This window comes from Chiloscyllium plagiosum, unplaced genomic scaffold, assembly GCF_037043375.1.
Source record: "Chiloscyllium plagiosum isolate Xiang-an unplaced genomic scaffold, Cpla_swu_hap1 HiC_scaffold_13, whole genome shotgun sequence".
NCBI lineage: Eukaryota > Metazoa > Chordata > Chondrichthyes > Orectolobiformes > Hemiscylliidae > Chiloscyllium > Chiloscyllium plagiosum.
This window is the reverse complement of record NW_028270151.1, coordinates 82,672,932-82,745,020: the sequence shown is the minus strand read 5'-3', so window position 1 is coordinate 82,745,020 and position 72,089 is coordinate 82,672,932.

Here is a 72,089-nt window from a genome sequence, read left to right as displayed (position 1 = left end):
TCCCCTACACTGGGGAGACAGGACACCAACTTGCGGAACATTTCAGAGAACATCTTTGGGACACTCATACCAATCAAGCCCACCGCCCCGTGGCTGAACTCTTCAACTCCCGCTCCCACGCTGCCGAGAACATGCAGGGCCTGGGCCTCCTCCATCGCCAAACCCTAACCACCCAATGCCTGGAGGAAGAACTCTTCATCTTCCTCCATGGGATTCTCCGACCACATGGGATCAATGTGGATTTCACCAGTTTCCCCATTTCCCCTTCTTTCACCTTATCCCAGTCCCAACTTTCCAACTTAGTGCCACCCTGTTGAATAGTCCTACCTGTCCTTCTGCCTTCCCACCTCTCCGCTCCACCCTCCTCTCCGACCTATCACGATTACCCCCACCTCCATCCACCTATTGCAATCTCTGCTACCTTCCCCCCAGCCCCACCCCTCTCATTTATCTCTCCACCCTCTTGGCTCACAAGCCTCCTTCCTGATGAAGGGCTCTTGCCTGAAACGTCGATTCTCCTGCTCCTCGGATGCTGCCTGACCTGCTGTGCTTTTCCTGCACCACACTCTTCAACTCTGATCTCAGCATCTGCACCTCTTCACATTTTTCATCAGTTGGTGAAACCCAGGGAAATATGGGTCTCCGTAGTTTTCAGTTAAAATAGAAGGCACCTTCTCCTAGTCCAACTGTGTGTGACTTCCAGTTCATTGGTTTTGGGATTCTTACTGCAAGTTAAACTGGGCACTGATATAATGAGAATAATTTAAACTCATGAACCCCCCATTACCTCTGGTGTATTGGTTGGAAATGACATTGGATAAAATACACAAGCTCAAATATTATAGCTATAATTGAACATATGCCAATACATGTTATTCATGCCCTTGCTGAGGGATGACCACTTATTATCAGCATCTAGTATGGTGGATGGCATGAATTTAAATAGGATCATAGAGTCAGAGAGCTGTACAGCACGGAAACAAATTGGTCCACGTTGTCCATGCCGATCAAATATCCTAAATTAATCTAGTCCCATTTGCCAGCATTTGGCCCATATCCCTCTAAACTTCAGTGGTTAGCACTGCTGCCTCACAGTGCCAGGGTTCGATTCCAGCTCCAGGCGACGGTCTGTGGAGTTTGCGCATTCTCCTCGTCTCTGTGCAGGTTTCTTCCGGATGTTCCGGTTTCTTCCCACAGTCCAATGATGTGTAGGTCAGGTGAATTGGCTGTGCTAAATTGCCCATTGTGTTCAGGAATGTGTAGGTTAGGTGCATTAGTCAGGGGTAAATGTAGAGTAATGGGGTTTGGTTTTGCGGTGGGATACTCTTTGGAGGGTCGGTGTGGACTTGTTGGGCCGAAGGGCGTGTTTACACATTGTAGGGATTCTAAGGTTATAAACCCTTCCTATTCATATACCTATCCAGATGCCTTTTAAATGTTGCAATTGTACCAGCTCTGACAGCTCATTCCATACGTGCACCATCTTCTGCGTGAAAATGTTGTCCCCTCAGGTCCCTTTTATATAATTCCCTTTTCACCTTAAACCTATACCCTTTAGTTTTGGACTCCCCTACCCTGGGAAAAAGACCTTGGCTATTCACCCTATCCATGCCCCTCATGATTTTGTAAACCTCTAAAAGGGCACCTCTCAGCTTCCGATGCTCCAGGGAAAATAGCCCCAACCAATTCAATCTCTCCCTATAACTCAAACCCTTCAACCCTGGCAACATCCTTCTAAATCTTTTCTGATTCTTTCAACATCTTTTCTGCAGGGAGACCAGAATTGAATGCAGTATTCCGAAAGTGGCCTAACCGTTGTCCTGTACAGCTGCAATATGACATCCCCAACACCCATGCTCAATTCACTGACCAATAAACATATCAAAATGCCTTCATCATACCCTGTTTACTTGCGACTCCACCTTCAAGGATCTATGAACCTGCGCTCCAAGGTCTCTTTGTTCACCAGCACTCCCCAGGACCCTAGCATTAAGTGTAAAAGTACTGTCCTGATTTGCCTTACCAAAATGCGGCACCTCGCATTTATCCAAATTAAACTCCATTGGCCACTCCTGTTAGATCACTGACCATCAGAGAGCAATAGATTCTACTCTATAGCCTCATGAATTGAAATTTAAAAAAATGAAATATCATCCCTGTTATTAACACCTCCAGGGATCACTGGCTACACTGCATTGCCAAGCTCTGTGGACTGACACAATCAGTGACATTTCACCCCCTACCTCCTGAAAGGCACAACCTTGAAAAAGAAGCTGATGTTAGAGTGGAGCTGAACAAGACCAGAGAATTTCAGTGGGATCATGGCACATCTGTCCTCGTGTCAGGGATCACAGATCCCAGCATTCCCTGAAAGTGGCCAACCTCAATGGGGTGCCTGGATCAAAGGCCAGTGGGCTTTTGATTGCCAACAAATAATAATACCCTGTGACCTCTCCAGTCTGGAATGTTTGGGACCAAGTCATCTTTGGATTTAGGAATTTTCTCTCTTATAAAAGGATGTTATGATGACTAACTACAAGTATGTGAGCTGGAAAACACTGGATATCAATATTTGTCTGAAGCCTAAAACAGTGATAAATCCTTATAAAGAAATCATAAAAAGAATTGTTTTTCCTATGTCCTAAAGGACTACATTAAAATTATGCTTTGGTTCTGTTTCAAAGCTTCCCAGGCAACTGGATTTCTGTGCAATCAATTTCTGGACTGGAGAGTTTATGGTGCAATTGTTTCTTTCACACATGTACACACAAAGCATAACAGTATAATAAATGCTCTAAATTTGAAAGGCAAACAGAAAATGCTGGAAATGCTCAGCAGATCTGGAAGAATCTGTAGTGATAGAAACAGTTAATGATCTTTTAATGAAACATCACAGACTTGAAATGTTAACCTTTGTAATCAAACTCCAGTGATGATATGAGTTCAATAACCATCAAATACTCAAAATAGGCAAAGTAAAGTGAAAATTATGCAGATTGACAGACCATGAAATAGGTTAATTTAATTTCTCTGATTGTTAAATTATCAGGAAGAATGTTTGGAACAAAATAGCGTTGCTAAACATGAACATCCAGCTCTCAACATCTGACAGCTGCTGCATTTCCAGTTTTGCTTCCTGACTTTCAAATAAATGGCTGTACTGTGCAAGAATTTACATTGCATTAATCACAGCTTAACTTGTTAAAGGTCTTCGGTTCTAACTGGCAATCTCTGAATTCTACATATATCAACCTTGTTCATCTTTTTATCCTTAAGGTGTCTAAAAAAGAAATTATTTCATCTACAGGTCCTTTTGCACATCAAACTGTGTAAGAAACTAAAAAGAGCACTTGAAATCCCAGGTACACGGATACATTATTCAGTCAAGAAATAAAACCATTTATTTTAGCATCTGCACATCATATAGCATTGACTACAACAGGCCATTTGGCCAGAAGATTTAATACACTGTTACTGCTCCACAGAAACATCTTCCATGTTGTGGTATATTTCACAGTTAGTATACACCTTAAAGAGATGTGCTTGTACTGTAGCTTGACATGTGACCTGAGGGTATAAAGATTATATCCTACATCTTGACTCAGATCACTTAAAACATTCTTTGCTAATATAAGTGCACTACCTTCTGTCACCCAATGACTTAATCTATAACCATACCCAGATGTGCCTGTTGAGGTAATATTTGTATATGTTATTGAGCTGTAATAAATGTCTGTTGAATTCTTCAGTAGTGTGCAAATCACACCTAATTTATTATTTCTGATGACTTTAGCCTTGGTGTATCTGGTTAAAATACCTTGCTTGAGGCAAACACACGTCTTTCCCATTTTTCTTCATCAAATATATCCATGACTGATTTGACAATGTGCCCTTTTAATCTTTCTAAGTTAGACAAGAGACTCTGTTGAGAATTTCATTCAATTTCCAATGTCCCCTGCACTAATGCGTTAAAGAATGATCATTAACTCAGGGCAGTCTTTCCCATCCACATGGGGATGGTATCGTGATTTGATTTCATTTATTGTCATGTGTACTGAAATACAGTGAAAAGCTTTGTTTACAAGCAGTACAGACAGATCATAATAAGCAAGGATGTACAGATCAAAGAGACTTATAGGCATGCAGGTTACATTGTGCGTGGTGTGCCCTAGGTGGATCAATGTTAGCAAGATCAGCATTATTTAAGTCTAGAGAGTCCATTCATCAGTCTAACAACAGCCGGGAGGAAGCTGTTCCTGAACCTGCTGGTGTGTATGTTCAGGCTTCTGTCTCTTCTGTCTGCCAGAAGAGGTTGTAGGGGATCATTACTAGGGTGCGATGGGTCTTTGATGATGTTGACAGCCTTTCCATGGAAGCAAGCTGTGTAAATGGAGAACATGGATGGGAGGTTGGCTTCCATAATGTTCTGGGCAGTGTACACCACCTTCTGTTGTTTCTTACAGTCCTGGGCAGAGCAGTTATCATATTGGACTGTATTGCACCAAGACAGTCTGCTTTCAATGGTAGAAGTTGGTGAGGGTCCTTATGGACATGCCAATTTTCCTGCCTTGAGAACCCAGCATCATCTCTGTTCAGGAAGTCCCACTGGGCTGCTGTGGCTTTTCCTGGGATCCGGGATTAAGAATGCAAGGAGCAAATGTCCTTCCCATTGAGAGATGCTGACCAATCAAATATCTCTTAGCTGAATTGAGGTTACTTAGCTGAATTGGCTGGACAACTGGCTTTCAATTAGAGAATGAAGCTAACAATATGGGTTCAATCCTTGCACCAGCTGAGGTTACTTTGAAAACCTCTCCCCTTACCTGAGGTATGGTGACCCTCAGGTTAAATCACCACCAGTTATCTCTTTCTACTGAGAGACCTGTACGGCCATGCAACTATCCTTTAGGGCGGCACATGGCTCAGTAGTTAGAACGGCCATGCAACTATCCTTTAGGGCGGCACATGGCTCAGTAGTTAGTACGGCTGCCTCACAGCACCAAGGACCTTGGTTTGATTCCCACCTCGGTCTGAGTCTGTTTGGAGTTTGCACATTCTCCCCGTGTCTGCGTGGGTTTCCTCTGGGTGCTCCAGTTTCCTCCCACAATCCAAAGATGTGCAAGTCGGGTGAATTGGCCACGCTAAATTGCCCAGAGTGTTAGGTGCATTAGTCAGGGGTAAATATAGGGTAGGGGAAATGGGTCTGGGTGGGTTACTGTTTGGACTGTCGATGTGGACATGTTGGGCCGAAGGGCCTGTTTCCACACTATAGGGAATCTAATCGAATCTCATCCCTTCAGTACTCAATGGCACCATAGGGTGGTTAATACCAGTTATGCACACATGGTAGGCTGAGGATTACTGAGGGACCTCGGTTAGAGGTGAGCGTTGGCGAGCAGGGTGTGTGTTGCCAAAGAGGGGTGGAAGGTGTTGGTCGGCAGCAAGGGCAGATGGGTGGCTCCTAGAGGGCCTACCGTTTGCATTGCCTGGAATCTTGATCAAGCACAAGATGGCGGCATGGTGGCTCAGTGGTTAGCACTGCTGTCTCACAGCACCAGTGGCCCAGGTTCAATTCCCGCCTATATGTGTGGAGTTTGCACATACTCCCTGTGTCTGCATAGGTTTCCTCCGGGTAGTCCAGTTTCCTCCCACAGTCCAAAGATGTGCAGACTAGGTGAATTGGCCATGCTAAATTGCCCATAGTGTTAGATGGATTAGTCAGGGGTAAATATAGGGGGAGTGTTTTTTTCTTCGGCAGGTTGGTGTGGACTTGTTGGGCCAAAGGGCCTGTTTCAACACTATAAGTAATCTAATCAAATCATACCTTTAAGCATGGAACACACATTAGATGTTCTCAAAAAACCCAAACAAGGTTTGACTCATGGGCTTCCCATATGATGAGTCCACCAACTACCACTAGATGGATGTCAGTGACAGTTGGCATCAATTGTCCACTCAAGGGCCTTGATTGGCAGCGGGGTAGGAAGTACATACTGAAGTCTTCCTCCTACAGACTGAATTGGACAGAAGTGGAAAGATAGCAATGTCACTTGCTAATTAAGTATCCAACAAAGTCGTCATGATGGAGGGCATGTTACTTTCTCCATGGGATCTACAAGATTACAGACTTTAGTTCAAAGGAGACTTGCAATAGCAAAAGTGACGCAGAAGGGCAGATTGGAAGGCAGATTTTGAAAAGGTGCAGAAGTAACAGGGTTGTTGTCATGGATTACTTTAATTTCCCTAATATTGATTGGAACCTACTTAGTTCAAATGGTTTGGATGGAGCAGTTTTTGTCAGGTGTGTCCAGGAAGGATTCCTGACACAATATGTAGATAGGCTGACTAGAGGGGAGGCCATATTGGATTTTCTGCTTGGCAATGAACCAGGCTAGGTGTCAGAACTCTCGGTGGGAGAGCATTTCAGTGAGAGTGATTACAACTCCCTGACCTTTACTATACTCATGGAGAGGGATAGGAGCAGACATTATGGGAAAGTATTTAATTGTGCAAGGGGGAATTACAATGTTATTAAGCAGGAACTGAGGTGCCTAAATTGGGAACACGTTCTCAGGGAAGTGCATGACAGAAATGTGGAGGTTGTTTAGGAAGCAATTGCTGACAGTGCTGGGCAAATTTTCCCACTGAGGCAAGGAAGGGATGGGAGGTTGAAAGAACCTTTGGTGACAAGGGATATGGAATATCTAGGCAAGAGCAAGAAGGAAGATTACTTAAGGTTGAGGAAGCAAGGATCTGACAGGGCTTTGGAGGGTTACAAGGCAGCCAGGAAGGAACTGAAGAATGGATTTAGGAGAGCTAAAAGGGGGCATGGAAAAGCTTTAGCAGATAGGATTAAGGAAAACCCTTAGGTATTCTACACTTTTGTCAGGAACAAAAGGATGGCCAGATTGAGGGTAGGGCCGATCAGGGATAGTGAAGGGAACTTGCGCTTGGAGGTGGTGGAAGTAGGGGAAGTCCTTAATGAATGCTTTGCTTCACTATTCATTACTGAGAGGGACCTTGACATTTCTGAGGACACTGTGAAACAGACTGATATGCTAGAACAGGTTGATGTTGGGAAGAATGTGCTGAACATTTTTTAAAACATAGGATAACTAAATACCCTGGGCCAGATGGGATATACAGAAAGTGAGAGAAGAGATTGCTGTGCCTTTGGTGATGATTTTTGCTTCCTCACTGTCCACTGGAGTAGTACCAGATGATTGGAGTGTGGCAAATGTTATTCCCTTGTTCAAGAAAGAGAATAGGGATAACCCTGAGAATTACAGACCAGTCAGTCTTATGTTGGTGGTCGGCAAATTATTGGAGAGGATTCCGAGAGACAGGATTTATGATTACTTGGAAAACCACAGTTTGATTTGAGATAGTCAGCATGGCTTTGTGAGGGGCAGGTCATGCCTCACAAGCCTTATTGAATTCTTTGAGGATGTGATAAAACACATTGTTGAAGGCAGAGCAGTGGATGTGGTGAACATGGATTTTAGCAAGGTGTTTGATAAGGTTCCCCATGGTAAGCTCATTCAGAAAGTGAGGTGGCATGGGATACAGGGAAATGTGGCTATCTGGATACAGAATTGGCTGTCTCATAGAAGACAGGGGGGTAGTAGTAGATGGAAAGTATTCAGCCTGGAGCTCGGTGACTAGTGGTGTTCCGCAGGGATCTATTCTGGGACCTCTGCTCATTGTGATTATTATAAATGACTTGGATGAGGAAGTGGAAAGGTGGGTTAGTAAGTTTGCCGATGACACGAAGGATGATGGAGTTGTGGATAGTTTGCAGGGCTGTTGGAGGTTGCAACGGGACATTGACAAGATGCAGAGTTGGGCTGATAAGTGACAGATGGAGTTCAACCTGGAAAAATGTGAAGTGATTCACTTTGGCAGGTCAAATTTGAATGCAAAATACAAGGTTAAAGGTAGGATTCTTGGCAGTGTAGAGGGACAGAGGGAAATTGAAGTCCATGGCCATAAATCCCTCAAAGTGCCACCCAAGTTGATAGGGTTGTTAAGAAGGTGTTGTGGTATGTTGGGTTTCATTAGCAGGAGTATTGAGTTTAAGAGCCGTGAGGTAATGCTGCAGTTCTATAGAGTCCTGGTTTGACCACACTTGGAATATTGTGTTCAGTTCTGGTTGCCTCACTATCAGAAAGATGTGGAAGCTTTAGAGGGGGTGCAGAGAAGATTTACCAGGATGCTGCCTGGACTGGAAGGCATGTCTAATGAAAAAAGATTGAGAGAGTTAGGGCTTTTCTCATTGGAGCGAAAAAAGATGAGAGGTGACTTGATAGAGGTGTACAACAAGATGACAGGAATAGATAGAGTGAATAGCCAGAGACTTTTTCCCATGGTGGAAATGTCTATCACAAGGGGGCATCATTTTAAGATGATTGGAGGAATGTGTTGGGGAGATGTCAGAGGTAGATTCTTTACACAGAGAGTGGTGGGTGTGTGGAATGCACAGCTAGCGGTGGTAGTAGAGTCAGATACATTAGGGACATTTAAGAGACTCTTGGACAGGCACATGGATGATAGTACAATGAAGGTTATGTAAGTTAGTCTGATCTCAGAGTAGGATAAAAGGCGGCGCAACATGGAGGGCCAAAGGGCCTGTACTGTGCTGTATTGTTCTATGTTCTATGTTCGTTCCTAGTTATGTGTCTTCACAATGAACCCAAGGAGGAGTGTTGGAAGGAAACTCAAGAAGGAGACATTGAACTGGAAGTCAAAGGGTTTCTGAAAGTCCTAGAAAGCAATTAGTCAGAGAGTTATAGTCATACAGCAGAGAAGAGGCTCCTCAGCCCATCGAGTCTGTGCTGACCTGTCTACATTAATCCCACTTTCGAGCATGACATTTGAAGTGTTCATCCAGTACTTTTTAATGGTTGTGCGGTTCTGCCTCTGCCATCCTTTTAGGCAGTTCATTTCAGATTCCCTCCTGGGTGGGCTTTGCTCTCCCCAAGTCATCTCTAAATCTCCTGTCCTTCACCTGAAAAATATGTCCCTTCATTATTGACCCTCAACTAAGGGGAGCAGCTGCTTCCTATCCACCTCCCTCACAACCTTATACACCTCAATCCTCTACTTTCTCTGCGACAAAGAAAACAGCACAAGTTTATCCAACATCTCTTCACAGCTGAACAGCTCCATCCCAGGCAACAACCTGGTGAATCTCCTTTGCACCCTCTCCAGGGCAATCACGTCCTTCTAATCGTGTGGCGACCAGCGCTAGTGAAGAACCAACGCAAGAGCTGGAGAAGCCAAAACAAAATGCTGGAGAAACTCAGCAGGTCAAGTGGACAAGAGAAACAGAGTTCACATTTTGAGTCTGGTATGACTCTTCAGTATTCTCTGTGTTTGTTTCAGGTTTCCGTCATCCGCAAATGACATTTCCCCTTCCCCTACCTCACCCTAGTTCCAAACTTCCAGCTCAGCACTGTCCCCATGACTTGTCCGGACTTGTCCTACCTGCCTATCTCCTTTTCCACCTATCCACTCCACCCTCTCCTCCCTGACCTATCACCTTCATCCCCTCCTTCCACCTATCGCATTTCCAACGCCCCTCCTCCAAGTCCCTCCTCCCTACCTTTTATTTTAGCCTGCTGGATACACTTTCCTCATTCCTGAAGAAGGGCTCATGCCCGAAACGTCGATTATCCTGCTCCTTGGATGCTGCCTGACCTGCTGCGCTTTTCCAGCAACACATTTTCAGCTAGAAGGTAATTTTATCAAGACTGTAGACTTTTAAGGCTTGCCAGGGACTTAACCTCTTCCAAGTTTCATTACCATAATAACAGACGCACAGTACTCCAATTCAGCATGAACTGGTTTCTCATTTAGGTTTATCAAAAGGAGAAAGATTTAAAAGGGACCTGAGGGGCAACGTTTTCACATGGAGGGTGATTTGTATGTGGGATAAACAGGCTGAGGAAGTGTTAGTTGCAGGTACAGTTACAACATTAAAAAGATATTTGGACAGGTACATGAATAGGAAAGGTTTAGAGGGATATGGGCCAAACACAGGCAAATGGGAATAGTTTAGTTTGGGAAATTTTGTCAATATGGACACGTTGGTCCGAAGGGTCTGTTCCTGTGCTGCATGAGTCCATGACTTGGTAAGTCCCTTGCATGGTCTTTATGTAAAATTTATTGTAAGTTCCTTCCGAACGTAAGGAAGAGAATTCTGAAGGCCTTTATGGATTGACAGCCAATTTGAGTAAACAAACATACAGACGACGGGGGAATGACTCTTTGTGTATCTTCTGAAGGAATGGTAAACCAAAATTTCCAACACCATGAGAGAATTACTGGCAGCAAAGCCTCACAATGCTGACTCCCTGTTCTTGGTCTTCTGTAAACCAATGCGTCCAAACAAATTCTGCCAACTGCAGACACTCCTGTGTTACTTGTCACTGTTATGAGACACATGACTTAAATGCCAACAAAGAGCTGAACAGCGGCTGAAGCACTTACTTCGTGCAGTGGCTTTTCACTTCAGCAGAATTGATTGTATCTCCTCGTAAAACTTTCACAACCCTTGAAAGAAATTAAAAAGCCCACCATTCCAGCAAGGGTTATTGCAACAAGCTCTCTCTGACAAACCAAACCATTATTGCCAGCAGGAAAACATTTCCATTCCAATCCCAGACACTTTATCTTGCCCATAAAAGATAAGGTTTACAATGCCACAGGGCCACCTCAGAGGTTAGGAACCATTCCCGAAGCTTTTTTTTTTATTAATTTGATAATCAGAAAATGAAACCGCTGCGTCAGCCTCCTCATTGGAAAGATGTTGGATGTGTGATTTCTGATTTCCTAAGTTTTATGATCAAAATCAACTTTTACAGCAATTTAACAGAAGAGCACCAATTTTGAACAGAGAATATTATTAAGCTATGCTCACATTAATGACTGTTGTGTAGGTCGCAATTGGCTTTTGCGTGTAGTGAGCTTTTTTTTTCTAATTCCAGTTTATCACCCCCTTCCTCACCTGAAGGAACTCTTGTTGCAGGACAGTTCATGGGTATGAACGTTCCCTTCCTTTATTGACACTGTACTCCCCCTCCATTACCACCCTGGGAGGGGAAAAGTCAAAGGAACATTCGAGAACAGATCACAAAAATGGATCTTCTAATTCTATTGAACCATTTACCTGATAAATAAGTTGAGGGCACTATTGATTATGAATACAGCGCAGATTTAGAGAAAATGGGAAAAAGCTGGAACCTATTATTAAAGAAATCTTGACAAGGGGGCTTGGAAACACATATCATGATTAGAAAAAAGTTAAAGTGGTTTTACTAAAGCAAAATCCTGTTTGACACACGTATTTAAGTTATTTGAGAAGGTACCAAGTAGAATGGTGCAAAGGGAGCCAATAATTGTTGTATACCTGGGATTTCCAAAAGGCATTTGATCAGAAGCCACACAAAAGGATGAGCAGAAGATATCTCAGAGTTGTGGTTGATATATCACATTATCCACATTGTAGGAAGGATGGGATTGCACTGGAGAAGGTGCAGAGGAGATTTACTAGGATGTTGCCCTGGCTGGAGAGTTTTAGTTCTGGAGAGAGATTGACCAGAGACCCGGGTTCAATTCCCGCCTCAGGCGACTGACTGTGTGGAGTTTGCACGTTCTCCCCGTGTCTGTGTGGGTTTCCTCCGGGTGCTCTGGTTTCCTCCCACAGTCCAAAGATGTGCAGGTCAGGTGAATTGGCCATGCTAAATTGCCCGTAGTGTTTGGTAAGGGGTAAATGTAGGGGTATGGGTGGGTTGTGCTTCGGCGGGTCGGTGTGGACTTGTTGGGCTGAAGGGCCTGTTTCCACACTGTAATAATCTAATCTAAACAGTCTGGGTTGCTTCCTTGGAAAGGAAGAAATTAATGGGTGACATGCTTGAGAGGTATAAAATTATACAGGGCATAGATAGGGTAGATAGAAAGGACCTTTTCTCCATGATGAATGGACCAATTACCCAGGGGACTGTTGGAAGGAAAGAGGCTGAAATTTAGAGAGGGATGTGATGGAAAACCTTTTCACCTAAAGGGTGGTGGGGCAGAAACCCTCAAAACATTTCAGAATTATTTCTAAGAGCACTTGCAATGCTAAGGCATACAATACTATGGGCCAAGTGCTGGAAAATGGGATTAGAATCGGCAAGTGGTGGTTTTTCACTGGTTCAGACTTTTTCTGTGCTGTAGCTCTCTATTATTTTATGCTTCTATGATATATTAGCATGCATAGGGGATTAGTTGAGAGTCAAGAAACAGAGAGTGGGCATAAACAGGGAGTTTTCAACTTGGCACGCAGTGAACAATGAAGTGCCCTGAGGATCCATGATGCAGCCTAATCTATTTACATCTACATTTCTGACTTGGCTAAAATAACAAGGAGTTGTAGCTTAGTTCATTGTTGATTCAACACTCGGTGGAAAAGTAAGCTGTCAGGAGGACACAGAGAGGCTGCAAGTAGATATACATGGGTTCACTGAGTGGGCAGCAAGGTAGCAGATGAATTATAATGTGTGAGGTTATTCACTTTGGGTTGTAAGAAGAGAAAAGCAGAATGCCTTCTTTCAAGGGGTGATTCTTGTAAGTGTTGCAGTTCAAAGATGCTTGAGTGTAGTTATGCAAGGTACACAGAAAATCAACTTCAAGGTGCAGCAAGCAATTAGGAAGGCAAATGGTATGTTGGTCTTTGTTACAAAATAAAAAGGTTACAATTGTACATGACATTGATAAGACCAGGTCTGGAATACGGTGAGCTGTTCCAGTCTCCACATTTAATCAAGAATATATCTGCCTTGGAGGCAGTTCAATGAATATTCACTACATGGGTCAAAGGGATGATGGGTTTCTCCAATGACCAGGAGCTGAGTAAATTGGGCAGAAATTCTCTGCAATTTGGAAGAATGGGTGAGATCTTATAGAGCACTAGAACATTCTGAAGAACGAGATTCATTCTGCTGGTGAGCAATCTGAAAACACAAGGGTACCAAATAAGGGGCTGATGGTTTCAATCAAGAGGAATCTCCCCACTGTCAGGAGGCGGAGACAATTCTGGAGGCGGAACTGGGGAGGGGGAAAGCAATTCCTGCTCCTATCTCCTCTATCCACACTGTAGAAATTACATCACATTGCCTCACCATGTTCAAATCAAACGCTATACAGGAAGTCACAGATCAACAAGAGATGCAAGAGACACAGCCAGCAATGAGGATTTGGACTGTCACACTCTGGGACTAACTGGGAGAGTGGGTCAGACACTGTCCTTTCACACTCTGGGACTGACTGGGACACTGGGTAAGAGACTGTCCTTTCACACTCTGGACTGACTGGGAGAGTGGGTCAGACACTGTCCTTTCACACTCTGGGACTGACTGGGACACTGGGTAAGAGACTGTCCTTTCACACTTGGATTGAAGAAACAATACACAAGATGACCCTTTTTTCAGTAGAATGTGATATGATTCCCCACACTGAAAATTCTCTATTTTTCTTTTACCCATTAAACCCTAGCTGTAAAATTCTTCTTGATCATGCAAGTCCATTAAAGAGGCTTCCATTGATTCTCCCAAATACTAAGGATGCTAATTAAATTTCACCAGTTCTATCACTTATCTTCTTTTGGTTTTAAAGTCCGTATCAAATACTTCAGTCAATGTGTGCATGCCTCTCATACCTTGTCTTATCAGAACATTTGCTCTTGGTCCTATAACATATGAAACTGTGCTACCTGCTTCCTTGCATGTAAATCTGATGAGATTCCTTAGCACTGACATTGCCTCTTGCAGACCTCCCCTTGCTGGCCTCACTTGTAGGCCTTCCCTGATGACGATAATTGCAACGTCTCTATTGGAGCTGTGATCACTCTGGAATATATGTCTGACTGATGTGGCTGAGTGCATCGTCACTTCCTTCCTGCTGTCAATGTCTGAAGAAGTCATCAGTTTGGGGCTCAGGTGGAAATTCCTTTGAGGTTCTTTCTTACTCCCTTCAGGCACTGTTGAGGCCAAGTGGAGGAATCTCAACTCAATGTCAATCCTTTCTGCTTACAAGCTAAAATGTCTTGATGGTGACAGTGGGGTTAGAATCCTGACAGTGTGGAAGCAGGCCTCACTGATCCTCCAAAGAGCACCCCACCTCGACCCACCCTACCCCTGTAACCCTGCATTTCCCATGACTAATGCACCTAGCCTGCACATCCCTGGACAATTTAGAATGGCCAATCCACCTAACCTGTACATCTTCAGACAGTGGAAGGAAACCAGAGCATCCGGAGGAAACCCACACAGACACAGGCAGAATGTGCAAACCCCACACAGATAGTGTGGCCTGAGGCTGGAATTGAACCAGGTCACCAGGGACCTGGTGATGTGAGGCAGCAGTGCTAAACACTGAGCCATTGTGCTGCCCCAAGTTGGAAGTTAGAAGGTATTAACAAAGAGCTGGCCAGTTTTGTCAGTCTAAATTTATTATTGATGAAAAAAAGGTACAACCTATTGAAGCCGTATATCATGAATGGGTTTAAGGCCATCACTTTCAGTCTTGAAAGTGGCCAATCTACCTCACAGTACTCAAGAAAGCTAAGGTATCTCATAAATGTAGACAATAAGTGAGGCCTGCTGTCTTATACTGCTTCTCTGTAGTAGCAACTCTGTCATCGTGTTCACCTCTAACAGGCTGCTGCCATCCAGCTGACATGTCATTCTAGCTATCATACCATGTGGTAATCAAATCTCAGGGCTGGTGTGACACTTAGTATGTAGGCTATACATCCCAAACACTGGTGGATTGTATCAAACAGACAGTTCCCTTGGCTGCTCACAGCAGCTAAGACACTGACTATAACCAATCAGATTATGCTTACAAAGCTCAAAGCAGTGTCCAATATTAGATGTGATTCTACTATCAGAGAACATAGGAACAGCAGTAGGCCATTCAGCCCATCAAACCTATCAGCTGATGGCTAATCATGGCTTCTTTACCTTTTACCCACACTATCCCATAATCCATTGGTAATCAAAAATCTATCAATCATTACTGTAAACATGCACAATAATAGGCTTCCACAACTCTCTGTGTGGTAGAGAATTCCAAACGTTCACAAACATCTGAGTAAAAAGATTTCTTCTAAGCTCAGTCCTTATTTGAAAATTGCCTCCCTGGTTTTAACTCCCCAACCAGACGAATCAACCTACTTGCATCTACTCTGTCTATCGCATTAAGTATTTTGTAAGTTTCAATGAGAACACCTCACAGTCTTCAAAACTCTAGAGAATATAGATTCAGCTTCCCAATCTTTCTTCAAAGAACTGTCCACCTCCCCAGGGACAAGTCTGGTTAACAGTCATTGTATTTTCTTTATGGTAATGATGTAATTCCTGAGCTAAGGAGAACAAAACTGTACCCTGTACTCTAGGTGTGGTCTAACCACACTTCAATACAATTAGAGTCATAGAGTTATACAGCATGAAGACAAACCCTTTGGTCCAACTTGTCTGCATTGTTCAGGCATCCCAATCTGACATAGTCCTATTTGTCAGCATTTGGCTCATATCCCTCTAAACCCTTCCTATTCATATACCATCCAGATACCTTTTAAATGTTGTAATTGTACCAGCCTCCATTACTTCTTCCGGCAGCTTGTTCTATAAATGCACCACCCTCTGCGTGAATAAGTTACCCCTCAGGTCCTTTTTAATCCTTTCCATTTGCACTTTTGGCCCATGCTGTTTAGTGTTGGACTCTCCTACCCAGCGAAACAGACCTTGGCTATTTATCCTATCCATGCCCCTCATGATTTTATAAACCTCTACAAGGTCACCCCTTAGCCTCTGAAGCTCCAGGGAGAAAAGTCCCAGACTTTCCCTTTAACTCAAGTCTTCCAGTCCCAGCGACATCTTTGTAAATCTTTGCTGCACTCTCTCAAGTTTACCAAAGCAAAGCAAGATTTGACTTTTCCTCTACATAAATTCTCTTGTGATAAAGGTGGACATTCCATTAGCCTTCCTTAAAGCTCGCTGCACTTGCAGTTTGGCCTTTGGTGACTTATCTCTGAGGACATTTATGTCCTTTTGTCCATCTTGACTTTCCAACTTGTCAGCATTTAAGAAACGCTCTGCACATCTGCTCCTACTATGAAACTAGATTACCTCAAACGTTTCGACCTTATGTTCCATCTGCCATGTTCTTGCCCACTGACTAAATCTGCCCAAATATTCCTGAAGGCTTTGCTAAATAATGCCAATAATTTTGATGCCAAGCAAATCAGCTTGGATTGCAGTGTCATTACTGGAATCTACCCATATTATTACCCAAAATCCTATTCTTTGCAGACAGAAAAAACATTCACAGAGATTGTACCTGCTTCACCTACCAAAATAGGTAACAGGCATCCTTTGGTTCATTTCTCTGCAACGCTTTGACCAATTAGAACCAACATGTCTTTTTAAATTGAACCAAAGCTTTGCAGTTAACTGTCAGTTATCATCTAACCTGTGCATTTTTGAGTGTCATGACTCCAGTAATCAGAATCCATTCTCATCTTGTATAGAATGCAGTGCGGTTCCCTTGTAAAAAGTTAAAAATCACCCAACAGCAGGAAGCTAGTGCTTCCAATTAAACCTGTTGGACTATAACCTGGTGTTGTGTGATTTTTAACTTTGTACACCCCAGTCCATCACTGGCATCTCCAAATCATGACTACCCTTGCAAAATGATATTCTTATGACTTGTCTGATGAAATCTGACAAAATTTATCCTTTTGCAATCATATTCCTGTTCTGTATTACCAAATGACTATTTGTAAATAAGAATTAATTTAAGTGAAAGCAATTTTGAATTCTGATTCTCAATGTTATAGAACAATAGAAATCGCCTACACTGCAGAATATACATTCACCTGCCTTGCTTTTTGAAACTGTCTGTTCTTCATTTGGGTTTCTGTATATCGTATTTATCTCAGAGGACTGCAGAGATTGCTTTAGTCCTAAATCCAAGCAGCTTGCTTATTAAACTTTAAAACATCTGGGAAGTTACAGGATTTCAACACATTAGGTTGAGTCGAAAAGTGTGGCGCTGGAAAAGCACAGCAGGTCACGCAGCATCCGAGGATCAGGAGAAGCGAAGATTCGGGCATAAGCCCTTCATCATTGGCGAGTGGATTCTGATTATTGGAATCCTGCCACTCAAAAATGCACAGATTAGATGATAACTGACAGTTAACTGCCAAGCTTTGATTACATTTAAAAAGACTAAATCTAAATGGTCAAGGCGTTGCCATAGAAATGAACCAAAGGATGGCTATTGTCTATTTTGATAAGGCGAAATAGGTACAATGTCCTCCGAGAGAACATTCCTGATAAAAGGCTTATGCGTAAAATGTCAACTCTCCTGCTCCTCAGATGCTGCCTGACCTGCTGTGCTTTTCCAGCACCACACTCTCGACTCTGATCTCCAGCATCTGTAGGCCTCATTTTCCCCTACACACCATGTTGAGGTTGTGCAGCACATTGGTGAGGCCTCTACTGGAGTACTGTGTCCAGTTCTAGTCACGCTGTTATAGAATGGATGTTATTAAACTCATAATGGTTCAGAAGAGATTAACCAAGATGTTGCTGGGAATGGAAGGCCTAAGTTATAAGTAATCAATAAGTAAGTAATCAATCTAAATAAGGAGAGGCTGGATAGGCTGAGACATTTTTCACTGAAGCGTAGGAGAGTAGGAGGTTGACGGATTACCTTATTGAGATTTATAAAATCATGAGGGGCATGGATAAGGTGAATGGCAGGAATCTTTTCCCTAAGGTGGGGAATTTCAAGGCGAGGGGGTATATTTTTAAGCTGAGATGAAAAAGATTTAAAAAAGAAATGAGGGGCAATTTTTTTACACAGAGTGGTTTGTGTGTGGAATGAATTTACAGAGGATATGGATACAATTACAACATTTTAAAGACATTTAGGTAAGTTCATGAATAAAAAATGTTTGGCGGGATATAGACCAGGCGCAGGCAGGTGGAACTAGTTTAGTTTGGGATTATGTTCGGCATGGATTGGTTGAACTGTAGGGTCTGTTCCTGTGCTATATGACTCTAAGTGATCATTGCGAGAATCCTTTCTTAAACATTCCCAGATCTTCTTAAATCTCCAGTTCCAAGCACAGGAGTAAGAAATCATGCAAGCTTAGAAGGATCAGTTTCCAGACTAACTATCAAACACAGATGGAACAATCCACTGAATACTAAAGAAGGCAAAATATTGGAGTGCTTTGCTTGCTTCTTGCTTTTACTCCAATGGCTTAACTTCTTTTTTGAGAAAGTTCAAGCCTTGTTCAATTGAAAGTCTGTACCAATCGAAACTGGGACCAAATACCATTTAGGTAACCAGATACAATTGGAAGAACAGACAGAAGACATCCAGCCTGAAGAAGGTTATAATGAGTGAATACCTCCATAATTTAATGGATCTTCACTCAATTTGACAACGTGACTCAGAGATTGTTGATGCTCATGTTGTTTTGGAAATCAGACCAGATTGGAGGTTGAAAAAGTTTCCAATGGAGGCATTTCCTTAAAATTACAGGCTTTGAAGTGGGAAGAAGCCCTTTGGTGCCAATAAAATGTACATAGATTAGATTAGATTACATTACAGTGTGGAAACAGGCCCTTCGGCCCAACAAGTCCACACTGAAGCACAACCCACCCATACCCCTACATTTACCCCTTACCTAACACTATGGGCAATTTAGCGTGGCCAATTCACCTGACCTGCACATCTTTGGACTGTGGGAGGAAACCGGAGCACCCGGAGGAAACCCACACAGACACAGGGAGTACGTGCAAACTCCACACAGTCAGTCACCTGAGGCGGGAATTGAACCCGGGTCTCCGGCGCTGTGAGGCAGCAGTGCTAACCACTGTGCCACCGTGCCACCCATGTGTCAGTAACAATAAATAATTTATCTTAATAGCAACTAAGGTGTTATTAAGATCACTACCTTGAGTACCCTATGCTAAAGGATGAAAAAATGTGGCAGACCTCCTACTTCTCATTACTTTTTTTGAGAAATATGACTGTTGGGTGAGGGCAGCATGTCACATAGGCAAGATGCCTTGAACTGTTGAACAGACTACTGATACTAGATTTATGCTTAAAATGTGATTAAACACTAACAGGCCTTTCAGTCATGTGTTAGTACATGGGGGGAGGAAATGATGGGGCAAAGGGAGCACATTCTGGATTTCTGAGTGAAGATAAAAATAAATGTGTCATTTTATCTGTTTATCCACATTCCTCGTGAAAAATCAGAAACTAAAGGAACGGTGCACATTACACTGCTACATGAACGTCCGCTCTCGAGATGCTGCAGAATAGTAGAACTATTTATCTTTCCCAATCCTTTACTTAATTTTTTAGTGATTTTTCTTGGGATTGATCAAAGAAAAGGACTGCTTGAAGTATTTATCATCAGTTTAAACAGAAAGGGATTTTCTCCAGAGATGGAGATTCTATCTGATCCTGTCTTTTTCAGACAGGATCATTTCCAACATCAAAGGCCATGCATTGAGAAAACATTTGATCGAGGAGGCCATTGTGGTTGACCTTACTCATAGTTTAGACTTCGTTATAAATGATTTAACTTCTTATATACTCTGCAATACTTTTGATCCAGAAAGGACTGTCCAGGACTCCAGGCATCAAATGTTATAGCCAAATCTCCCAGCTGTACTGCCCCACCTCAGGATAAAGCAGCCCATCCCTCACTTTAAATGCCCATCTCCTCGGCCAGCACTAAACTACAATTGCCGTGTGTACCATCTGCAGGATTTACTGTAGCAATGTGTCAAGGTTTTTGTGACACGTCCTTCTAAACCTTCATTCTGGAAGGACGAAGTCAGCAAATGCATGGGAATGCCATCACCCATGAAAAGTTAAACACAATTGTTAGAAGCGAAACCTGGGTGGGTTTCCCCAAATTGTCTTGGAATTGATTCAATGCTCCAAATTGTTAAACTCCTGGGATGAGGAGCGATGACTATTCACCTGCCCCCTTTGTTAGTCGCAACACTGTTTATAAAGGGTCCAGTCCCTTCTCAATACCGTTTTCCCAGATCAAAATGAGCCTATGTTTCGAAAGGAGCTAATTTAACCAGACCTACTTGAATTAACAAAAACAATGCGATTATCAATTACTAAATGTGAGAAGAATTAGTAATGTAGCACATGTACGCAGAGATTAAAAATAAGAGGTGAGTTAAAAAAGATAAAAGGTTAAAAAAAAAGGATCAGTCGCTGAATTGTTTCTGAAATGCAGCTAAGACAATGTCGCAGCCATTACTGGATGTACCAGTAATGTTAATGTTGACAGTTGAGCAGTCAATTTTGAGAGTCTTGGTTTTGCAGGTTGGTAGAAATTCTGTTGTTCTGATTTATTTTGATTGTTATTGATACCAGCACTCCAGGTGATACAGAGAGAGAGAGAGAGAATTTCCCATTGTTTTACCTGCAGTACAGAGCTGTTTAACAACAGCTGTTCTCAAAGCTATGACCCTTACAGCAAACTAGTCTAGACAGTAGGATGCTGGCCAATAACATACATCGACTAGTGTTGAAGTCAGGAATTGAACCTTTTTTTGTATATTCTAGGAAGATAAAACAGACATTCATCCCAACTCCTTTACTCAAAGATCTGAGCAATGAAGGCTTGCATGCCAAACACATTCTCTACCACCATATCTGCCTGTGACACAACTTTCAAAGAACTATGTACCTGAACCGTTAGATCTCTCTGTTCGACAACACTCCCAGGGCCCTACCATTAACAGTGTAAGTCCTGCTCTTGGTCATCTTACCAAAATGCAACATCTAACTTTTCATTTTCTGTAGCAGTGCTCTTTTTGTTAAAAAAAAGTGAATTTTTTGGGAAATAAAAGTAAATATGTCAAAAAATACTTTGGAGTTCTGATATTTCATCATAGAACCATCTAGATTTAGATATATATCACTTTTGTATCATGATTATTGGGTCAGAATCCTAGACTCTATTACTTAACCTCTTCTGTTTTTACTGAGTAAGGTAAAATAAAATCTCCTAGAGATTCAAATAGCTACAGGGAATAAGTTGAAGGAAATTAGAGGCCAAAAATTGATAAGTTCCCAGCTTAGAAGGAGGAAAGGAGTTTCTATGACTCTATGACTCTATAAGATTTGTAGCTCAGGTTGAGGTTCTGGATGTAAGTTTGCTTGCTGAGCAGGAAGGTTCATTTTCAAATGTTTCGCCACTGTACTAGGTAACATCATCAGTGAGCCTCCAGTGAAGCACTGTTGCTATGACCCACTTTCTATTTAGAAATAGAAAATGGGTCATAACACCAGTCCTTTGCCAGAGGCTCACAGATGATGGTATCTGGTATGGTGACAAAACATCCGAAAACAAACCTTCCAGCTCAGCGAGCAAATTTACATCCAGTTGAAGGAGGTGGCTATGGGCATAATTGATGCATTAGTGATTATCTCCAAAGAATCCATAGGTTCTGGAATGATTCCTGAGGATTGGGAAGTGTATGAGATGCTGTCCTGATGACTGCTAAAGTGTGGCCACAGTATTGGGGATGCAAAGAGGAAGATGCTTTCTGGGTTTTACCTGTGCTCTTTCTGATCAGAAGGACTCAGTAATGATCCCACTCCCCCGACTAACCCCTTGCTCATTTTTGCCAGTATTAAACATTCAATCTAAAATAAGGAACTATGTTTTCAATTCCTTGTGTAGTGTTGCGTGTTTGTGCAGATCGAATTACATGTTTCATTTACTTTTGTTCTGTGAATAAAAGGTTCAGCAAATATATTTCCTTGATGTAATTAACAGCTTGGTTCTGTTGTAAAGAGAAAGTTGTTCTATTGTAATGGGTTCCTGTGTGTTGGATTTCTGCAGCCTGCTCACACCTACAAGACATTTACATTGTAATTTGGGAATGTTGGTCTCCCCATTGTCAGTTGGTACACATGTGGATGAAGTATTATGTCTACATACAAATTATGATATATGATGGACTGTGTATATGAATTATATATGTATAAATATAAATGTATGCTGGGAGGTCTTGTAATGCAGTGAATAGTGTCCCTGCCTCTGAAATAGAAGTTCCAGATTCAAGATTCATTTCAGAACTTGTTGACTTAGGAAGATGTGTTCCTAATGTGGCCAAACAGGTTGTGTATTAACTTATAAAACCTTCTAAAACATGGCAATTGCAACTGGCAAGAGTGGAAGAGATTCCTGGCTAACCATGGTTGAAGAAGAAAGTTATCTAAGGTTACATAGGGATCTTGATCAATTGGGCCAATGGGCTGAGGACAGGCAGATAGAATTTAATTTGGATAAATGCGAGGTGATGCATTTGGTAAGACAAACCAAAGCAGGCCTTACACAGTTAATGGTAAGGCCCTGGTGAGTATTCTCAAACAGAGAGACCTAGAGTACATCGGTACATAGTTCTTTGAAGGTTGTTTCACAGGGAGATAGAGTGGTAAAGAAGACATTTGGCGCACTTGCCTTCATTCTTCAGACCCTCAATGAGTGTAGGAGTTGGGGCGTCATGTTACGGTTGTACAGGACATTAGTGAGGTCACTTTTGGAGTACTGTGTACAGTTCTACTTGCCCAGCTATAGAAAGGATACTATCAAATTGGAGAGGGTTCAGAAAAGATTAACAAGGATGCTACCAGGATTGGAGTGTTTGTGTTATATAGATAGAGTTAATGGTAGTTGTCTTTTCCCTAGGATGGGGGATTTCAAGACTAAGGGACACACTTTTAAGGTGAGATGAGGGAGATTTAAAAAAGACATGAGGGGTATATGTTTTACATAGAGGGTGGTTTGCATGTGGAATGAACCAGAGGGCATGTTTTTAAGGTGAGAGGAGGAAAATTTAAAAGGGACCTGATGGTTAATTATTTTCACACAGATGGTGGTTCATTTGTGGAATGAACTGTCAGAGAAAATGATGGATGTAGGTATAGTTACAACATTTAAAAGACATTTGGACAGGTATATGAATAGGAAAGGTTTAGCTGGCTATGGACCAAACGCAGACAAATGGGACTAATTTAGTTTGGGAAACTTAGTTGGCATGGATGAGTTGGATTGAAGGGTCTGTTTTGGTGCTGTTTGACTCTGTAATATTGCAGCCTCTTCTCTCACTATTCATTGTTCCAGGTGACAACATGTATGTAAATCTGTATGTCACCATAGCAACTCAGACCCCTTGGGATTGTAAAATAAGTTAGTTATCATTTAATAGAAGTTGTAAATTTGCTGAGCATTTCGTTTGCCCCAGCTCACAGATTATATGCTAAACCAGAGTTTTGTTTCCCATGGCTCTTTAATGTGCTCAGAGGACACCGATATTAAGTAATTAATAGAAGGATTAAAGGGAGTTGAAACACTTTTCACCCAGAGGGTGGCTGTGTATGGAACTCATTGTCTGAAAGTGTGATACGTACAAATAGAGTTGTAGAGTCATAGAGTTGTACAGCACGGAAACAGACCCTTTGGTCCAACTCGTCCATGCCAACCAGATGTCCTAAATTAATCTAGTCTCATATGCCAGCAGCTCTCATTGTATTAAAGAAACACTTGGATATGTGCTTGCAGTGTTGTGCCCTGAACAAAAGCTGCATAGCACATTAATTCAATACTCAGTAATGCTCTTGCTGAACAAGGCTCTACATAAATAGTGCTGTTGCATATAGTTTAGAAAGTATCCCAAAGTATTCACAGCAAAGAAATGGCCATTCAACCTTACAGTCCCTTCCCAGAGTTTATGGTATAGAAGGAGACCATTTAGTCCATCAAGTCCAAGCTAGCTTTCTGCGCAGAAATAGTCAGTCCCATTCCTTCACTTGATCCTTATAGCCCTGCAAGTATGTCCATCAAGTGGCCATCCAATTTCCTTTTAACCCATTGAGTCCAATACACGGATGTGCAGTGAATTCCAGTGTGAAGACCTCCTCCTCATATTTCCCTGCATGTCTTGTTCAACATCCTGCATCCCAATTTTAAGAAGCATGAACTATATCTTAACATTTGTTAATTAATGAACACTGGAAGATTGTTTTGGAAATTTCCAGTAAACAAGACTGATGATTTCCTTAATGTGACAACAACAATTGTGGGATCTCAATATTTCTGTCACCTCGCAAAGAACACCAAGTGTATGAATAATTAACAAATTGTCCATTTTAACAGACAATATCAGTAAAAATTGTGTGAAAACCCTAAATTATCAATGAGCATAAATACATTTTAGATGTGAATACTTTAATGAGTATTTTGTGGCCTTCATCTATTTTCACATTCAAATCATGGCTACAATCTTCAAAAGCAAATTCCCATATCAATCTGAAAAGCCATTTGTTAAAGTCCATTCAACTATCTCAAAGAAATGCTTATTTGTGCAATGTCCACCCTTGTCACCATAATACGCAGCATGGTGGCTCAGTGGTTAGCACTGCTGCCTCATAGCAGTAGGGACCCACGTTCAACCCCAGCCATGGACAACTGTCTGTACGGAGTTTGCACTTCCTCCCTATGTCTGTGTGGGCTTCCTCCCACAGTCCAAAGATGTGTGGGTTAGGAGGATTGGCCGCATTTAAATTGCTTGTAGTGTCCAGGAACATGTAGATTAGGTAGATTAGCCATGGGAAATCTAGGCTAAAAGAGATAAGGCAGGAGGGGTGAGATATTCTTCAGAGTGTTGGTGTGGATGTGTTGGGCTGAATGCCTTGTTTCCACACTTTAGTGATTCTATGATTATGGTCCATGCTGGCCTTGTCCCATTCACAGCATCAACATATCAATCTATTCCTTTCTCACTCAAATTCTAAACTCACACCTCTGAAATGTAATTGTGCTTTTACCTCACTAACCCATGGTTCCTTACTCTGGACAAAAAAAGTACGACTGAATTCCCCACAGGATTTTCCAATTGTTGCCTAAGGCCCTGAGGTATTGCTGCCACTCAAAAATAGAAACAAATACCCAAGACCGCCCCCTACCATAATCTGGAAGACCTCAATCAGTTTCTTTCTCAATCTTCCCTTCACTGGGAAAAAGAACCTTAGCCTTTCAGAAATAAGTTTTTGCACTGTGCTGTGTTTTTGAAGGATGATTAGATGGAGGAATATAGTTAAGGGACCTTGAAGAAAGTCTGAGATCTTCCAAAAAGGGGATTGTTGGGCCTATTATCTGCATGGCAGCCAATAGTAGTGTTAAGAAATAGGTGTTCACTCGTGAAATAATGTACTTGAAAGCTGTTTGAATCTCAGTTCTCTTGTGGTTATCTGTTTTCCCATCAAAACCTCAACTAGGAGACTCTTTCAGTTTCTTCACTACCTCATTCACAGATAACAGCTGTTTAACTGCAGTATCTTTTGACAGTGGGCTGAAAATAAATGCCTGGAGGACAGGTTTAACCTACTCTGAGACTGCCAGCACTCTCGCCGCTCTCTGTGAAATCGCTCAATCTATACATCTAAGTGAACCAGAGCATGTGAAATCAGGTGCGGTTCCACACTGCCAGTCGTGGAATTAATTAGCAAACAGGTAAATGAATCTATCCTGCTTCAAACAGCACCTCAGCTTGCTCAGAAATGAATGTCACACCGGCAGCTCTCTGAGTATGGCTGGCACTGATGAAAGTTGGAGATGTCGCACACTTTTAATTCTTATCTCAACCTGATTTTTTTGGTGTGTTGCCTCACTGCAGGTGAGCAGACCCCTGCCCCTCACCTGACAAGAAACGATGGTGTGGTATTTACTCCTTGGGGTCATTATCTGCTGTACACTCAGCATGTGAGACCCCTCTTGTCTGATCTTTGGATGAGGTCCAACACAGGCAAGAAATTCTTTCCCAGAAAGTGCTGGAGAAACTCTGCAGCCCTGGCAGCATCTGTAAAGAGAGAAACACAGTTAATGTTTCAAGTCTTGTTCAGAAGAGTCAAGGAGGTGACACACACGGGCACAGAGGGAGACAATGCGTTAGGATTGCTAGGAATAGGGATTCCATAGTTCTATGTCCCTGTCAGTACTTCTGTCTGTGTGCAATGTTCTTTCCTTTAAAAGTCCTATCATCGATGGATACAGCAACACATTCCCTCAGAAGTTGACTCATTTACCTCACCTACTCCGAGTGTGGGCATGCCAATTCCTTTCCCATCATGCACTTTTGATTTCCATCACATTGAAAGGTGGCAGTGAGTTCTCCTGGGCCAAAGGTTCCAGCCTTCCATGTCAGTGAGACACCAAACATCTAGATCTCCTTCCTCCTGTGAATCCCTAGTGCCTTTGCCCATGTTCCCCACTCAACCAGTCTACATGAGACTGCTCCTGTCCACTTCCCACTTCCAACCCCTGACATGTGAGCATGCCAGTTGTGATCACACACCAACTCTGATGTTAAAGACAGGTTGCTTCTGACCATGGGCAAACCACCCAACCTCATGCCCCCTCCCCCCCCCCACCCCAAAACATGGTGTACTATTGGTCCCAACTCCAATCACCGAAGGTACTACTGGACCTTTACTAATTGCATTGCCCCCTTCTCTCAAGCCTTCAGCCTCCAGTTCTGACAGTTCCCACAGCAACAGTGGGCGGCACGGTGGCACAGTGGTTAGCACTGCTGCTTCACAGCGCCAGAGACCCGGGTTCAGTTCCCGCCTCAGGTGACTGACTATGTGGAGTTTGCACGTTCTCCCCGTGTCTGCGTGGGTTTCCTCCGGGTGCTCCGGTTTCCTCCCACAGTCCAAAGATGTGCAGGGTCAGGTGAATTGGCCATACTAAATTGCCCGTAGTGTTAGGTAAGGGGTAAATGTAGGGGTATGGGGTGGGTTTCGCTTCGGCGGGTCGGTGTGGACTTGTTGGGCCGAAGGGCCTGTTTCCACACTGTAATCTAATCTAATCTAATCTAATCTAATACCCCAAGCCCTCAACTATCAACCCCCAGTACCCTTTTAGCATAACCTCTATAGATGGACTAACTATGGTCCACTTCCTTGAGTGACCACATTAGCCCTACTGTCCATCCAACTGGCCACTTTGGAGATACAGGACTGACCACAACTGATTCCTTGCACTACAGAAGCTGGGACCTACTGAGGACTGGGTACCTGACCTTGGCCAATCCCCAGAGTTAGTTTGGGAGGCTGCCTTGGACTCACTGAGCTGGGAGCCCATGACTGACAATGGCCTCCATAAACTTTAATGAGGACTAGTCTCATCTTGCAGCACAAAAAGTGCATTGGCCTCATAGGCTGCTGGCACATGATATAGGTGTGAGATTGACATGGCACACTGCCATACAGCGGGATGTCCTCCCCTTGACTGGGGACTGCAGACCAAGCTGCCTGGTTGTGTGACTGTGCTAATAGGCAAGACAAATCAGAGATGGCGCAAATGTGTGGGCAGGTGCTAACTGAGCAGTGTGTAAGAGAACAGTGAGCAGAGATGTAGCCTGGCCCAATCCATGATCTGATGCTTGTTCTGGTGCATAAACTGTCCCTAATGCAGTATTTCAATGTTGGCTGCCCTACTGTATTCTTGCAAGTGTATTAGAGAGACAGTGACGGTGGTTGAGCAGAGTAGGCAGATGTTGGATGCCAATGCCCATGGGCAGGAGCTCTGTGCACCTGATGCCCATGAATTAGGTCCTGAGTCCCTGTTTGATGCTGAGCATCATAGCGGTTATTCAGACTAAGTGATGAGTCATACCTGCCATGAGTACCAGTGCATTGCTGAATGAGCACACATGCGTAGCTGTCTATGTTTGTTGGTGTCAGGCAGCTCTGCATTTGTGCAATGTCTCCACAAAGTTCCCTAGCTTCACTCAATGTTCATTTTACCTGCCTTTTTATTTCATCGAACTTCTCCCATCTCTAGTCCCCATCCCCACCACCTGCTACAATATTCCAGTGAAGCTCAATGTAAGCTGGAGGAATAGCATCTCATCTCCCACTAAGGATATTTCATAGAATCATAGAATCACTTCAGTGAAAAAGCAGGGCATTCAGTCCATCAAACCCACAGCAACTCTCCAAAGAGCATCTCACTCAGACCCACCCCATCTCTGTAACCCTGCATTTCCCATGGCTAATCCTCCTAGCCTGCACACCCTCTGGATACTCTGTGCAAGTGAGTGTGGCCAGTCCTGACCTCCACATGTTTGGACTGTGGGAGAAAACTGGATCATCTGGAGGAAACTCATGCAGACACAGGGAGAATGTGCAAACTCCACACAGACAGTCTCTCAAGGGTGGGATTGAGTCTGAATCCCTGGTGCTGTGAGGCAGCAGTGCTAACCACTGAGCCATCACTCCACCTTATTTACAGCCTTCAGACTGAACATTCAGTTCAACAGCTTCAGACAATGAACTTTGTGCTCTGTTTTGACTTCATTTTGCCAGGTGCCAATTTCTTGTTTCTTGACATAAATGTTGTTTTTCCTGTTGGCTTTCAGGCAGAGTGGATTACTCTGACATTAACTCAAGAAGCCTGATGTCATCCAGGACAAATCGGCTTGTTTGATTGGCGCCACATTTATAAACATTCACTCCCTCCACCACTGAAGCTCAGGAACAGCAGGATGTACCATCTACAAAGTACACTGTAGATGTTCATCAAGGCTCCTCTGAGAGCACCTTCCAAACCCACGACATTGCCATCTAGAAGAACAAGGGTAACACCACCAGCTGGAAGATCTCCTCCAAGCCTCCCACCATCCTCACGTGGAAATATATTTCTGTTCTTTTACTGGTTCAAAATCCTGAAACTCCTTCCTTAGAGAGTCATAGAATCATAAAGTCATGCAGCATGGAAGCAGACCCTTTGGTCGAACCAGTCCACGCAGACCATCTTCCCAAACAAAACTAGTCCCACCTGCTTGCACTTGGCCCACATCACTCCAAGCTTTTCCTATTCATGAACTTATCCAAATATCTTTTAAACGCTGCGATTGTCCCCACATTCACCACTTCCTCTGGCAGTTCATTCCACAAACGAGCCATTGTCTGGGTTAAAAAGGTTGACCCTCATGTCCTTTTTAAATATTTCTCCTCTCGCCTTAAAAATATGCCCCCGGTTTAGAACCCGCCAACCCTCAGGAAAGTTATTGATGTTTATGAAAACTTCATATCACCTCAATCTCCTATGATCCAGTGAAAAAAATGTCCCAGTCTTTCCAGCTTATTTTTATATCTCAAACCCTGCATTACTGGCATTGTGGGCCTACCTACAACATGCGGACTGCAGTGGTTAAAGAAAACAGCTCACAACCATCTTCTCAGGGGCAACTGGGACAGACAATAATGCTGGGTCAATCAGTATGAATGATTAACATCCCATGAACGAATAAAATAAAACACTCACTTTTGGTCATGGCTTTGTTTTGTTACAACAACTACTACCACTCCTTTTGCTTTTTGTTCCATGTCACTTAACCTAACGTATCCCAGTCATAAACCTGTCATTTTACAACCACTTCCCAACTTTCAATGGCATAAAACCCATCACATTTCAATGTTCCTTCAATTCTGAAGAAGAGCTATATGTTAGTTCTCTTCTTGTTTCCAAAAATGCTATCAAACCTACTTAGCATTTCCAGAACTTTCTGTTTCGATCTCCAGTATGCGCAGTACTTTGACTTTTTAATAGTCAGCATAATGATTAGAAGCCTTTTACCATTCAGAAGAGAGGAGCTAGGAAATTGATAAATGAAAAATGAAATAAGCACATAAACTAGCAAGAGATAATTAGACCATAGAAGTTTCTGCAGGTATGTAAAGGAAGAGATTAGTTAAAGTGTAAAGGGGCCTATGTAATGGGTTAAGAGGACGTGGCATTGACATTAAATGAATACGTTCTGACTGTATTCCAAGCAAAGACACAAAAACAAATACTGAAAATAGTTGAAACCCAGACACCTAAGAAAATAGGAAACTCAAGAAAATTAGAATTTCTAAAGAAGCAGTAATGGAGAAATTATTAAACTAATAGTCGACAAATTCCCTGGAGCTGCCCAGGTTTTAAAGGAGATGCTACAAAGATATTATATGCTTTGTGAACTAACTCCACAAAGGCCGGTATCCTGTTATCAAGTCACCCTTTATTTACAAGTGCATAGTACATGAGACTGACCCAGCTCCCTCAGAGCTGGTTCCCAGAGTGAACAAAGCCCCTTACACTTTTGCTTATTTTTTTTTTAAAAGGCAATGCTCCGCTCCTGTTTATTTTTTTTATTTTTTTTTATTTTTTATTTTTTTTTGTGCCCTCAATCCCCTGTGTTTTTCTTAACCCCCCCACACTACCGCCTAACTGCGGTAGTGCTTATTTTTTCCCCCAGCACCCATGGTGTGTGTGTGCAGGTGTGAGACACAGTGAGAGACACAAGGTGTACGAATCTTTATTCAATTTCTACCACCAGGAAGACAGGAAAACACCCAAGTGGCCAGTGACAAGCAGTGCCCTTCACATCAAAGGGCAATGCTGTGTGATCAAACACTTTTGCTCATGTCTGTCAGCCAGGGGTCTCTGATTAGACCAGGGTAACAGCCTAAATCAGGAACTCATATTCTGTGAGATCCACCTGGCTGACCTCACTACAATCACTGCAGTTTGATTAGATTACTTACAGTGTGGAAACAGGCCCTTCAGCCCAACAAGTCCACACCGTCCCACCGAAGCGCAAACCACCCATACCCCTACATCTACCCCTTACCTAACACTACGGGCAATTTAGCATGGCCAATTCACCTGACCTGCACATGTTTGGACTGTGGGAGGAAACCGGAGCACCCGGAGGAAACCCACGCAGACACGGGGAGAATGTGCAAACTCCACACAGTCAGTCGCCTGAGGTGGGAATTGAACCTGGGTCTCTGGCGCTGTGAGTCAGCAGTGCTAACCACTGTGCCACCGTGCTGCCAAATTGGTTTCAATCTTCCAGAATTCTCCACGTTCTCAAACAATTCCTGTGGTTTGGAAGGAGGAAAGAGGGAGTGAGAAAACAGGATGCTCTAGGTCAGTGACCCTAACAACTGGGAACATTAGAATTAAGTCTTGGTAGGATTTAGTATTGTTAAGATGGACTTATTAAAGGGGAGTTTTGTGTGAACTCACAGCTAATAGTGTGGATAGGGTGAAACTAGTGGAACAAACAGAACTTAGAGAGATGTCACACAAAAATTTGTTAACCAGAATTGGAGTTTATGACATTGGTTTGGTTAATGGTCAAAACCAGAACTGACATACAGTGGCTATTTTGATGTTCCCAAATTGTATCCAATACTGCGATGGTATTTGGGTCTCAGCTATTTAAAAACTATGTCAATCACTCAGATCAGGACACTGATTATAATGTATCAAAGTTGGCTGAAATACAATGGGAGGGGAACCAAGCTGTTAGGAGGATGCAGTGTTGATCCAGATTAATACAGGCTGGTTAAATGTGTGGTCAAGAACATGACAGGTGGAGCATAATGCAGAAAAATGTGAAATAAAAAAATAGAATGTATTTTAAGTGGTAGAGAGACTGGGAAATCTTAGCATGCAGAGACACCTGGACCAGCCTTCTTACTGCCTACGCCCTTCCCCTCTCCCAGCATGCAAACCCCTGCCCAACATCACTCATCTGTCCATCTGAGAGCTGGGCTTGGTGCAGTACCAGCAGGAACCTCACACTCAGTGATGGTGCGGCAGACTCCAGAATCCCACCACCGGCCTGTGCCTGAGTGTAACAGGTTGTAATGGGTTATACCCAAGATTCTTGCCAGATCTCCAGCTGAACGCCAATGCCCCTCTCCTCCCTCCCCACCATTGCTTCCAGAATATTCCACCCTACCAATGGAAATGCCCTCTTTTTCATCTGAATTGAATTGAATTTATTGTCACGTGTACTGAGGCACAATGAAAAGCATTGTTTTGTGAGTAATACAGGCAGATCACATAGTTAAGTAGCACAGGTAAGTAAATAGTAGGTAAACAGCAGCAAAATCAAAACACAGGTACAGACGAATGTTAAGAATTTGTGAGTCCATTCAGTATTCTAACAACAGTAGGGTAGAAACTGTTTTGAAACCGGCTGGTGCCTGTGTTCAGGCTTCTGTACCTTCTCCCCAGTGGTTGAGGTTGTAGAAAAACATTGCCAGGGTAGGATGGATCTTTGAGAATGCTGGCAGACTTTCCTTGACAGTGGGCCAGTTAGATGGGTTCTATAGATGGGAGGTTAGTCTTTGTGATTGTCTGGGCTGAATTCACCACTCTCTGTAACTGTCTCCGATCTTGAATGGTAAAGTTGCCATGTCAGGTAGTGATACATCCAGACAGAATGCCCTCGATGATGCATCTATAAACATTTGCAAGGGTAGTCGCCGTCATGCCAAATTTTCTCAGCTGCCTGAGGATGAAGGGACATCGTTGGGCTTTTGTAACTATTGTGTTCACATGACATCATCTATGCCTATCATCTTTTCATAAGCTTAAAGACTTGAATCAGGTTACCAGTTAATCTTTCCTTTTTCAGAGAATAGAACTGCAGTGTGTACAATATTTCTGACTGAGTCTAACCCCTCTGTTCAAGTTACAATTTAGTCACTTTTCATCACTGTTGCTATGATGTGCACAGTGGCTCAGTGGTTAGCACAGCTACCTCACAGTGCCAGGGACCCTGCTTCATGCACACTCTCAGGTGACTGCTTGTGTAGCGTATCCACATTTTTCCTACGTCGACTTGAGTTTGCTCTGGTTTGCTCCCACGGTCCAAAGATGTGCAGGTTAGGTGGATTGGCCATGCTAAATTACCCACAGGGCCCAGGGATGCCTATCCTAGTTGGATTAGCCATGGGAAATGCAGGGTTGCAGGGATACGGTGGGGTGCTCTTTAGAGGGCCGGTATGGACTTGATGGGCCAAATGGCCTGCTTCCATACTGTAGGGATTCTCTGATAACATAGGGAGTAAAATTGTTCATAGTGCTTAGAAGGTTGTGAAAATGGCTATATAAATGCAAGACTTTTCTAATTCAAGAACAACAAATATGCAATGTGTGGATAGGTTGGGGAATTAGAATCAAATTTATTGTCAAGTACAGGAGTTCAATGAAAAGTTCACAATGTCTCCACACATGGCACCGTCTTAGGATCAAAGTACCTAGGTATGAATCTTCGATACAAAACAGAGAAATAAAAAGTCTATTTCATTACCTTACAGTGATTCATAGTATAAGTTAGAAAATAAGAAATAAAGATAGCAGCGTGGGGGTTAAAGTTAGGGCAGGTTTCCCATAGGGCCTGCCCCCACTTCTCCAGCATAAACCGATGGTTCAGTTGTGCATGACAACAGAGCCGAGCACCTCAGTTTATTATTTGTTTATCTTGACACCACTTAACCTGCAATTAGAAGGGCTTCATTAGAAACTGCATTTGCCGGTGGTTGTAATGAGCTCAGAGGGTCCTCCCATGCAAACACAGCCCCTATTGTTTGAGGCCTAGAAAGCCACAGATGTCATTCTCTGGAGAGCTTGGGCAGGTTAATGATATCACAAGCTGTTCAAATAAATAAATCATGATGAGCGCGACCCCGATATAAATCTATGCCTTAGCACTGATTTGTGTACTGCCACCACTGGTTGCAAATGACTCTCTGCTTCACTGTAGCCCCAGGGTGGAAGGTGGTGGGGGGATGCGGTTGGAACGCTGGGGTGGTCACAGATGATTTAGTTTTTGTTATTATATTTGCCAGCTATTCAGATCTACCAAGGGACATTAGCATAGCGTGTTGATGAGAGTGGGACTTCAGAGGAGAAAGATAACGTCTCGGATGATTAGACAAAGCAGCTCCAACAGAGAGGTAAAGAGAGGAGATGGGGGAGATCCTGTCAGAACTTCTCCATTTGTCACTGGTGATCAGCTAGGTTGGATAGACCGAGACCCCCTCATCTCAGTGCTTGGCGCAGTAGACGTGGTTTTCGAAATGTGCATCTTTGTGCCTTTTTAAAAGGCTCCCAGCACCAAGAGGGGATGATGCAAACACCGCTGTGCAGTGTGAGTTTTGGTGAGAGGGAAGATGAACAAAAATACTTGGAAATGAATTGGGAGAATGCACTGTCATCCAATTACAAAGTCTAAAGACAAGCCGGACCAGTCTGTCCAATTTGCAATTATTACTGTTGTTTCTCCTCCAGGGTAGGTTCAAACCTTGAATGCTGGAAGTTTCTTTCAGGAGATAATGCATAGAACTCTTCATTTTCCAGTCATTAAAACTGACTGAACACAGCGAGTCCTTCCCCAAATTTCTCATGTGCACTGTTTGAGAGAATTGACCTATTAAAGAAGAGAATACACACTGCCTTATAAACCACTGGAGAATAACAAAACTCCTTCCCCTCTGTTCCTCCATTCCCTCCTTCATTATGGCACCAGTTCACACAAAGTGAATCTTCTGTAACTTCTTTGCTGATGATTCTGATATTTGTGCTCTCAAAGTTCATAGATTTGGTCTTAAAAGTGTAAAATGAACACAATCACTTGGATAGGTGCGTCTCTGCAGCGAATGTTAAATTTCATGGGCTAAAGGGGGAGAAAGTATCATCAGACCATAACACGTAGGGATAGAGTTAGGCCATTCGGCCCATCCTTTCTGTTCCACTGTTCAATGCAAACATGGCTGATCTGATAGGGGTGGCATGGTGGCTCAGTGGTTAACACTGCAACCTCACAGTGCCAGGGACCTGGATTCGATTTCCACTTCGAGTGACTGTCTGTGTGGTGTTTGCACATTGTCCCCGTGTCAGTGTGGGTTTCCTCTCACAATCCAAAAGCTGTGCAGGTCAGGTGAATTGGCCATGCTAAATTGTCCATAGTGTTAGGTGCAGTAGTTAGGGGTAAATGTGGAGTAGAGGAATGAGTCTGGATGGGTTACTCTTTGGAGGGTCGGTGTGGACTTGTTGGGTCGAAGGGCCTGTTTCCATAACTGTAGGGAGTCTAGTCTGATAGCCTGCAACTCCACTTTCCTGTCTGTTCCCTGTCACCTCGATTCTCTTAACTATTAAAAATCTGTCCATCTCAGCCTTTGAATATACTCAGCAACCCAGCCTTGACAGCCCTCTGTGGTAAGGAATTCCATAGATTCAATCCCCTCGGATAGATGAACTTCCTCTGTCTTAAATGGGCAACCCATTATTCAGAGATGATGCCCTCTGGTCCTAGCCTGTCCAACACGGGGAAACAACCTTTCAACATTGGAGTTTAGAACAATGAGTTTAGTCTCATTATGCTAAACTCCAATGAGTACAGGTCCAGTCTACTCAAAACTCTCCTCACAAGAAAATCCCTCCATACTCAGGATCAACCTCGTGAACCATCTCTGGACTTTCTTCAAGCCTAGCACATCCGTTTTGAATATTCCTTCATGCTGGGGTTTGATTTTCAATCCTGTGCCAGAAACCTTTTTCTGGACTCTTTCTGGATGCCAAACCCAAGCAGTATTTACACACTACTGTTTTGTGATGGAATGCTGCCAAGTGAGCCAGAGCCATGACTAGTGCCCAATTATTGGCAGCGAATGCTGTAGAGAGGAAGGAAGCAGCTCCGGATTGCAATGCGAGAAGGCCAAGATGGGGCATGGCAATGACTTGCAGATTAGAGCAGACAGGGATGAGAGATCACAAGAGTAGTCAAATAGTGAACATGTGGCCAAATGGTCAATTGAAAGGACCTGCTCTCTTTGAACCAGCTTATTTGTCCATTGCTTTCATTCATCAACCACATCACATCATGTCTCGCTGCATACACCCAACAGCAAAGCTCTGCGTCCGAGACCATTTGCATTTCTTGATCTTCAGTTGAAAAAAGCTCCTTCTGGCTCTTGCGGCCAGTTCCCCATGATCTTATAACAGGCATTTAACTGGAGGGGAGCAGGTTACCAATCCTGCCCTAAACTTCGCTTTGAAACTATCTGGAGAGTGTGCGCCAGACAGGAGCGCTATCTCCAAAGTATGCTCCATCTCACCCCCACAGGCATCAAAAATAAAGCAGCTCAGGAAGGATAGGGGGGTAGAAAAACTGAGAAGTGTCAAATTATTAAACTTGATATTCTCACCTTGGAGAGAGATGACAGTGGAGAGGAACCAAGGACAGAATCTGTTTGTTAGAGCTGAATAACAATGGAGGTATCATTATGGTATCAAAGCTGTTATTTAGCCCACCAGCTGAAGGTGAGGGAACTGTGAGGAATTGACAGAGGTGCAGAAACCACAGAGGAAAGATAACGGGGAGCTCAAATTAACATTATATAGATTGGATTTGTGTCTAAATGGCAGAGAAGGGGAGAAACTTGCAAGAAGTGGCAAGGAAGTTCTTTTATCTGTGCTTGCAGTCCAAACCAGGAATGCATACTGCTGCGCCTGGTCTTGTTGATCAAAATGGGAAAAGTCAACCTTGTCTCAATCAGAGAATCATAGAATCTCTTGAGTGTGGAAGCAGGCCATTAGGCCCATCAGGTCCACACCAACCCTCCAAAGAGCATCCCACCCAGACCCATCCGCCCCGAATCTCATGCTTTGTAATCCTGCATTTCCCATGGCTAATCCCCCTAACCTATACATCCCTGGGAATTATGGGCAATTTCCCATGGCCAATCCACCCAACCTGGACATTTTTGCCTGCGGGAAGAAAGTGAAGCACCCAGAAGAAACTCACTGAGATGTGCGGAGACTCTACACAGACAGTTGTCCGAGGCTGGTATTGAACCCAGTGTTGGGAGGCAGCAGTGCTAATCACTGAGCCACAGTGTCATGTTACAGGTTTAGGTTAACCGTGCAAAATGACAGGGAGAAATCCAGAACAAAGGGCGGCACGGCGGCACAGTGGTTAGCACTGCTGCCTCACAGCGCCAGAGAACCGGGTTCAATTCCCGCCTCAGGCGACTGTCTGTGTGGAGTTTGCACATTCTCCCCATGTCTGTGTGGGTTTCCTCCGGTGCTCCGGTTTCCTCCCACAGTACAAAGATGTGCAGGTCAGGTGAATTGGCCATTCTAAATTGTCCGTAGTGTTAGGTAAGGGGTAAATGTAGGGGTATGGGTGGTTTGCGCTTCGGCGGGTCAGTGTGGACTTGTTGGGCCGAAGGGCCTGTTTCCACACTGTAAAGTAATCTAAATCTAAATCTAAAGATTGGAGAAGGGCCAGTTTTAAAGGGGTGAGAATGGATCTGTCCCAGGTCAATTGGATTTTCAAGCAAACCTGGAATAAAACAATTACCTCTAATGTGATTTAGCTATGATCAATACATAGTCCTGTTGGGGGGGCAGGGTGCGAGGTGGGGGCGTGAGAGATGATAGAGTGAATAAAGCCAGAACTCCCAGTATTTTTAAAAAAGCATTCACTGGATGTCAGGTTGATAACACAAATGGGAATCATACTGAATATAGAATGCTTCCTTGTGAGTAAAAAGGGGTATAAGAAAGTGTGACGATACTATGGTTTTAAGAAGTCTTTACTGTGTGGGTTTTTTTGTCAAGAAAGGATTTAAGACAGAGGTGCTGGGATGTCTATTGAAAATTCATAAAGTGAGCAGCTTGTGAGATCATGAGTTTTTTCTAAAAAGTTGGAACTATAGAAGTAGCCTGAATGGGTGTGGTCAAGCTCCACAGAACCAGGACTTTTGTTTTGTTAGGTTTTCAGTAGCAGTTGTTGCTGGGTCTGTTGCTGCAGTACATCTCTCCCTCATACTCTCGCTGTCAGAATTCTCTTGATATTTTTCTTCCTGTGCTGTTGGAGTTGCATGTGAGACAGTCTGATTTCTGAATTTGCCTTTTGCTAAGAGTGCGTTTATGGGACACTACTATATTGGAATAGTTACTGTTTAGTAGCTAACTAAACTATTATGTTGTTTACTTTATGAGTTTTCAATCTTAAAAAAAAATTTCTTAAAAAAAACAAACAAAATAGACTTCTAAAAGTCAAAGTATTGTCACAATAGACAAAGAAATAATATGAGGAGAGACTGGCATTTAACATCAAATTGAATCCCAAACCTGTCTGTCAGAATATGAATAATCATGGGTTGTAAAGGAAGGTGTTGGGTCAATTAAGGACTGAGAAGGGCTAATTGGCATGATCAAAGTATTAAATAAGTATCTTGTGTCTGTCTTTAGCCCAAAGAAGATGCTGTCGAAGTCATAGTGTTATAGAAGAGAATTGAGACCAGAAGGGCTAAAAAAATTGAGAATGGGGCAATTTTTGGAATAAACCACGGAAAATGTGAGAAATACCCAGGCAGCATTAGTGTTGAGAAACAAATTTAGAGTTTGGATGACAATCCTTCACCAGAACTGAGGAACTGTAGAAATATAGTATGCTTTGAGCGAATCAACAGAGTAGGGAGGAAGGAGAATGATGGCTCAGTGGTTAGCACTGTTACATCACAACACAAGGAACTCAGGTTCGATTCCACTCTTGGGCGACTATCTGTGTGGAGTTTGTACATTCTCCCCCTGGCTGCATGGGTTTCTTCCAGGTGCTCTGGCTTTCACCTGTAGTCCAAAGATGTGTAGGCTAGGTGAATTGGTCATGCTAAAGTTGTCCATAGTGTCAAGGGATAGCCAGGCTAGTTGGATTAGCCGTGAGAAATACAGGATTACAGGGATATGGTAATGGGTGTGGGTCTGGGTCTGGGTGGGATGGTCTTCCGAGGATCGGTATGGAATCAATGCACCAAATGGCGTGCTTCCACACTATAGGGATTCAATGATCCTTAAAGGGAAGATCTGAGATAAGGTGGAGATCAGAATGGATTCAATGACAAAGAAAAGTCAAATTTCTGGTTGTATATAAAGCAAACGAACAAAATAAGCATCCAGGAAAGTTGTGAATAGCTGTCTGAATGCAAGGTGGATGAGCAAACAGAACCAGTGAAAGAAAACAAAATAGAGGCAGATGTTATGATCTAAAATTGTTGAACTCAATGTTTATTCTCGGAGGCTAGAGAATGCTGAGTCGAAAGCTATGGTTCCTCAAGCTTACAGTGGTCATCATCAGAATGGTGGAGCAGGCCAATGACAATAGGTCAGGATGGACGTGAAATGAAATGAAGGAAGCTCAAATTCAGCTTTCAAACTGAATTGAAATTTCCTGCAAAGTGGACTCCACATTGTGAGGAGAACATATAGTACAGTAAATTGAAAGAAGTACAAGTAAATCAAGGCTTCATTTGGAAGGAGGGCTTGTGAACTTGGGTTGTGAAGGTCGGGGGAGGGAAGCGGAAGGGCATCTGTTGCATGAGAAGGTGCTATAGGAAGGCAGAGGGGTTTGTTCCAGAAAAGGTGGCTAAGGTTTGACCTAAGCTGTCAAGGACAGAACAGCCCTTTGGAAGGCTGGAAGAGGAGGTCAGGGACAAACATGTTTGACAGTGGTATCAAGCTGGGAGTGAGGGAGGATGAGCTGTTGAATGCAGACGCCGGTAGGAGAAAGGGGGAGGGGTACCAATCAAGATGGAAGGAGAGAGAAAAAGAGGAAGATCATGGGCTCAAACTCTACTCCATAGGCTCGAGTGCACAATACAGGCTAACATCTAATCAATCACTGAAGACTGCTCTGTGTGATGCTGAATAAGCCAAGAAGCAGAGATCTTGACCAACTTCTCGGCTGGATGATCAATATTCTATGGTAATAGTTTTAAGAAGACCTGGGGAGATTTTCCCAATATTCTGGCCAGTATTGCTCCATCGACCAATCTCAGTCAGACGCATTGGTCACGTTCACATTACTGTTGGTGAGAATTTGGCTGCATTCTACAGTTGTCACATTTCTCTTGCACAACTGACTACATAACACCCTTTTAAGATGAAAGGTAAGACACAAATGCAAGGTTTTTTTCTTTCAAAGTAACAACTGCTTAGTATAAACTTTTTCCAGCTGGGCCACAGGTTTATTAACAAAATAACAAAGGCTGTCAATATTGCAAGTAACAGTGATCTCTATTGACCAACACACCTTTCCACTCTCTTCGGGTGTGGGTAATACTGGTCAAAACAACATTTCTTGTCCATCTTTAATCTGAATGGCTTGCTGGACCATTTTAGAGGACAGCTAAGAGTCAAACAGATGGTAGAAGTTAAGCCTACGTCCCTGGAGAATTAACCTTGCCCTTGGGGTTACTAATTCATTGACATTTCCCACAATGCACTATTTCACCCTCGCCACCTGATTTCTCTTCTTTTCCAGGTTCAAGGCATTGCATGTCTTTCCTGGGAAGCTTTATCTCAACTCCAAAGGCTAATCAAAAGCACCTGAAAGCGCATTTGAAGGACCTTCCCTTATAGAACCCTAATGAGAAAAACCGACACTTCCACAGGAGCCCATTTTGTCGATGATCCACATGTGGAGCTTTCATTTGAAGACAGTGAACCACATCACTGTCTTGTTCCTGGATTATGAATTGCCAGCTCCTGGACAATCATGAACACCGGCATTGACTAATTTAAAGGTCCCCACAGATGGGCGCCACCCTCTGTTTGTTATCACGTTTATTGATGAAGGAATTGTGCCCATATTCTCCAAATTTGCATGCAGTACAATCAAGGAGAAGATGCAAATCTGAATGTGAAGGTCCATGACCTCAAGGTGTTGTTAGCAAATTTGATCAGGGTGGTCTAGTGATTGGAATAAAGGCAACCAGGTGGAGCAGGAAGAAAAGGAGTTAACTGATTGGGGATGTTAATCTTGTCCAATCAGGAATTCCTGGGCTGACAGATATAAACAGGAGTATCAGAGGTTCTGTTCATTGGAGGAGCCGGCTGGGTCAATGTCATGTATAAATAAGGGAGGTGACTTGGTGACAGAATACCAGTCCTTGTGTATTTATTTCAGGTAGGCAGCAATGTACCTCCCATCATCTCAACTGGGCGGCATGGTAGCTCAATGGTTAGCACTGCAGCCTCACAGCGCCAGGGCCCAAGGTTCGATTCCAGCCTTGGACGACTATCTGCGTGGGTTTCCTTCGGGTGCTTTGATTTCTTCCCACAATAAAAAGACATGCAGGCTGGGTGGATTGGCAATGTTATAGTGTCCAGGGATGTGCAGGCTCGGTGGGCTAGCCATGGGGAAATGTAGGGTTACAGGGCTAGGGTATGGATGAGGGTCTGGGTTGGATGCTCTTCGGAGGATGGGTGTGGACCCGATGGGCCGAATGGTCTGCTCCTGCACTCTATGATTCATTCAACTGGTTGAGTTTGCATATTGTAGGCAGAAAATGAGAATGAAGGAAATAAGATGTGGAATGTTAAAGGATGGGGAGAATGATGGTGATACGATGAGAGTCAGTGATGGAGGGGGGGAGGTTAACAAACTACACAGCTTTGAAATAGAGTTGGAGATGGTGCAATCAACGATGATATCAGAGGAATGAGGACACCGAGAGAAGCTGGCTGGTAGAAATTGGATCTATTTATTCTGCATGTATGCATTGCTTTTTATTGGAGAATAATTGGTTTTGTGCCCTGCAAAGCAGCTAGAAATTGTAAAGCCCATCAGAACTCATTTTTGCCAAATCTTTCCATTGGGTATTACAAAGCTAAAATTTAACCTTCTTCATTTCCTAAATACGTGGAATTGTCGAAAAGAAAACTCACTGACAGATTAAATATTGAATTAACACGAAAAAGTAAGATTTTTTTTGCGTGGCAAAGAGAATAAAGCCTATTATGGCAGTTGAAAACTCGGGGCATCTATTTTTAGCGTTTCATCGTGCAATAGTCGAAATATAAAAGGAATTCATGGGGGCTTTCTTTATTTAAGATGCTGCATTAGTCTTTACAGCAGTTAGTTTTGATATTTCAAAGCTGCCAGCTCAATAAATGACTGGAACTGCTACATCTCTGTTCTCAGCACCAGAAATCAATGCTAATCCTATTACAAGGAGTTATCACCCAGCCCAGAAACGCTTGCTAAAAAAACTGAGATGTCAAAGTAGGAAGGGGAAAGGAGTCAGTCTTCATTCACCTTCAAACGAGCTCTGATAATTTGCTTCTTTGGTGAGGAACGGCCTGATGTATTCACATAATGCTCAGATCAGACCCTGCTGCTGTAAGCAAGATGTACTTTGTACAATCATTTCACTCACTTCTTTTTACTTCACAGAAATCCGCTGGCCCAAAATCTCCCTTCTGTTTACCTCGTAGAGCTCCCCCACAATGCCTTGCCGACTGTGGAGTGTTTTTAACGGGCATTTTTGCCGCTGGCTTCAGTGCATCAGGAGAGAGGAGGGAAGGGTGGGTTTATATGGGGAGAGGGGAGTTAAAGAAGGAACTTGCATGCCTACACTGCCCCTCGCCATCTCAAATGTTCGAAAGTGCTTTCTAGCCATCAGCAGTGGGGTGGCATGGTGGCACAATGGCTCAGTGGTTAGCACTGCTGCCTAATAATGCCAGGGATCCAGGTTCGATTCCAGACTTGGGCAACTGTCTGTGTGGAGTTTGCACATTCTCCCCGTGTCTGTGGATGTTTCCTTCAGGTGCTCCAGTTTCCTCTCACAGCCCAAGGATGTGCAGGTTATGTGGATTGGCCATGATAAATTGTCCACAGTGTGCAGGCTAGTGAGTTAGCTATGGGAAACACAGGGTTATAAGATAGGGGGGTTGGGATGCTCTGCTGGTGGTCAATGGGCTGAATTGCTGCTTCCACACTACAGGGATTCTAAGTTTACTTATTGTTATAAAATAGGATATTTGGCAGCTGACTTGTGTGCAGGAAGATCCCAAAATCAGCACTATGGTAATGAACTTCCCTGATTTACTTCTATGGCATCTGTTCTGTTTAGCTGAGGGACTGAAGGGATGGATTGGATTTGGTAAGACCATGGGAGCACAATAGTTCCTCACTTAACATTCTAGAAAAGTGCCATTTACGTCAAGGAGCTTTAAGAGCATCCAATTTTCCCAAAACAACGAACGTCAGAGTTGAAGTTGGGTTATGTGACATTTTTCTTATCAGAAAAAGATGATTAAAGCATTACACCCTGTAAAGTGAACTACTGGACATACCAAGATTCCTACATTCATGAATGGAATAATTTTGAAAATGAAATATATTAATTCTTACTATTTGCCTTCTGCTCGCAGTTTCTGCTGCTCTGTCCACTCACAGGTCTCTCCCAACCTTTGACTCTCTCATGCCTGCCAACTCTCCTCCTCCCAACCTTGTTCTGCTTCTCAACTCTCTTCTGCTTTCCAACTCTCTCCTGTTACTCACACTCTCCCCACGCCAACTCTCTCTCCTCAACTCTCTCCCAACTGTTGCTTCCCTCTCGTATGCCCTCCTGTTCACTGTCTCTCCTGCTTGCTGCATCTGTCAGTGACCAAGCCTCCACAGCAAAGGTCAACCCTCCCACTCAACGCCACTCCCAATTGCACTTGCCACCCCTCCCACTGGCCGACTGTCATTTCTGCTTGACACTCTCCTGTTGGCTATCACTCCCAATTGTTGCCTCTTCCACTGATCCACTTTCTCATCACTTCTACTTGCTGCTTCCTCTCCCGAACCTTCACTTACAGTCAGGGGATGGATGGCAATAGAGAAGTGAGCAAGAGAATAAGAGATGCTGTGCGGGGGAAGTGATGATGGGAAGATGCAACGAGGAGGGGACATGGGGACTGGGAGACAGTTGGAAGTGGAAGTGAATAGGGGAGCGAATGAGAATGGGGGAGTGGGAGAGTCCATTGCCTGGCTCTCCTGCCCTAACATTGCCCCAAGTGTACAATGATGCTAATGCAGAAACGCTGATGGTAAGTGCATCTGTGCCCCAATCCCACTTCTGACTGTGCCAGCTGTAAAACTTCAGAGATGCAAAGTGAATTTTTCATAACAATTCTGACCAGCAGGCCTCAAATGCAGCCAACTAGATTACAACAGCAGTGATTGGTTTGCAAGTCCTCGAACATTGTAATGAAAGCATAGCCAGTGTCCAGCAGATCCCAGATGTTTCCCATTGAACAAGTAATGTTAGATTATATACCCCATCGCAGGGTAATAATGGCAAAACCAAAGTGGCTTGTTTTCCTGTATGAGCATGACATTTAAACTTGATCTTTGCTCTCTGGTTTGCAGTGACATAGCTATGACAGATTCCCAGAGTGTAGGTGAGACATCTCAGTTGCTATTATCACTGGGATGCTGAGCAAGCCTCATGAACATGGGCTCAGCCAAGCAGCAGCAGTCAGCAGCAGAGAGCTGAGAACCTGTTGCACAGGTAGTTGCAACCATCAATGGATTCACATTTGATGGTAAGAGTATTCAACACCTTTTATTCCATGCTTCAGTTGGAGCCAATACTCCCTCAGTGCGTGTGTTCACTCCACAAGGACTGCAGCAAATCAAAAAGACTACTCACCATCAATTTCTCCAGGTAGTTAGGGGATGGACAGTGAATACTGGCATTGCCCACACTGAGACAGAATTTAAAAATAACTGTGTATTAATATCATCACTCAGGGATGATTCGGAGATGCCGGTGTTGGACTGGGGTGTACAAAGTTAAAAATCACACTACACCAGGTTATAGTCCAACAGGTTTAATTGGAAGCACACTAGCTTTCAGAGCGACGCTCCTTCATCAGGTGATGAAGATCATCAGGTCACCTGATGAAGGAGTGTCGCTCCGAAAGCTAGTGTGCTTCCAATTAAACCTGTTGGACTATAACCTGGTGTAGTGTGATTTTTAACTTCATCACTCAGGGAAGTTAACACAGGTTCCACTTCAGATACCCAATTGAATTGTTAATTCACTGTTGACATTTAAACTGGAATGAATCTTAACTTAATGGTTACACATTTCCCTGCTGATACATTTCATTTCTCTTCCCACACATAAGGGCTTTTCGGGTCTCTTTCCTCTGCTATTCTTTTCCAAGCCCAGATAGATTTTCACACTATCTGTGCGAACTGTGAATCTCCCCTGCCCACTATCGTCCACTCGTGCACCAGCAGGTTGGGGGGGGGGGCTGGTATCCCAGCATCCTCCAGTGGTTAACAGGTTGGTGAAAGTTTGCTCTGTGACCCCCTCCTCGCACTACCCTCCCCCCACACCCCGCCCACCTTCAGGGCAGCTTATCCCAATCGGGATGCCTCAGTGGCCTGGCTAACAGCATTTCGTGAAAGGAGGGGAGAAGTTGAGGCTACCTCATGGGGATCCTCGAAACTGTGTTAGGGGGGTGGACGGAATGCAGAAAGGATGAGGAAAACAAATGCAATGAGAATGATCACACCCATTTCTGATGGTATTGTATACTTGATCTTCCTTTCCGTTGACTCCCGTGGAAAGAGTATGAACACTGATGTGTATGATGGCTAAATGCTGCCAGTCCAAACTGCTGCCCATATCTGACCTTGTGATGCCACTTACCATCTAACACCACCCTCATTATCCTACTGAACTCATCGGTCAGATGTGACAGACAATTGCATGCCCTGCTTTGAGGCTTAACCTTCAGAGATTGAGAAATAGATTCTGCAGTCTGACTGACTGTGGAGAGATAAATGGCAGCTGAATACAGATATGCATGATATCCCTGTGACTCCCTCCTTGGTCTCTGTTATTCAAGATGCAGACAAACACCTTTCTTATGCAATTGTGCTTCAATTGAAAACTGAATATCAAAATGCAGCAAAAGTCATGAGAATTTTTTCACTCAAAATGTGTATTCAAGTGTACTTTATTTAATTAGCTGCATTTATCGGCACAATTAGAAGAAAATGTCTTTTATTTCATTCAGTAATCATAGTTCTGGATTGTAAAGATAACAGAGATCAAACAATTTGTACTCATCCAATGCAACAGAGAGTCTGTGTATCAGAAGAAGTAGCTGAGTGTCAATAATTCAGGGGACAACAATATGTAAAGATATGACCACTAATCCAGGGCTCAACAGGTCACAGTCTCTCATAAAATTGTAGAGCATCTACTGTGTAGAAACAGTCCATTCACTGACCCCGCAAAGAGCATCCCACCCAGACCCACCCCATCCCTGTAACCCTGCATTTCCCATGGCCAATCCACCCAGTCTACAGATCTTTGGACTGCGGGAGGAAACACCCAGAGGAAACCCATGCAGACATAGGGAGAATGTGCAAACTCTACACAGACATCCAAGGAAGCGAACACTGTCCCTGGTGCTGTGAGGCAGCAGTGCTAACCACTCAGTACTATGCCACACCCTCTGATTCCAATTATGACTCTCGTCGTGAGCTTCTCAGTGGTACTGATGCTTCTGAGCCAAACTCTCATGTGTTCAAGTCAGAAACGTGAGCCTATGATCCAAGTGGACTCTCAAGTAGGGGACTGCTGCACAGTCAGGAGTGCCAACCTTCTAATGAGACATCAAACAGAAGCCCTGCCTACCTTCTCTGATGGGAATAAGTGACCCCATGCTGTTACTCGAAGGAAGGCTGGGTTGTTTATTCCTATATGTTGACCAATGCTTACCCCATAACTGTTAAAATAGATTATTCCATTGATGAGAAAATTGTCGTGCTGGTGAAGACGGGCAGAAAATTGGAAAATCTAATCTCTGACCAACAGTCTGTCCCTCAAACTCTATTATTTATCCTGCCAGCTGGTCTCTGTTTCAGATGGTACCACAACCAAGATCACTTCAAGTTTAACTTTCACCCACAAGTCCTCTCCATCAAAAAGACCTTATACTTCCATTTCATTGCGAGGTACCGTCACCCGCCCCTTGCGTTTCTGCCTCAGCTGATCTGCAACAATCAACCATGCCTTTGTCACCTCTAGACTTGACAATAGTCCAGTATCCACTTGGTTGTCTTCCTACCCTTCAACCCATTTAGTAATCTTCCAGATGCCACACAAAGTCCAACACCTCTGGTTTACAGATAAAGAAAAAGCACAGTCAATTATACCAAAGTGAGACAACAAGGGACACTTTATCCTTGCTCAATTGGCTACATAAATGCAAGTTATTGTTGAATGTATACTTGTTTATCTCTATCTATGTGGCCAAGGGGCAAAGATAAATTGTACAATTCCAATGCTGTTGAGCACAGGCCCTCGGACAACTTTGGGAGAAATTACATAGATTTCTTCAGTCAGATTCATACTAATCTGTCATGTCCTGATTCGAGATATCCTGACACCCACTGCTTGGAGACTGTGGATTTCCAGGAAGATTCAAAAAAATGTGAGATTCAGACCTCATTGTTATAGCTTGGCAGTGGAATCAGAAACCAGAAGGGCATCAGCAAGGCTCTCAATGCGGGTTAGCGAAGGGATCAGAGTTAGACAACTGAGGCAAGTGAAAGATGAAGAGTTAGCAGTGACATTGCATTGCAGGGGAAGCAGGATAAATGCATGATGGAGAAAAGAATCAAAGGTGATGTCGATGAGGTTAGGTGCAATACTCGTGAGTAAATGTAGAGTAATAGAGTAGGGGAATGGGTCTGGGTGGGTTACTCTTCAGAGGGTCAGGGTGAACTTGTTGGGCCGAAGGGCCTGTTTCTGCACTGTAGGGATTCTATGATTCTATGATTAAAAAACACTGTGAAGATGGTTCATGCAGAAACCTGCTCATTTTTCAGTGCTTTAAAATTCAATGTAATTCTATATAAAAAAAGATATCTTCAGCAATGAAAGGAGAGGGGGGTTCTTATAGAGGGATATGTAATACAATATGGAGTAAAAACCTGACCCTGAGAACCAGATCATCTGAAACTCTAGTGGAGACCAAAGCCAAAAGCACACAGGTTCTGCTGCGAAAAGTGGCAATTTGTGATTAAAGTCACAGAGCACCCGCTTGGTGTAGTGTAATTCAATAATTGGACTGGGGTGAAGGAAGCCATTTGAAAAATGGTGTTAACGGTTGTTTTCCACAAGAGGTCTGAGTGAGATGTGGGCTGAATGGCCTCCTTCACGTCGACTTACCCGAGTACAATTTGTTTTGGACCTCGACCGGTTCCAATTCAGGAGCGACTGACAGAGGAATCTCAGGGAGATGTTCCACACCAGTGATAGCCACCCACTCATTGTCTGATTTCTTGCCTTTTGATGGGATGGGTGGGGAACGTGACCTCAGAGCTGAGGTGAACTCAAGCAATTTAACGCGCTCTGTCCCTTCTCCACGTTGGTAAAGTTTTCACCTTCACTGAGTGCCTAAGGACAAAGAGAGAGAGAGAGAGGAAGCGAGCACATTGGGATCGTAACCCACTTGATATTCCCTCAATAAATTAAAGGGCAAAGAAGCTTTAAAAATGTAAAATAGCACTGACATACTAAATAATGAGCTGACCGGAATTATGTTAGTGTTGCAAACAGACTCAGGGGTATACTCCAGCCTCCTAGGGTCCTGGCTGGCTTATCCTTCGTCACTGAGAGATTTCGGCAGGCTGATACTGGTAGTGGTGGGGTGATGCATGGGGAGGGGGGTGTTAATGGCAGAGGGAGGGAAGGAGGAGTAAATATGGAAATAACTGTCTGGGGGGCAAACATTTGTACAAGGTGGCGGAAGGTGGATTGCTGTTACTCACCTCCTGGCCTCAGTAAAAAATGTATTTAGGCAGATGCACAAAGTGAGAGCAAAATTATTTATCAGAAAAATTGCCTGGTTTATTGCTCACTGACAGGATTTATAGTCCGGCAGAGAGAGAGAAAAAAAAATGCCACATTAGCTGGAATATTTGTTGGCAGCCTTAAAGAGGCAGCACCACTTCTTTTTAGCAAAGAGACTGTGTTGGATTATTATCTCCCTTCCCTTCCCCACCATCCTCCCCCCCTCCAAACACTCTGCAAAATTCCGCTGTTTGAAATGATAGCAGTCCAATGTTGAATCAGCAGTGGCAAAACCTGGTTGGAAATAAAAACGTGGGCGATGGGTTTTTTTTGCTGGTGATGGGTGAGAGGAGACGGGATCACAGTTTATTGGGTGGCCCACCAGTCCCTTGTCCAGGTAGCCAATCCGCATTCTCTGGCTACTTCACAGTGGCCAGTGCCAAACCCAGTCACTGCTTCACCTAACGTGCAACACATGATGTGGAAGCATTTGGAATATCATGAGCAGTTCTGGGCCCTGTATCTAAGAAAGGATGTGCTGGACTAGGACGGGGTCCAGAGGAGGTTTACAAGAATGATGCTGGGGCTGAAAGGCTTGTCATGTGGGGAGCAGTTGAGCATTTTGAAGGATGATGGCGGGGGTGGGTGGGGGTTTGGGGCCGGGTTGTGTTTGGGATCTAATTGAACTTTACAGAATATTGAGAGGCCTGGTTAGAGCGGAAGATGTTTCTGTTAGTGGGAAAGCTGAGGGGGTGGAATTTCTTCATGAGGAACTCAATGCCTCAGAGGGCTGTGGAAGTCAAGTTATTGGGAGTCTTTAAGAGATAGATTCTTGATGAACCAGGGGATCAAGGGTGATGGAGAGGAGGCAGGAGAATGGGGTTGCTCCACCATACAGTCAGCCGTGATTGTATGGTGGAGCAAACTCAATGGGCTGAATGGCCTAATTTGCTCCAAATCATATGGTCGTATAAATATCACAGAGTGGAAGGTGATACCCTGCTCTCAAGAGTGCCCATGCATCCCTTGGCAAACACCGGGAGAGGAAACTTTATGATTTATATCGCTTCTTCCTCCATGGCACTGTTCCCTTACTGTAGAGACACTGGAGGGGATCTGGGAGGTGGGCTGGAATTGCTGATGGGGTTCAGTGTGTAACAGTTGGCAGCCTGTTTGAAATAATGGGAAAGTATAATTGGCGGGATAATGGAATTCCCATTTGCCTCATTCGCCGACTGCTCAAGGCCCAGTTTGCTGCACCTCCTTACTGAACCTCAGAAAGGTGTGTGAACTTTTATAAAGCTACTTTCATTTTACTTGCATTTTCTTTATAGTCACTCAGGAACTCTCTGCTTCCACATGGTCTGTTTCCAAATCACTCCTCAGCAGTGGACCCAGGACAGAAATGTCAGCAAAGCACTACATTAAAATAGCAAGCAAATGGAAGCTCGGAGCCATTCTTATGGATGAGCTTGTTCTGCAAAGTGACCACCCGGTCTGTGTATGGTCTCATCAATGCGCTGCTCACAGTTCTCTGGACTCAAGTCAGAGTACAACAACCTCAGAGCCTGACCTTTGTCCTTCATTTTGATTAAAGCCCCCAACCATCCCAGTGTCTTGGTTGTAAGGACTTGCTCTCAGCAATGTCAATCTATTCTGGACTACTTACCTTCATCGTTAAACATTTCCCCACTATCATTATCACTCCCTTTGCCTTTTGCTCTGGTCACTGTCATCATCTGTTCCATTCACTCCATGTCCCCCTTCTGACAACAACATAAATACCACCGTTTGTTGGCCCCTGCTCAGTTCCAAAGGTATCACATGGGAGTGACCAGTTTTTGATTTTATTTCAGATTTCCAGCATCCACAACATGTTCTTTTTTTCAGTGGAGGAGGGTTCGGGGGTTTTGGTGGAGGGTCTTTGGGAGAGGGTGAAGGGGTGTGTGTGTATGTGTGTGTGAGAAAGCATTTCCAACTCTCTATCTCAACATCAAAGGGTCATAGGTTCATCTTTAATGATATGCTAAGGATCTATTTTGACAGTCACTGGCAGCCCATTAATGGCTTTCATTTCTCTTCTGTAATGTACTTCAGACAGAAGTAAATCTCCAAAGACTGAGCGACTCAAAGCCTCCGCCCCCACGAGTCAAGACTTCCGCCAGGAAGTGACTCTACTCTGCACCCCCGCACTGCAGAGGACAGGAAATGGATACAGGGTTACCCACAGGGTTACCCACAGGGTTACCCACAGTGGTTTGTGGAGGTGCTAAATGTGAGTAAGTGCTGCTCATCATGGCTGAATAGCTTACCAATGTATTTCACTTGGGGGTCACGGGTTATGGGCTCAAGGAGTCAGGAGTGCCATGAAAACATGAGGCAGAGATCGCTCAAGGAAGTGGAAAGAAAAATGTTGGGAAGAAAGGATCAGGGGTTACAGGAGAATTTATCAATTCAGCACATCAAATTTGATTGTCCTATTTTGACCTCTCTCTGCAATCATCTGGAACCCTCCAAGAACTCAGCCCCAATTCTGACCTCTTGTGAATTCCTTGGTGTCTTCACAGCATGCATTTCGCTGGGACTCCCTCCATAAACCTCACTGCCTCTCCCATTTCCTCTCAAAGATTGTTCCAAACCTATCTTTTCTCACTAACTTTTCACTCGCCTTAAGTGAGCAAGCATCCCAGGTGTTGGATTGTACTCCTGTGAAGTACTTTGGTCAGTGCTTGGGATTGGGATTCCCACCCACTCAGCGAGAAGGGGAGGCTGGATCCTCGAATAGACTGGTGGACAGGCTTCGCTTGTCTATGGGGTCAAGGTGAGGGAGTAGGGGAGTGCAGGCAGGAACACAAGGTTGACATCGCAATTATGCAGACCAGCATTGAACGGCAGAGTGGGGTGAAATTGCATTCTCCTGTTCATATTGCTTATGGCTGTCATGTGTTCTTTTAATAAAGGTGCTATATAAATGCAAGTTACTTTGTTTTCACCTCCTGGCCCATGAAGGGCAACTCCCAGTTGCAGTGATCAAATGCCAGTCAAGAGGGGGCACTGACTCCAACCATAACCGGGGTGGGGGGGTGAACATTAGCCACAGTATGCTGTGCACCTTCCCTAAGATGTGATTACTACGGTTGAAGAACACTCAAGGGGAGACTGGAACGGGGGTGGGGGGCCGGGGAAGTGGTGTTCGCTGGCAGCTGTTGGATGCTCGGTGGCTTCGCATGGCTGCCTGCGAGAGTGGGGACACGTTATCTGCTAGGCCCGAGACCACCTCTGATGAACAAAATTACGGAGTGCAAATATTCATGATACACAAGCCCCCCTCCATGTTTATCAGGTTAGGGCACTGTATTTTGATGTCAATAAGCAATTTTTCTTGCCTGGTCTCCTGCCTGACCCTTTTAATCCATCAATATATTATTAGAGATAAAGTTTCTGGAGGCCTGCTGCAGTCAGAAGATAAATGGCAGTTCTGAAGTCACGCATTAAAGACTAGATTAAGGCCTCATGACTGTGCCTTCAGTGCTCATCTGCCAGCCACTGTCCAACCTATCAGACAAAGTGACAAGAAAGAAAAATAATGAACTAGGGCAAAAAAAAGCAAAGGGATTTTTTTTAACACAAAACTACATCAGTTTTCAGTCAGGATTAAGCTTTAGAGGCAAAAAGAGAGAGAGAGGCAGGAAATTTTTCTTCAGAACATTATATTGATTAAAATGTGAAGGCAAGTTTCCTTTTGTATATTTCACGCAACAGTTTTGTGGTGAAGCTTCACTGGGTTAACCCTTTCAGGGCTCTTTCCCGCCCCAATCACGTCAGCTCCACAAATTGATTTCAAGGGTATTTCTTTTCTGATTTCCCTTACCCGGCTCTCTTGAATGGGTCACGTCCACTGCCGGCTTCCTCCCCGCTCACCCCCTAACCCCCAAACCCTCAAACCCCACCTCCCTCTCCCACTGCACGAGGCAAATGCCTCACTCAAACGGCCCGCTGTCCATACCCTACACAAGGCTGTAGGCATTGTCCAGGCTATTCATCTGTGGGAGCATCGCATTCACACCTGATTCTCAAGTGTGCTTAAATGTCCAGCAAAAGTGGTGATGGGGGAGGGAGGACGAGTTACAAAAGCGTTCAGGGAGTGAGAAATCCCCCACATGTCGACCCTTCCTTTACCTCTCATCTGAAGTAGGCAGGCCCTGTCTAAGTGTAACAATCCAATGGCAGTGTGGCTGAATTTGACTAATGATGCTCAAACATGTCGCCATATTTCCTGAGAGTACTCTTGGGGAGGTGACTGTCGGTGTGAGTAATTTGAACTTTAAGCAGTTAAAGTGAAACAGCCACCTTATTTTACTCAAAGCTATTTTGATTAATGGTGTTTGGTGCTGATGCTTAAATTGAACCCCTCTTGCCTGCCTTCCCAGTCACCATTCTTGACACAAGGTGCTCAGTCTGACCAATGTGATTTGGGGCTTTCGTTCTAAATTCACTCACAGGATGAGGTCATCTCTGGCTCAGCCAGCACTTAGTACCCTGATTGCCCAGAAAGAGTCAACCACATTGCTGTGAGTCTGGAGTCACATGTTGGCCAGACTAGGTAAGGATGACAGTTTCCTTCCCTAAAGGGCATTAGTGAACCCGATGGGTTTTTCAGACAATCAACAATGAAACACCTGGGTCTTTGGATGAACAATCTAGTGTTAATGTCGCCCTAGGCTATCGCCTTCTGCTTATGAGAAGGATGATGTTTGCCTCAAACTGCCAAAACAAAAGCAGACAAAAGAAATTTGTTCCCATTAGTTAATGATAGAAGAAGTAGGAGACACATGTTTTGGATGGGAGTTTTATATGGGGTGGTGGCAGGGAGTTGGGGGGTGGGCGGGAGGTTGCACGTGGAATGTGATGCAGACATTCCATCTGCAATGCAAGTTCATAACCTGTGGGTCGAAGTGGTAATAGTAGAGAGGGTAATGATGAATGAACTCGGAAGGAGATTCGATGAACAACAAGGGAAGTAAACTGCGCAGGGTTACAGGGATGGAGCAGGGGCAATGGGACCTACTGAATTGCTTGGCAGATGGCTGGCATGGTTTCAATGGGACGAATGGCCTCTTTCTGTGCTGTTGTGACCTTATGGTGCTATGACCATCACAAACCATCAGGCACCGCTGACAAACCACAACAAGCAGTCATGTACACTATCCCAAATGTTGCATAACTGATTGGCTTTAGAACTGTACAGCACAGTACAGGCCCTTCGGCCTTCGATGTTGTGCCGGCCATTTATCCTACTCTAAACCTACATACCTACTCTACATACCCTTCATTATACTATCTGGGCTTTGGAAGCAAAGTTTCACTTTACTGAAGACAAACGCTCCTCTTCAACCAGGCAATCAGCAGCCGAAGGGTTGATGCAGTCTCTGGGCATTCTCAATTTCTTGTTCCCACTGACAGAAAAGAATGATGTTCCCTCTGTGCAGGTGTGTAACACTTAGCCTGTCTCTGACTATTGTTAAAACCAAGTCTGGGTGAGTCTTTAACCCTAACCCCAGGTCTCAGCAGACATTACTTTTAAATTATCTTTTTTGCAGTGATGGTGATTTAAGTTTCCACCATTCAAATGAGGCAAATACTTAATGTTAGCAACAGCTACATGCCGTCTGCACTATAGCATTTGAGGCACAGGCTGTGTCCAGAGATTACCCTTCATTTATTTATTTGTTAAGCTATAAATAAATTCACTGGAAATATTCAAGAATTTGGAATCTAAGTATCTCATTTGTGTTAGGTTTAGATATCACAAGAATGCGTGTAATTACCTGTGTGACATAATTTGTAAGCTTTGCATTACCTTCTTCCCTGGTACAATTCAGCCATAACACTGCGGGATACTTTTTCAACTAGCCACACAGGCTTAATACTGGCATTGAACACCCTCACACCTATCACGACCTACTGTATGCATAGTGCCAAAGTTAAATTTGCCCTCACCCTCTCCTGTGATTCACCAGTGCACCCTAAAAAGACCGTGAACATTGGAAATCTGGAATGTAGAAAATAATAGGAGCTGGAGAAGGCCATTTGGCCCTTGAACCAGTTCTGTCATTCAACTATATCATGCTGATCATTCATCTCAATGCCATTTTCATGCATTATCCCCATATCCCTTGATACCTTTAATATCTAGAAATCAGTCCTTGTCTTGAATGTACTTTGTGACTCACCACAATCCTCTAGGGTACAAGAGTCTAAGGATTCATCACCCTCTGAGTGAAGCCATTTCTCCTCATCTTGGTCTTCACTGGCCTTTCTCTGATGGGACTGTGTTCCTTGGTTCGAGATCCTCCACTCAAACCAGGGGAAACAGCCTTCCAGAATCACGTCTATCGAGCCCTGTAAGAATTTCAGCTGATTCAATGAGACGGCACCTCTTTTTTTTTTAGCTCTGGAGGATACAGGCCCTGTCTCCTCCATCTTCTGTCATGGGATAATCCCTGCAATGAGGAGAGATTGAGTAGACTGGGAATGAATTGGAAATATGTCAGCAATGTGTATGCAAGCCCGTTAGGATCATGCCATCATATTACAGCATTGTGATATCTCCAAATACAACCATGAAGGCTTTAAGGAGGGAGAAGTGCAAACCAGCAGGTTGCCATAGTGATGGGATGGCTCGACCTTCCACTTCAGTCTTAGCTTGATGGGTGGTCTTCCCTTACTGCCTGCCAATGACATATTGATGTTGCTTTGCCATTATGATGGGGGGGGGAGACAGTGTCATTCATTCATTCATCGGCGGTCCCTCATAGACGAGGAAGATTCTCCCCCACTCTCAGGGTGAGTCTGCAGGTGGCCATACAGACCGATGAGGCTACCACAGACTCTGTGACACTTGGGGCAGGTGATGGTCACAGGAAAGGGTGGGTGGGGCGTTGGTGTGGCAACAAGTTCCTTTTGTTGCTTCCCCCCACCAGCTTCTGCTTTTTCCCAACGTCAAGTCTCGAGGTGCTCCATTCCCTACTGGATGCTCCTTCTCCACTTTGGATGGCCCTGGGCCAGTGATTCCCAGGTGACTGCGGGAATGCCGCACTTCGCCAGTGAGGCCTCGAGGGTATCCCTGAAGCACATTCTCTGTCCACCTGGAGGTCTGCAGAGAAAAGAACCATCCAATGTACATAGTGTTCTTTGACCTTTGACAGCATCAAATGGGAAGCATTAGGGAGCATCCTTCTCTGCTTTGGGAGCCAGTGGAACACACCAACAGACTGCTGTATTGTTGGTGGGATCTTGCTGAGTGCAAATTGGCTATCGCAATTGCTTGGTTTGCAACAACGACTGCACGTCATGAGCTGGGAGGTGTCTCAGGCAGCCCCGAGCTGTGGAAATATAAGTTATTTTACTCTTTCGTCAAGTCAAATGACCTGATGATTCCTGACTTTGAGGAGGCGGAGGGTTTGAGTGTGCACATCTTTCCTGGAAGCTGAAGGTTAAGGTATTGCTAGCAGTCAGGCAAGAGGAGTAAACATTGAGAGACAGCCTGAAACAAATAAAGGCCGGTGTGCAAAATTGTATTATGACAGGCAGTCAGAAAGGCTGACCCTGGAAGGTGACCTTTGTGATTGAGGCTTCAAAGTCTCTGTCTGCAATTTGGCCTTCTGTTGGAATTAGCTGAGACAGTTACAGTGGAATTCCCAATGATTGTATGAATTCACGTCCCTCAGAGTGAACGGTTCTGCTTCAGCTGAGCTCAATGCACCCATGTGGTGGTCAAAATCCGATGACACCCTTACCTCCCCGACCTGACCTGATCCAACCACGGCATTGCCTGATCGATTGAAGGAACGTAAGAGGAGACATATCTGATACTAAACATATAAATGGAGATGTGAACTCACATTGCAGTGGGTTGAATACTGAGATTTAATGTTGGAAATATCAAACAGAAAGTAGACTGGCTGCCATATAACAGAATGACCACAAGGTGGGAAGGGACGTTTAACCAGGCCTTTACGTTTAAAGGTAAGAAAGCTGTTATTTGCTTGTACATCCTCACAACTTCAAACCGTCACCACCCCCCCCCCCCCCCTCCCCATTTAAAGACCAGTGTATCACAAGCATAGCCAAGTATTCATTATCCTCCCTTGATGCAGTAGTTATGGAAACTAGAGATTGCCTACCACAGAGAGGGTCCATATCTCGAATGAGAAAGTGAGGTCTGCAGATGCTGGAGATCAAAGTTGAAACTTTATTGCTGGAACAGCACAGCAGGTCAGGCAGCATCCAGGGAACAGGAGATTCGACGTTTCGGGCACAGGCCCTTCTTCAGGAATGAGCAGAGAGTGTTCAGCAGGAGAAGATAAAAGGTAGGGAGGAGGGACTTGGAGGAGGGGAGTTGGAAATGTGATAGGTGGAAAGAGGTCAAGGTGAGGGTGATAGGTCGGAGTAGGGTGGAGGCGGAGAGGTCAAGAAGAAGACTGCAGGTCAGGAAGGCGGTGCCGGGCTGGAAGGATCCGGCTGAGACAAGGTGGGGGGAGGGGGGATGAAGAAACTGGTGAAGTCCAAGTTCATCCCCTGCGGTTGGAGGGTTCCCAGTCGGAAGATAAGACGCTCCTCCTCCGACCGTCGGGTTGTTGTGGTTTGGCGGTGGATGAGTCCAATGACCTGCATATCCTCGGTGGAGTGGGAGGGGGAGTTGAAATGCTGTGCCACAGGTTGGTTGGGTTGGTTCGTCCGGGTGGCCCAGAGGTGCTCCCTGAATCGCTCCGCAAGTAGGCGGCCTGTCTCCCCAATATAGAGGAGGCCACACCGGCTGCAGCGGATGCAGTAGATGATGTGGGTGGAGGTGCAGGTGAATCTGTGGCGGATATGGAACTTCCATATCCGCCACAGATTCACCTGCACCTCCACCCACATCATCTACTGCATCCGCTGCAGCCGGTGTGGCCTCCTCTATATTGGGGAGACAGGCCGCCTACTTGCGGAGCGATTCAGGGAGCACCTCTGGGCCACCCGGACGAACCAACCCAACCAACCTGTGGCACAGCATTTCAACTCCCCCTCCCACTCCACCAAGGATATGCAGGTCATTGGACTCATCCACCGCCAAACCACAACAACCCGACGGTCGGAGGAGGAGCGTCTTATCTTCCGACTGGGAACCCTCCAACCGCAGGGGATGAACTTGGACTTCACCAGTTTCTTCATCCCCCCTCCCCCCACCTTGTCTCAGCCGGATCCTTCCAGCCCGGCACCGCCTTCCTGACCTGCAGTCTTCTTCTTGACCTCTCCGCCTCCACCCTACTCCGACCTATCACCCTCACCTTGACCTCTTTCCACCTATCACATTTCCAACTCCCCTCCTCCAAGTCCCTCCTCCCTACCTTTTATCTTCTCCTGCTGAACACTCTCTGCTCATTCCTGAAGAAGGGCCTGTGCCCGAAACGTCGAATCTCCTGTTCCCTGGATGCTGCCTGACCTGCTGTGCTGTTCCAGCAATAAAGTTTCAACTCCATATCTCGAATGTTGAGCCTGTGCTGAAGACTGCTCCTCCCAACTCCAAATCTAACTATCTTCTGTATCAACACCCCAGTTGGTCTTTTACCCCCTGAGCCTAATTTTTCACCTTGAACTCCAATCTTCTGTTCCCCAACCCCTCAGTCTCTCCTCATTTGGCCTCCTACAACCCTGGACACTTCAAATCTCCCAATCCCATTCGTCCTCAGTTCCTATGTCTGGACTCCCCATCCACAGGCACCGTCTCCTGATGTCTGATCTCTGCCAAGCCTGGTTGACCTCAACCCTGACCCTGCACGGTCATGCATCCCCCAACTCACCCACTCTCCATCATGACCCTCCACTGCTGCATTAACGTTTCTGCCAAGCTTCACTAGGGGGCGTTTGATTCACGCTGCTTCAATTGCATCGCGACCAGAGGCCCAAAACGTCATCAGTTCTGAGCTTCACCATACTGAGAGGAATTGTACCCTTTGCTTCCTTCCTCAATTGCTGGCCCCATCTATTGGGCGGGGAGGTGAGGGGAGCGGGGGTGGTGGTCTCAGGCATTGCTCAGCAGAGCCCTTCTTATTTCTCAGGTGGAGTGTGGACTGTGGACTCTCCACCACAGGATGGAACCCTAATACCCAGGGTGAACTGCCAGTATGACCCTGAGGAGCTTATTGTCAGAGATACAGCCTTTCAAGGGAGATGTTAAACTCCACATTCCCTGCCCTCACAGGTAGGTGTACAATATGGCGATGAGGAAGAGCAAGGGGCATTCTCCTTGGCATCGTAACCAAACTTCATCCTTTAATGAATTGCATTCAATTCTGGTCACCACATTACAGAAAGGATGTGGAGGCTCTGCAGAGGGTGCAAGTGAGGTTTACCAGGGCACTACCTGGATGAGAGAATATGAGCTATCAGGAGAGGCTAGGAAAACCTCGGATTGCTTTCTCTGGAGTGGGGGAGGCTGAGGGCAGACTTGATAGAAGTCTATAAAATTATGAGATGCTTCGATAAGGTTGAAGATCAGAATCTTTTCTCAGAGTTGAAATGTCTAATACTTGGTGCACTTAAGGTGAGAAGGGGAAAGTTCGAAGGAGATGTGAGAGGCAAGTTCTTCAAACAGAGAATAGTAGGAGTCTGGAATGTGCTGCCGGGGGTTGGGGGGTGGTGGTGGAGGTAGTTACGTTAGGGGTGTTTTAGGGACTTTTAGATAAGCACCTGAAAATGCAAGGAATTGGGGGGGGGGGGGGGGGGGGGGGGGGGGTATGGATCATGCTCAGGCAGAAGGGATTAGTTTAATTTAGCGTCATGTTCAGTACAACACCATGGGCCGAACATTACTAACATTACAGTGAACATTACTAACAAAAATTGTCTCGTCATTATCATGTTGGTGCTTGTGGGAGCTTGCTGTGCACAAATTGGCAACCGTATCTCCCAGACTTCTGCAGTGACTGCATTCCCGGAGGGAACTGTACTTCTTCAGTTGGAAAATGGTTTAGGGGATTCTGTGGCTCTGGAAGACTGGGCGGAATTGCAAAATCTTTGCTCTGTAATGATAGAAGAGGAGAAGCTGTGATGACAAATCTTGTCAAGTGATGCAAACGCAGTGCAGTCATTTTCACATTGTTTGCGTAGTGTCAGATTCATTATCTAAGTCTGCTTGAATCTGAATCATTGGCTTGCAACTTCCAGCTGAAATACTCACGGCCTGTGCTGAGTTAATCCTCTCTTGCGTTAAATTTTGGTGAGGGTTGTGAGAGTTTCTGTTGAAAGTTCTGAATCATAAACTCACTTTCTTTCTCTGTCTCTGTACATCCTGCTGACCGCTTCCAATTTGCTTTATGTTGGGGACAATTTTATGCTACAAGACCAGAACATTGAGGAAGTGGAGTGGAACGGTTTTTTCTCATTTCATTGTAGAACCTGGTCACCAGCAGATGAAGTAGATGACCACCTAAACTTACCTGTGATTCGCAGAGTAGTAGTGAGTTTGTTTCTGACTCAGGAAGTTCTGGTTACAAGTCTCATTGTGGAATCTGGAGCACAAAAATTCGGCTTCTGCTCCCAGTAACATGCTGAAGGAGTGCTGCACTATTGGAGATGCCACCTTTCACACGGTATGTTAAACAAATGTCTGATTCCATAATCACTATTTCTCAGAAGAGCTGTGGAGAACTCCACGGCATGTCACCGTTGTTTGTTGCTCAACTAATATCACTAATGCTTTAACATCTGGTTTCTTTTAGTAGGAGCTTTCTGTGCAAAAATTGGCTGCTGAATTTCCTACATTATAGTTGCATCTCCTTTTAATTTCTGAGGAGTATTTTGCTTTGTCATGAAGTCATGAAATGTGCTATATTATGTCATTAGTTAAACCTTCATACCACAGTTGGCAGCATTGTGTGCTGACTACAGTATACATTGCTGCAACTCACCAAGACCCCCAAGCCAGTTTTCCAGACCTATGGCTTCAACTTTAAGAAGGGTAACTGCAGCAGATGCATGGGAACACCACTACCTTCTACTCTCCCTTAAAGAGAGGCACTACCCTGCCTTGGCATAATATGGCCTTCCCTTCCTTAAGGCTAGGCCCATGCTTTTTACTATCTCCATGGGATGTGGGCACCATGGACTAGATCACCCTTCATCGCTCAGCCCTCATTGCCCAGGAGAGGGTATTAGTGAGCTGCCTTTTTTGAACTGCTGCAGTTCATTGCGATAGGGACTTCCACAGTGCTGTTAGGGAAGAGACCTAGGATTTTGATTCCGTGACAGTGAAGGAATGTTAATACAGCTCTAACTCAGGACAATGAGTGTCTTGGAGGGAAACTGAAGGTCATGGTGTTCCCCTGCTGCCCTTGTGCTACAAAATGGTAGAGGTCACAAGTTTAGCAGGTACTATCAGAAAAGCCTGGGTGAATTACGATTTGGAGGTGCCAATGTTGGACTGGGGTGTACAAAGTTAAAAATCACACAACACCAAGTTATAGTCCACCAGGTTTATTTGGAAGCACTAGCATTCGGAACGCTGCTCCTTCACCAGGTGAAGAGACAACACTCCGAAAGCTAGTGCTTCCAAATAAAAATGTTGGACAGTAACCTGGTGTTATGTGATTTTTAACTGAGTGAACTACAGCAGCATGTTTATAGCCAGTACACACTGCTGGCACCATTTGGCAGGCAAAAGGAGTGAATGTTGGAGATGGTGAATGTGGTGATTTACCCTGCATGATGACAAGCATTTTGAGTGTTGTTGGAGTTGGACTCATCAAGACAAGTGGGGAGTATTCCACCATAGTTTCAACTTTGTGATTTCTACAGGACATACCTGGGCAACGTTTCACCTTGTCAGGTAGATGCAGTGATGTCACAGAAGCCAAGTCAATAGTGAAGACCTGGTGACTTTGCTAAGCATGAACAAATAGCAGATACAGGAAGGCAGTTCAACCATGGAGCTTTTCCAAGTCCAATAATCAGTCATAATTTCTCAGCTTTGTCCAAGAACAATTCATGTGAACAATGATCACCTCAATTAAACGTGCACTGTTTCCAGCTTTTTGACTCTTCTTTGACTTTCTGACCCACAGATGTAATCAGTGAAGATAGACAACTGCATCCCCTCCACAATAACACTCAACACTGGAGCCCCCCACCAAGGATGCATCCTCAGCCCCCTACTGTACTCCATGCACACCCATGACTGTGTTACCAAATTCCAAATGAATGCCATCTACAAGTTCACTGATGTAGTAGGATGGATGTCTGACAACGACAAATCAAAATACAGAAGGGAAATAAAAGGCTTGGTGACCTGGTGAAATGAGAACAACCTCCCTCTCAACACTGGCAAAACTAAAGAACTGATCATTGACTTCAGAAAGAAAGGGGAAGACACCCCCCACCGCTCCCATCAGTGGAACTGAGGTTGAGAGGGTGGAGGGCTTCAAGTTCCTTGGAGTGACAATAATCGACAATCTGTCCTGCACTGCCCATGTAGATGCAAAGATCAAGGAGGCACAATAACACCTCTTCTTTCTCAGGTGGCTCAGGAAATCTGGCATGTCCATAAAGACCCTCACCAACTTCTACAGATGCAACAGTGAAAGCATACTGTCCGGGTGTATAACGGCCTGAATGTAGCAACTGCTCTGCCCAGTACCATAAGGAACTACGGAAGGTGGTGTGCACATCCCAGACCATCACAGAAGCCAACCTTCCATCTACGGACTCCATCTACACGGCTCATTGCTGCGGAAAGACAGCTAACATCGTCAAAAAAAAACCATCCCACCCCGGTAATGCTCTCTTAAGCAGAAGATACAGAAGCCTGAAGACACCCACCAGCAGGTTCAGGAACAGATTACTGATTGCAATTAGACTGATGAGTGGACTGGCTAGCCTGAAATAATGCTGACCTGGGTAATGTTGCTTATGCCTAGTTAATGCCCTGTACATTGTAATCTGTATGCCTCTGCCTAAGTCTTTTTACAATCTCTGATCTGTACATACTTGCTTACTATGATCTGCTCGTAAACAAAGCTTTTCACTGTATATCGATACATGTGACAATAAATCAATCAATTTATCAATTTTCTCATACACATTCAGCCAGTGTCCCACCTTCTGCCTTCCTTCAGTTCATCCAAATGCACTTTTACTTTTAAATGAACATGTTCTTTTTACTTATTTTGTTCCTTTTTACTGTATGTGTTCAACAACTTTAACTTCCAGTCAAGCATGCCTCGATTTTTTGAAAACCTCATTGGTGTTTTCAGTAGAAAGCATTCTGTCTGGATGCATCGTGGCTTGGTATGGCAACTGCTCTGCCCAGGACCATAAGAAACTGCAGAGAGTTGTCAACATAACCCAGTCTATTATGCAAACCAACCTTCCACCCTTAGGCTCCATCTATACTTTGCACTGCCTCCTGAAAGCAGCCAAGCTAATCGAAGATCTGTCCCACCCTGGTTATAATCGCTTCCAACCTTTTCTGTCAGGCAGAAGATGCAAAAGCTTAAACCCATGATTCAAGAACAGCTTCTTCTCTGTGTTTTCAGACTTCTGAATGGATTGCTGAAATTTAAAATTTAATGTTGACCTGTTTGTGCACCTTCTTTGCAGCTGTAATATTGTATTCCTCACTCTGTTCTATTACCCCAATGCACTTTGTATGGTATGATCTGCCTGCACTGCCTGCAAAACAAAACATTTCACTGTACCCAGGTACATGTGCCAGTAATAAATCAAATCAAATCAGTGGACTCCCCAGACTCTTTGCTCCCCAGTTCTGCAGCACTTTGTAAAAGCACAGGAATACAAACCAGAGCAAGGTAAGTTTAGGATTAAGATCATCAAATTTGTAGGGTGGTCGATCCCAACTTTATCTGATTATGTAAAATGCCTGATAGTGAGTCAGGAACTTGCTTTACATCTCTCACATTTTTGACGTCAATGGAAACAGTTAACAAGGGAGATGTGAACTGAACTGCCAACTCGCTATAATCCATTTTGGCACAAAGTCAAGATTTACTTCACAGAGGGGGATCATTGCATTCAGTAAAATCACAGAGAAATCAGCAGAGATAAAAAAAAAGGCTCTGAAGTTAATTAAGCAATGATTAGATTCTGTAAACGGCAAGACATGGGAACATCTGAAATAGAAACAGGAACAGCCATTTGTCATTTCATCTCAGCCCGTCCATTGACCTTAATCACTGCTAATTTTCTAATTGATTTTCAAATTGATCGTCACTTTCCCACACCATTCCTATATCTCTTGATATTTTAATATCTGAAAATTTATTGATCTTTGTCTTGAATATAATCGATGACTGATTTTTCCATGGACCTTTGGGATGGCAAGCTCTAAAGCTTCCTCACCATCTCAACAAAGACATTCCTGCTCATCTCAGCCCTAAATGGTCTCCTTTTAATGATTATGGTTAAGATCTCCTTGGATGGAGGAACCAAAATGGGTTGTCAATTGATTGTGAACTCAGGAACAAACCTGCTCTGTTGTAGAATCCTGACTCTATCCATCCATGGCTTCTCCATTTATTGTTTTCCTGTGCTGGATAATTTTCTGATTCCATTTCAATGTCAAGGAGTCAAGACATTGAAGACTTTTCACTTGGGATAAAAAAAAGACTTATATATCTAGGTAATTGAAGATTAGAGATTGGACCAATACAATATGGAGGATTGGGAGGTGATGAGGGCAAGGAGGGTTGGGGATGGGGAGAGAAGGCATCTGACCAGGGCAACTAGGGAGTGAGATGTGGTGAGGTGACCAAGGTAACTGGAAAATTACGTATAATAAGTGTATCAGCAGGGAAAGGCCATGACGAGGGAAACAGAGAGAAACGTGTCACAGCAGGGTAATTGGAAAGGGGTATTACCAGGATAATGTGGGGGAGGTGTGTGGTACACCTGAAATTAAAGAGTGGCAATAAGTCTAATTAGGGAACAAGGTAATAACGGGTATAACTGGGTTTCTGGGAAGGAGTTGTGAATGAGCACGTCGAGTTTGAAAGACCATTTTAAAGAGGACAATGGAGGGGCAGTGGAGAGAATGGGAAGGCAGTGGGGAGGATGGAGAGACAGGGAGTAAACTGGCGGAGAGAATCACCTGCTTTTATAGATCCCAGTGGTTTTTCATCAAGCAGGTTCCATAATGAGTGGGAAAACGATCCATTCTCCTAATTAAATGCCCTGATGGGTAACTGGAATTACCCACTGCGGTTCTCAGTACCACAAACGTAGGGGTGATGGTCTTAGTGCCGATCAGGGAAGGATGGACAGACAGTGGGGAGGATGGAGAGACAGTGGGGAGGATGGGGAGGTAGTGGAGAGAATGGAGAGGCAGTGGGGAGAATGGAGAGGCAGTGGGGTGGATGGAGAGACAGTGGGGAGGATGGAGAGGCAGTGGGAAGGATGGAGAGACAGTGGGGAGGATGGGGAGGCAGTGGAGAGAATGGAGAGGCAGTGGGGAGGATGGAGAGACAGTGGGGAGGATGGAGAGGCAGTGGGGAAGATGGAGAGGCAGTGGGGAGGATGGGGAGGTAGTGGGGAGAATGGAGACATAGTGGAGGGAGATAGGGAAGCTGTAGGGAGGATAGAGAGGGTGTGGGAAGGACAGGGAGGGAAGAGATTGGATGGCAAGGTAGTGGAGAGGGTGGGGAGGCAATAGAGAGTTTAGAGAGGTAGTGGAGCAGTTAAGGAAGCAACAGGAGGATGCAGAGGCAATATAGAAGATAAGGAAAGATAAAGGGAGAAAATTCCAAAGTATGTGAACTGCAAAACAGAAGACAAAATCAGCAAATTTTCCAGCAAATTGACATTGAGCCTGCCGAAGAGAACAGAAATAGAAAGGATGTGTCATGTGGGGTGCGTTATAAGGATGGGGGAGAGCAAAGGGCAAAGATCATGAGGCATGTGGAACCACAGATGTTCAGTGAGGATAGAGTTGTGTGAGGGGGACATACTGTGGTTTTGAGTACAAAGAGAAGTTGACAGAGTGGAGCAAACATAAACTGAAATTCCTGGTGAAACTCAGCAGGTGTGGCAGCATCCGTTGAGAGAAAGGACTCGAAAAATTAACTTGGTTTTTCTAATGCTGTTCGGCCTGTTGCATCTCTCTGCTAATTCCTATTTTTGTTTGCTTTAGATCTCCAGGGTCCGCAAGTTTTGTTTTATTTACAGAATGAAGACGAGCCAGGAAATTCAGGAAGTGATGATACATCACTTTCCCCTTTGCCCCTCAGGGAGTAAACTGGCGGAGAGAATCACCTGCTTTTATAGATCCCAGTGGTTTTTCATCAAGCAGGTTCCATAATGAGTGGGAAAACGTTCCATTCTCCTAATTAAATGCCCTGATGGGTAACTGGAAGATTACCCACTGCGGTTCTCAGTACCACAAACGTAGGGGTGATGGTCTTAGTGCCGATCAGGGATGGAGACAGGACACAGGATGTGACAAAGAAGATTGATGAAGGCAGAGCAGTCAACATTGTCTATGTGGACTTCAGTAAGCTGTCCAACACAGTTTCACATGGCAGACTGGTTAGCAAGGTTAGAACAAATGGAATTTAGGCAGAGCTAGACATTTGAGTACAAAATTGGCTTGAAGGTAGGCAATAGATGGTGGTGGTGAAGGGTTGTTTTTCAGACTGGTGGTCTGTAAACAGCAGTGTGCCTGTAGGATCAGTGCTGACTCCATGCTTTCAGTGATGTAAATATAGGTGGCATGGTTAGTAAGTTTGCAGATGACATCAAAATTGGTGGTGTACTGGACAGCGAGGAAGGTTACCTGAGAGTACAATGGGACCTTGATCAGATGGGCCAATGGGCCGAAGAATGGCAGATAGAGTTTAATTCAGATAAATGTGAGGTGCTGCATTTTGGAAAAGCAAATCACGGCAGGACTTATACACTTAATGGTAAGGTGCTGAGGAGTGTTGCTGAACAAAAAGTGCAGGTTCATAGTTCTTTGAAAGTGGTGTCACAAGTAGACAGGATAGTGAAGAAGGTGTTTGGTATGCTTCCTTTATTAGTCAGAGTATTGAATATAGGAGCTGAGAGGTCATGTTGCGATGTACAAGACATTGGTTAGGCCACTTTTGGAATACTGTATGCAATCCTGGTCTCCCTGCTATAGGAAAGATGTTGTGAAACTTGAGAGGATTCAGAAAAAGATTTCCAAAGATTTTGCCAGGGTTTGGAGGATTTCAACAATAAAATGAGGCTGACTAGGCTAGGACTATTTTCCCTGGAGTGTTGTAGGCTGACGGGTGACCTTATAGAAATCATGAGGAACATGGATAGAGTGAATAGCCAAGGTCCTTTCTCTAAGGTAGGGGAATCCAAAACTAGAGCGTATAGGTTTTAGGTGAGAGGGAAAAGATTTAAAAGGAACCTAAGGGGCAACCTTTCCACACAGAGGAGGTGTGGAGGGTGATACAATTACAATATTTAAAAGGTGTTTGGATTGGTACATGAATAGGAAGGGTTTTGAGGGATATGGGCCAAACACTAGCAAATGGAACTAGATTAGGTTAGGATATCTGGTTGGTGTGGATGAGGTGAACCAAAGAGTCTGTTTTGGTGCTGTACATCTCTATGGCTCTATGGTTCTATGACAGATGTGGAAGTTGGCAGTCTCTGTGTTGGAATGGCTGCAGCCTCGGGTGATCAGCATGGAGCTACATAGGTGACTGACAGTTGCAACAATCTGTTGCCACTTTGGAGAGTGTTGGGGGAAGGGAGTGATGCAGGTATGCAATCTGTATCATGGGAGCCCAGGAGAATGATTTCAGTTCACCCAATGTTTAGAGCATTTTACCTCACTGAAGACTGGATGTTGTACAAGCTGCATAGCAGCAGGGGGTAGCTTCGAGACAGAACTTCTGGTGTGAGAGAGCTGGCCAGTAGCCAGCTAAAACATTTTCTCCTGTCTATTATTTTAACTTTCGGCGCATCTAAATTGACCTGCAACCTGACTTTGTTTTCATTGCTGAGTCTTAACAGCTGAGTTCCTTCATGATGAACTGTGATTATGTTTTTTGAATCTTATATTGTTGATTGATGAGACCTGGTATTCTGCACTGTGCTGATGTATGGTTCTGTGAGTGTAATTCCAGCAAAAGAATTTTGTCTCTTCACAATTCCTCATATTAAAACTGTTACCAAGTCATCATTTATACAAACCTTGGACTCAAGACTCCTGCTCCATCTTCCTCTGAGCCATTCACTGAGCTGTCACTCATGTAGCTCCTTATTTATTAATCAACTATCATTTTATCTTCAACAACTTGCTCCAAGGTCATCATTTATGCAGATTCTCATTCTCATTATACACTTGGCTCCTTTTTAAGCGATTAACCTGCCTGTCACCGTTTTCATTTACACACTGTGAGAATTCTTTAACTCTTTCAAGCAATGGCTTCACCTGACCATTTACGAAAGATCGCTCCCAGAGCCACCTTTTCAGAATGTCTTTCAGCTGGAAAGAATCAAAGGTGAGTTTCACACAGGTATTGTAAAAAATATGGTCAACCTGATTGTTTGATGTCTGACTGAAAATCTGCTATATTTGGTGTCACCTGAGTTAATAAATGAAACTGAGTTCTCGACATTTATCACATTAAAATGAATAGATAAAATAAAACAATTAGAATGATGCTAAACTGAAAGACCCTGAGTAACTCAGATAGGTTGAAAGAATCAATTCTACTGATTTTAGTGTAGCATAGACTTAGAAGTGATCTGATAGAGATATATAGTATAACAAAAGAGATACATCAATTGATATGTTTTTTCAATCTGATATTTGAAGAGGAGATAACGTCTAAAGATTTAGGAATGGGCTAGATGCTGGGCAGTTTTTTGGGTCTGGAAGAGTAATGAGCTTCTGGAATATGCGATAGATTATGTTGTGTATGAATCATAAAATAGAATCCCTATAATGTGGGAACAGGGCTTTAGGCGCAACGGGTCCACACCAAACAACATCCCACTCAGACCCATCACCCAACACGATGGGCAATTTAGCATGGCCAATCTGCCTACCTTGCACATCGAGTCATAGAGTCATGGAGATGTTCAGCACTGAAACAGACCCTTCGGCCCAACTCGTCGATGCCGACCAGATAGCCAATCCAATCTAGTCCCATCTGCCAGCACTTGGCCCATATCCCTCCAAACCCTTCCTATTCATATACCCATCCAGATGCCTTTTAAATGTTGCAATTGTACCAGCCTCCACCACTTCCTCTGGCAGCTCACTCCATATATGCACCACTCTCTGAGTGAAAACATTGCCTCTTAGGTCTCTTTTATATCTTTCCCCTCTCACCCTAAACCTATGCCCTCTAGTTCTGGATTCCCCCACCCCAGGGAAAAGACTTTGACTATTTATCCTATCCATGCCCCTCATGATTTTATAAACCTTTATAAGGTCACCCCTCAGCCTTCGATGCTCCAGGGAAAACAGCCCCAGCCTATTCAACTTCTCCCTATAGCTCAAATCCTCTAACCCTGGCAACATCCTTGTAAATCTTTTCTGAACCCTTTCATGTTTCACAACATCTTTCAGATAGGAAGGAGACCAGAATTGCACACAATATTCCAACAATGGCTTAACCAATGTCTTGTACAGCCGCAACATGACCTCCCAACTCTTGTACTCAATACTCTGACCAATAAAAGAAAGCATACCAAACACCTTCTTCACTATCCTATCTACCTGCGACTCCACTTTCAAGGAGCTATGAACCTCCACTCCAAGGTCTCTTTGTTCAGCAACAGTCCCTAGGACCTTATCATTAAGTGGATAAGTCCTGCTAAGATTTGCTTTTCCAAAATGCAGCACCTCGCATTTATCGGAATTAAACTCCATCTGCCGCTTCTCAGCCCATTGGCCCATCTGGTCAAATTCCTGTTGTATTCTGAGGTAACCCTCTTCGCTGTCCACTACATCTCCAATTTTGGTGTCATCAGCAAACTTACTAACTGTACCTCTTATGCTCCCATCCAAATCATTTATGTAAATGACAAAAAGTAGAGGGCCCAGCACCGATCCTTGTGGCACTCCACTGGTCACAGGCCTCTCGCCTGAAAAACAACCCTCCACCACCACCCTCCTTTCTACCTTCTACCTTTGAGCCAGTTCTGTATCCAATGGTGAGTTCTCCTTGTATTCCGTGAGATCTAACTTTGCTCACCAGTCTCCCATGGGGAATCTTGTCACATGCCTTACTGAAGTCCATATTTTTGGACTGTGGGAGAAAACTGGAGCAGTTGGCAGAAAATCACACAGGCACTGAGAGAATGTGCAAACTCCATACAGCCACTCGAGGCCGGAATCGAACCCAATTCCCTGGTGCTGTGAGATAGCAGTGCTAACCACTGAGCCACCTGTGCTGGTGTCTCTCTGTATTGCTTCAGCTCTGATTTTTTTAACTGGGCCAAAGAATGAATTGAATATAAGGTAGTGGGTGAATAGATCACATTTTTAGTCAAAGGGATCCCTGGTTTCCATCACTTTGAGGGGCTCTGAGAGGAAATCTAGCAAATCTTCTTTCCTTTTAGACCTTGTTTTGGTCTGCTTCTGTTAGGAAATCATATGGCTGGGTATGGGAGTCAGAAAGTATCCAGCCACAAAACTCCAAGCATCCTGTCTGTGGGATTGATGGATTTAGTCATTGTCAGCCCGATACCATATACACAGATTTATTTCAATGTGGTACACATTGAGCTTTTCAGATTAGAAGCCTCAATCATGTGAACTATAGTTGGTAATACACATGCTGTTTCTCAGACATACACAAGCGCGTGCGCGCGCGCACACTCTCACTCACACTCACTCTCATGCACACACCCTCTCACAGGCATATACTCTGTCACACCCGCGCACACACTCCATCAAGCACGTGAAAACACGCACATACACACACACATTCTCACAGGCTCTCTCTCACATATACACATACACACACACGCATGCACACACGGACACACACATATAAGTCAATGGGTGAATTTTCATTTGCAGATTTGTATTTGCAGATACATTCTATTTTGTTCAAAACACACACAATCTGTAGGAAGTCAGTCCATATGACATTTTGTAAATTCCTACTTTGGAAAGAGATGCAGTCTGACTCAAGGTTAGGATACAGACAGACTCTAACCTCATACCTTTACTGCATTGTCTGAGCAGAGATGTCACCTTTTATTTTATAAAACCTCGGGACTGTGACTTGAAAGAAGTTCTGTGATTTACATATTAATCCATTGAAACCCGCATCCCCATTCAAAGTGATTAATGACTTAACAGCAATCTAGGTTTGTTCAATACCTTACATCAATTGTTTGACACTTACATCTTTTAGTGTCCTATGTATCCTGCCCCACTAACTACCTGACAAATGAGCTGCGCTCTGAAAGCTTGTACACCCAAATAAACCTGTTTGACTGTAACCTGGTGTTGTGTGATTATAAACTGGGGAGATCAGGGTGTCAGATTAATGACTGACATCAGCCAGTGTGATAGCAAGGTCTCTGCAACTATGCTCAGGCACCTTTAGCTCACAAAGGAAGGGAAAATCAAAGTCAATTTTTACACTCCTGGAACCAATTTAGTGATTTCAAGCCTGCAACTCTAAAACTACTATGACCCTGACTCAGTTCCTTGGATTATTCGGCAGTCACGTCGAGATTTCTTCCATTCAACGGAATCTTAAAACCCCCAAAAACGTCAGTGCCTCAATGCTAATTCATGTCCAATCCAGAACGAAGTAACTCTGTAGCTAGACGTGACACCACACTAATACTATTTGATTCTTCTGTAGTAATCATGGCTCATTTCTTTCAAACCTATACACTTATCAAACAAAATTAAAGCTTTCTATCAAACTGATTGTGTTGTGATGAGGAGAGAAAATTGATTTTCCTCTTTGGAACCTCTTCATGGTTGGTCACAAAAAATGTTGTTATTTATTTTTTTGCATGCATCTTCCAAATCTCCTTTAAAATGTAGCTGTCTTAAAAATGATCAAGAAAGCCTTTATATCTAGAGGAGTAGAGTATAAGGAAGCTGAAGTTATGTCGCAGTTATACAAAAGTCTGGTTAGACATTACTTCCGAGCAGATTTGGGCACAACACCTTAAGAAAGATATATTGGTCTTGGAGGGAGTACAATATGATGATAGAAACATACAATATAGCAGCAGAAAGAGGCCATTTAGCCCTTCGATCCTGCTGCACCATTCATCATGATCATGGCTGCTCGTCCGACTCAATACCCAAACCCAGCTTTCTCCCCATAACCTTTGATCCCATTCACCACAAGTGCTATATCTAGCCGCCTCTTGAATATATTCAATGTTTTGGAATCAACCCCTTCCTGTGGTAATGAAGTCCACAGGCTCACCACTGTTTGAGTGAAGAAATGTCTCCT